The following is a 69,823-nucleotide window of genomic DNA, read 5'->3' as shown; positions in this document are numbered from 1 at the left end:
ATAAGCCAATAGCAGATCATTATCAGAGAACAGTGTAAAATATTGTATCAGTATCTATGGTACATTTAAGAACTTTATGATCAGGTTTTTGTCCTTTGCAGGAGTTTGACTCCTTTGGTGTTTATGTTCAAGAGGAAAGTTTGCACTCCCTTATATAGACAGTTTGTTCATTTCGATATGATATTCTGGCCCAGAAGACTTTTTAATCAGAACATCTGTAATGCAGAGAAGGCAGGATCAGTTAAAGCAGCTGAAGTGTGTGATTGTTCTTGTAGTTTGTGTCTGCTGGTGAATGTGACTCCACAGGAGCTCAGCTTGATTGCAAAAATCTGCAAGCTCACCATCTTTCTCTCTCTCGCTGCGTCTCTTTCTCTGTTTTATTCTCTGGTTTCCTCTGGTAATCAAATCCCCAATATACACAAACATCCTGTGCTGAAACAATAAGAGGATGTCCCCTACTTCCTGTTATCCCAGCAGGACTGTCTCTCAGCCCTGATCTGACATCAGCTCCGGGCCCTGAAGACTGGAGATCAACGAGCGCAAGCCTCAGATCAGTGGAAACCTGAGTCACATTACACACACACACAGAACAGCACTAGTTCCAGAATCAGTCTGGGCTCAGCACTAACCACTGCTTCACATAGACCGTCAGGTGTGTGTGTGTTCTGGTGTATATGGTTTACGGTTCATGAGTATGCAATTATACAAATGTGTGTATAATGACATGGTTATTACAACACAAATGGTTTATGAGGTTTACACTTCCTGTGTCCACGTAAACCAAAGCAGTGAAAAACAAACAAACACTGTTGTTTGAAATTCAACACATTCCTGTAGTTTATGTGGGAGAAGACTAGTGTAGGGGTTACAGTAAGACGACAGAAAATGCAGTTTGTGTGTGTGTGTGTGTGTGTGTGTGCACGTTTGTCCAAACCATTTAAAGCAGCTGTTTCATATTAACACTATAAATCGCAGCATATTGTCACAGTAATGAGTTGAGCTGAAACTTGGAATAGTGTGAGGAGGCCCATATCCTCATTCAGAATGCAAAGGAAATTTCTGTGTTGGGGTTGATGTTAGTGATTATGTGCTGTGTGCTGACAGCCGCGTGTGTGTGCGTAGTGTGTGTGTGTGTCACAGATTTCGCGGAGCTGCAGACTGGGATATGACGGATCTGACCAAGGAGCTGAGCTGGACACAGGAATCCCCTTCCTGGAGTACAAGCAGTCTGTCACTGCACTCTTCCTAAGGTCTGCTCAGCGCCACACACACACACACACCTGGGCTGGATACACACACAGCAGCTCGAGACGTGAATTAAAGCAAATGATGGAAATAAGGATTTCGGAACACTGAACTTGCTCTCTCACGTGAGACGCAAGCTCAGATATATGCTCAGTGATGTCTGATCTCAAGAGACTGTGCAGAGCTATACTTATAACACACTCCTCGTCTTAAAAAGTATTTTGGACAATATGTCACATTCAATATTGTGCATCATATATCAAACCAAATGGTGTTTGCACAAACAAATTTTCAAGCAAAACATCATTTATAAAGCATGTATGCACAGATTTGATTTTAGAGTGTGTTTATATGTATAAATCCATGCTCAGATTTTATAAAAACAGTCTCTGAAGTGGAAAAGTGCCTAGTGTCAGGTGTGAGCAGATGTACACCCTTTTCATTGTCGGAGTGTAGGCTTGTCAAAATGTAATCTGTTCTAAATTATTGACTGGGGATGTTTTATATGTTAATCATATTTATTAGAGTCATTTAGAAAGCATCCGGCTGAAACAATCATTTGCGATTTAAAGGTTCATGCGCTTCATTTTTTAAATCATGATGAGAAATGATCAATGTAGGATGGGTTCTGCACAACATTTTATAAACTGATGTTTCTCAGACTTGCTTTTAACTGTCCAGAAGTAGACATTCTTGTCCACTCAGCACCTAGTTGCACAAATGACTTCAGCCAGCAGATACAGTAACTCTCCTCGTCCGGCTGTTCTGTTCTCTCGGTGAAACCACAAATGTTGCACCTTTCAGTCTCAGTGTCTGCACAATACTGGGCACAGTAGAGACAAGAAACTCCTGAATACTCTCCAGCGCACTGACACAATAGGACTGTGTTTAGGGGGTCTGTGTGAACATGCTAATAGACTCTTTACTGTGACCAAACACACCACAAGAACGCAGCTCTTAAAGCATTTAGGAACATGAAGATGGGGAACGAATGTGTGTGTTTAGCAGATGTGCTCTGACTACGAGAGGCGTCTGGTTCAGCCCATGTATGAGAACGATCCCCCGTCCGGGAGTCTGTCTGAGACCCATCCTCTGCTCCAGGACTGGCAGGTGAGACACTCTAGCATCTCTGAGCGCGTGTGTTTGCAGTAGAAGTACACGTTCAGCAGAGTCATCTCAACTATAGCTCTGTTATTGCACAATACACCAGTTGTTTCCTGTCAGCAGCTTTTTATTTTTTCGATTTAGGCAGAGACTTGCTGAGATTATTTCAGTGGGTCGCCATGAGTAATGTTTGAAGAACTGTAGCACACTTGGAAAGTTATTACAGATTCCTGTGCACTTGTGAAACTGCTGTATTGTGCAACAGGGTGTTGCAAGATAAAATTGGACTGTCTAAAAATCAACTGTGCTGAATTGCATGAACTCAGGCCAACATTATTCTTGAAAGAACGTGTTAGTGCGTTAACATGACCCACTGCATACGTGTTTGAAATCAGTGTCTCTTCTCTGTATAAGTCGCTTCTAACAGTGTGCGCCCAACCTGACGTGAGGAACCACTGTTCTCCACTTTCTCAACAACAAACACTTCCTGGTCACCTTTAATTCATGCGCTTGGAGCAGCAGAAAGATTCTCACCAAGAGACAGGCAGTGCAGACGGAAAGTAATGTAAACGAAACAATGAGAGAACTTATACTGCAAATATCAAGAGAGTCGTGGCAGGATTCAGGATCTGTTCCATCACAACTGAAGCAGGACTTGACTTGACCTGGATTTGTAGAGTAGTGACAAACAGACCTGATCCACAAAAACCAGTCATAAGAATCATTTTGAGAGCAATTATTGAGATAATTGAATGCAGAAAAGCAAGTTTTCATTGATGTATGGTTTGAGAAAGAACACATCCGGAATCTAAATATTAAGAGATTCATCTTTAAGGTTGTCTCATTGAAGTTCTTTAGCAATGCATATTAATAATCAGAAATGAGGTTTTGATATTTTACAGTAGGAAATGGCAAAATCTTGGTATTACACCGGTTTGCACATCAGATCCAGATAGGTCACAAATAATGCTCTGAACAGGCCAGAAAGTGAGATCATTTGCTGTTGGTGAACGCAGGCACCGATGATTTGGTCCCATCTAAAATGTTGCACCAGGAACTTTTCAGTGTTGGTGTCCAGTGAGGAGTTATTCATCCACACCAATCGCCTCTGTGAACGCTCTCATTTACTGATGTGCCTAAGTGATGCAAACGCATGCTTTCATTGGCATTTCTTAGGGTGCAATCTCGCTCTGCTAACTTTATTGCCCTCCACGGTAAACTGGAGTACTGCCACAAGCATCATGAAGGAGTTGCTCGCGGGATTCGATCGACGCTTCAGCCTCCAAAACCTCAAACTGATGCTGCACCAACAGAGTCAGTGGTGAAGATGCTGACCAACTGATGTCCATCTGCATGTACAGCTACCTCAAGTGTTAGTGAAGAGTTGATTCGCTGACTTCTGCCGTCTGGCTTCAGTTCATCGCCGTGTTAACCAGATGGGCCTTCGCTCTCACGCAGGAGACTGCATGAAGTTGCCTTCCCGCCGTTGTGTGCCATCAAGCAGCAGATCGGGCGGGCTCGACGACTACCATCACGGCAAGGGCGCGCTTTTACACGCCAACGAGGAGTGGTTCTTCGAGAAAACATCGGCTTCAAACCCCAGGTGAGTCAGCGCCACCACTGCTTTTGCTTTCCAGCCGTGACAACACTGACCTGACCTCCTCATCTCCCTCCGGCTGCCTTCCAACATCAACGCCTCTTTCCAGGGCTTTGGGATGGACTCGTGAGCGTATGGGTGATGAACACGACACCATCTGCCAAGTGAAGGAGAAATCCAGAAGCCTTACAAGAACTGCCCTTTTCACAGTGGCCTCGTGAAGAGGATGTTGATCTGGTGGAAGAATCTTGAGCATGGAGAAAATCTAGCCGTTAGAGCAGACCGATTTATTACATTACAGAAGAATCAGAACAGATATTAAGTGAAATGAAGGAACAAGCTACGAGGATGAATTTGCTTGTACAGCTCATGCTTTTCTGTGTTGAGGAAAATTTGATGGAATTTGACACAGAAGATCAACTCACTCAACCGAATATAGTCCTTCCATCCATCAGTAAATGTGTAAAATAAAACTTCACAATTGGTCTTTGAGGTACATATACACCATTTATATAACTAGCTTAACTGAAAAATTAACAGGGCCATTGTTTTTTTCATTTAGTTACAGCATTATACCTTTTTCAGGTTAAAAATTATCCAAAATAATTTTAAAACTATCTCTAGTAAGCTCTGTAATTTAAGTGGAAACTGGTGGTAAAACATAAAAGCTGTCTCGGCTAGTAGGCTATAATATTGTACATGAGGACAGCGTTTCACAGCAGTTGAAAATATTAAACTTGCCATTTTGATGGCAGATAGATAACAATAATTGATGTCGATGTGATATAAGCCAAGCAATCATTGATTATTCACTATAAGCACAATTTATTTAAAAGCCTTTGTTTCCTGGAGGTGGTCAGGAACAAAAGTGGGAGACATATGAAGATAACTATAGATAACAATATCCAGTAAAAAGTCCATTTGGCTCACTGTGATTGATCTGTCCCGGCAGAGTGGTTCCTAGAGGTCGCAGCAGCAGAATCCTTGGATCTGGACGACACGTCTGTCATGGAGGACGGCAGGGAAAAAACTCAACACAAATCTTCCACTATCAGGTGAGTGTGTGTGTGTGGTTGCAAACTCTCCGGAAAAGGGATTTAATACTCCTACTTCTCAGTTGTACTTCTTTTCTGTTTGTTTAATTAATATTTTATTTGAATCTGATAATGCCTTTAAGACAACTCAAGACAACTGTAACGCGTTATGATCATATTTAAGTCTATTACACTGAATTCAGTGGAATTAGTTCAAGAAAACTTATGGTAGTCGTATATGGACTCAGCCCATGAATTACTGGTTGTGCTCATCACCCTAATGACCTCTGACCTGTCTCTTGCAGATCCTGATGGAGCGTCTCATGCCATGAGCATGAAGGACAAAAGAGAGACAACACACTGGGACGAGAGGTGAGGATCACACTGCCGACCTCATACACACTGTCTTCAGTCTTTTCAGTCAACCTGTTTTCTGTTGATTCACAGTGAAAGATCTGGACACGCGTGGAGAAATATGTTCATCTGGTGAGTGCGCTTGACCTCTCTCTCACACTTGTGCTGGTCATCATCTGTGATGGCATATTGATAATCATGATCATATTTGATCCAGGGATCTTAACATGGTCACCACTATACCACTTATACGGTTAGAGAGTTGAGTCCTCTCATAAACCAGCATCTGTCATAAACTCTCTCTAGGCAAAGATTGATAGTCATACCCTTCCAAAGCCAAACTAACAGACGATCTGACCAATGCCATCTCGATGTACTTGCATTGGGGGGTTGGCCTCTAACTTCACAGCTGAGGGAAAAATAAGTTACGTAATCGCCACGATAAAACATTTTTGGCAATGCAACAGAGAATGATCTGAAAGGTGATATCAGTTTGGGTCTCTCAAACAGCGTTCATGAAATGATTAATAACTGGCCTAAAGCACAGATTGGATTAGAAAATAGTGTTATGAGGAATTACAGCAAAGCACTTCCCAGAAGCATGAGCAGGAGAGCGGTTTCACTGCTGATTCATAAGTAGCAAATAGCAATGGTGTGCCTGCAGGTGCTGCCTCAGCGACAGAAGCTGACAGAGAGCAGGAAGTCCACAGACACAGTCACAGGAAGAAGGTGTTACCTGAGATCTACCTGACCACGCCTGCTGCTCCTCCACGGTAAGCTTAACATCTACTCAGATTTACAAGATATGTTTCTATCCAAACATTCAAATTATACTGGAATGCTCCAGGACAGAATCGTCACTTCCTGGTAAACTGAAGCCAGTAGTCTGAAGCAGGAACACAGGTTAATTCAGTACCAGAAGCTGACCCATGTCACAGATAGACTCCTTATTGCAAGTCTCTGTCTCTGTCCAGATGAAGCTGGATATAATGTAATCTGTGCTTCATCAGCCAAGCGGACCCAGCTTTGCTCAAATCCAGTCACATGATCATGACTTACCTAACATGAGCTCCTCCAACACACCATACAGCTGTGTGAAGGTCATGCGGAATGTGTTTGTCTTGCTCAGGAACCCTGCAGAAGTTCCTGGGCCCGATCTGTTTTCAGGCCATCCTCAGCATTCCTCCAGAGAAACCACCGCTACGCTGTCAAATATGACTTCGACTTTCTGAAAGAGCAGGCGGACAAAAGCGCTGCATAACTAAACCCGACACATTACACATCCGGAAGACCAGCAGGTATGAACTCACTGAACCACAATCTGTTATTTCAAACTTCTGCTGACATTCTCACAGTCGTTCGCCTCATGTTTCATGGAAATGTAAATTACTTGCTCCGCCACTGTCAATTAAGTGCTGATCGCTGAGGTCACTTACTGTACCCAAGTCCTCGCAACCCAAACACTTGTCTGGCAGAAGCACTTTTTTACCAGCAGATCCTGTGGAGCAGACAAGTCCCTGCACAGCACATGGCAGAGGTTTTGCTGCGGACTCCAGTGATCTACAGTGAGAATGAAACAAGCTCTAGATACTACGACCTCGAAGCTTCTCTGTGTCTTCTGCAGTTTTGCTCTCTGCGCTTCTGGGTCAACATCTGAAGAACCCTCAGTTTGTGTTTGATATCGATAAAACCACGATCTCATGGATGGCGTGTCTGTCTGTCATTGCCTCAGGCTTTCATAGGCGCCTGCTGGCCTCTCTCTGACCTGCAGCTGGGCAAAGTAAGAACACACACACACACAAGCACTTCTCATCCTTCTGTATGGCTAAGCGAATATAAAGCAGCGTGAGAGACTGAGGGAATCACCTTTGTGGGTCTCTGTCATTCATGTCTGAAAGATGTAGTCACCTTTGTGAGCTCCTTTGTGTACTGTCAAGTGCACAGAAGTCATTTCTAGACCAAATTCATGTGACCAAACTGAAAAATGAGTGAAACCCACATGGGGGAAGTTTTTCAGCCTCATGCTGACCTCTCATTTCTACTGAGCATCTCAAGGATGTAACCAAGCAGGAAGTAGAGTATTTTTCAGGAATTAATAAAGTGAACCAAAAAAAGAAAGATTACAGCAGGTTTGATTGAGAATTATATATTTATTGACAGATTATGATAAATCCTGTCTGATCTTTAAAGAGTCTTGATCATCATTGACGATTGTAAATAATCATCACAAACGTGGACACGCTGGAGATCAGTGGAGCAAATCATACATGAAGTTGATTGTGTTGTTCTTTATCCCAGGATTCTCCCACCAATAAGCTGCTGTATGCCAAAGAGATCCCGAGGAGTAAGAAGAGAGTGCAGTGTTACAACAAAGCAGATTCAAGAGATGGCACCGCTGAGCGAGCAGGAAATGGTGAACACAGCTCACCTGGCACTGGGGAGTCGAGAGGAGTGAGCCAAACTCTTCTGATTACCAGGATCATGGAACAATGACACACACCTCTGGGAGCAGTGGGCAGTCTCACCTCAGCTGCAAGACTCTCTAACCATAAGGCCATAACTGACCCTAGATCGGGAAATACTTATAGTGGCTGTACATGTTCATTCATTCTCATCTTTGCATTGCATATTTTAAATATGCGAGAATGCAAAAAATATCAGAAATTTATTTGAACAGTGTTATGCAAGTTATTTTAATATTATATTAATACTACTGCTTTTACTTTCTTTTTATTTACTTTTCTTTTATTTGATCTTATTTTTATTCCCAATACTGTATATGAGATACAGTATGTATTTGTATACTTACAAAAAAACTGCTTTACGCTGCAGAGATACAGGAATGAGTTCAACACTAACCTGGCTGTGATGGAAGTCTACAAGTATGCCAAGAGATATCGTAATCAGGTGAGTCCTTCCTGCTGTCGCCTGTCTCGATGCTGCAACCGCCCTGAGCATGTGTGTGAGCGTGTGTGAGTGTATATGAGTGTGTGTGTGAGTGTGTGTGAGAGTGTGTGAGTGTGTGAGTGAGCGCAGTGTGTGAGTTTGTGTGTGAGTGTGCTCATGCCAGCAGCAGGGGTGTAGATGCTCTGGACAGATATGAAGGTATGTTCTTGAGCCGTGATGGAGCTGGTTTCTGCTGACAGCTGTGGTCTGAATATGGCTCATTTGACATGAAAGTGTAATCACATGGGGGTTTGAAAACAATGCTGATTACTGCGAACGTGCAAAGCACTGCATGAGCGTGAAGGAGCGGGATTGTGTTTTTCCAGCATTTCCAAATTAAATGCATTTAGTTTTGTGATCTGAACAGATAACAGACTCATTTTGGATAGAAAGGTGAAGTATGCAGTTCCTGCCTCAGTCATCTAGCAGAACTACAAATATACAGCAGCCTTTGCAAATGCCCCTTTCACTCATCATACCATTATGTTTCCACTTATTCTGACAGTATCTTATTATTTTTATCTGGGGTTTGACAGTAAAGAGCAGATATGAGTTTAGATTGCCTGTCTAGAATAAGCTTGATTGAATCCCCCAAACATTGCATCAAATTCCTCCATTTTGAAAGCAGTGTTTGACCACATTTTCTGTCTCGTATATTTGTCAAATCTTTGAATTTTATTTCTGTGCACTGCAAACGGCCACGCCTGCTCTTACAGAGAGAATGAGGTAGATATATACAGTGCACTGGATTACAGCAAGTTTTAGTACTTGGCTCAAGTCCATAACCATGTTTTGGGAGCATTTCATTTGGCCTGAGCTTGAATGAGCCTGTCTCTACCTGTCACAGAAAATATGCAGTTCTCAATGCTTTAGCTGCTGTATTTTTAAAGCAAATAAATGGCTACACATTACTTTGTGACTTTGTTTAGTGCATCTTTGATGACATTTAAAGCTGCAGTCCGTAAATTGTTGCCAGTCTCTTTGTTGCCATCTATGTTTGAAAATCTGGCATTGCAGTTTCTTGCGGAATTATGTGCCATGAGTGCTCGGCGCGGATGAGTAATGAGGTGAATGTGTGTCAGTGTGAATCCTGTACTGAGTGATCATAGATTCTAAACTGAATAAAAGAAGGTGATAGATTTGAACACTGGCTGGAATACTTGCTTTAATATAGATTTTGAATCTTTTTACGGACTGCAGCTTTAATGGGTTTACTTCAGCAAAAGGGCCATCTTGTGAGGTTTTCGGTGTCAGCGCTGGGATGCATCAATGTGTTGAGTGAAGCAGCGTTTGAATCATACTCTAAAGGACGTGAGAAGAGCTTCAGATAACGTTTGTGTTGATGTGTGTCTCAGGTGGTGAGCGCCTGGACTCGAACCCGACGGCTCGACGCACTCAGCTGCAGCACAAGTTCGAGCAGGTCATTGCTCTGGTGGAGGACAACATCTATGAGTGCAGCAGTGAGGCCTGAGGACAGCCTGACCTCTCACAGCCCGTCTCGGTTACTGAATCAGTGTGGATTATCAAGAGAAGATGCGAGAGGGAAACGTCTGACCGTTCGTTCTTGCTATGATGAGTTCAATCGCTACAGTATTCAGCTCTTGACTTTGAACTAGGAGTTTGTTTAATGAATTGTGGACTCCAGGGTCCTGAGGCCTGTGGTCATGTGACGCACTGACCCCACACTCGGGGAGAGCCAATTATGCACTGGATTATACAAGACCTTCTCCATAGCAATATTTATAGCTGTATGATGATTATTTTATAGTGTTATGTGAATAACGTTTCTGATGGGATATTTGTGCCTGTGCTGTTCAACGGCTATACATTTTAATTCCACGATGCCTTGAACTAAGTTACTTAAACATATAATAGGCTTGAAATGAGACTGTTGCATTTGTATTAATTATTATTATTTTGAAGGGTTTGGGTCTTTCTTGAATGTGTCCAAACCAAAGCGTGTGCATCATTTTTGTAGATATTCTGCAGCAAATGTTTAATTTTTTTGGAGAAAGGGAAATTTTATCAATAAAGACAAACTTTACTAAATCGTGTAACGTTCCCAGTTCTCTTTGTTACACCCATGCACACATTACTAAACATTTTAGTTTTACATTTGAGCCTTTATTTTTGCTTTGCCTCTACATTTTAGTAATCTGCAGGCAAATTCCCATCTTTCCACAAATATATTCAGTCATAATTCACATTTACATCTAAACATTCAGAGAATTGTTCGGCTGGGTGTGTTGTGATCTCCTGAGGTCTCTTCTGGCTTCAGCCTTGTCCACATCAAACTTTATAAAGAAACAAATCATAAACCTACAAAGGTTAAATCAGAACTTTACATTTTAACTGACCATAGCTAAAAAAACTTCATCTAACAGCTGGAGTATCAGGTAGGAACCAATGGAGCAGCTGTTGAGATAAATCCACAAATTACTAAAACACATCAAGCATTTCCCTGTAAATACACAATCACATTGAAGTACTAGAGATCTGGTTGACACATGTAAGAAGTGAGTGTAGTAGTCGGCTGGACGAGGCGGAAGCCGAGTAGATATATTTGGCCTGTAGGAGGCTGCTGGGTCGGTCAGGCAGGAGCCACCTGACTGGTCGAGACCACCGAGGACTGGAGTCTTGCTGGAGGCCGTCACGCTGGTCTCCTCCTCACCAAACGGGTTCTTTCCACAGCAGACTGTAGTGAGCATGCAGTTCCTGAACTGGACCAATGTAAAGACATTCAGGATTATATAGAGACCTGCCTGTTGTAGCTGAAATGGGAGAGTAATACGGCTATGAAGCTCATTAGATGTCTTCTGATGTTTGATCATTTGGTAAGAACATGCAATAAAAATGTTGAGATCCACCTAGAACTTATGACAGACACGGCCTTGAGTTTTAATAACAACTCGATCAGTTCAGCCAGTTAGTCTAAGTATACCGAAACTGAAGAGAATGAGAGCAGACAGCCATCCACTAAATGACAATCTACAGTGTTGTTCATAATGTATGAGTGAATTATTCACTTAACCCTGTTATTCAAAAACACTGATTCATTCAGTAATGAAAGTGTGCTTCTGTGTGTTACACAGTACATGGTTTGCGGTCTCACCTGTCTGTTGAGTATGATGTAGATGACAGGGTTGTAAAGCGCAGCACTCTTTGCAAAGAAAGCAGGTATCGCCATGACTACAGGACCAAACTCCGCCCCTGATTAACAAAGATGTACCAGGCCACACTGGCATATGGCACCCAGCACACTAAGAATGCGCGACCACCATGACAACCACCCGCGCGCGCTACTTCCCGTTCGCCCTCAAGCGCTGCTCTCTGATTCCTGCTGCTGAGCAGCGGCCTGACGACAGGAAACACAGGACAGAAAAACGTGGTTCTGGGTGCTGATTGGTTCAGTAGTCCAGCTGTGATGAGGATAACCAGCTGCTCATCCCTGCGCAGCACTGATAGAGGTCACCAACATTCTTCCCAATATCTGTGTCTACAGAAAACAGAAAGCGTGTGTGTGTGTCTTACTGCACGGACAGTGCAGAGGAGCCGACTGTAGCAGAAGAAGATGATGAGCAGTGGGATGGAGAAGTGCAGGATGAACATGTAGATGACAAACGAGGCGTTGTTGATCTCAGGTTTGGGAGTGTAGTAATCTATTCCACAGGAGCACTGCATTCCCTCTGGAATATATCTGCACAGTCACATGACCAACAGGACACCAGTATGAGTTCACTGACGCTTCAGCGTGTCGCGGGAAGGGAAGACAGTGATGGAGTACCTGGACCAACCCAGCAGGGGCGACACGCAGCAGGTGAGGGCCATGACCCAGGTGAAGCCCACTCCCACGATGGCGTGCTTCTCCCGAAACGAAACGCTGTCATTGGCTTACACACACCACAATATAACGCCCGATAGCCAAAACCACCAGAGACCACAGCGCCGACCTCTCCTGGACAAACAGAGAAGTTTCCATCACTTCAGCTCAAACTTGGTCTTTACAGGGGGAGATTAGTTATAGTGTACTATAAATTTTGTGTCAGTGTGTTTGTGCTGGTTAGTTGTGAGGTCAGTAATTCAAGGTTATGCAGTGATATTGGCATTTTGAAATCAATGATTTGTTTTCATTTTTAATGTTTTATCTTTAATATATTAAAAGATTATTTATGCATTTGTAATTGCAGGTAAATGCATTCATGTCTTGCATTTACATCTAACGGGCAAGAACATTCCAAGTCGTGTATAATTTGAGGATGTCACCAGCTGAGATAGTGTCAAAGAGGTTGAGCTTCTCCCACAGATGTTGGGATCTATTAGGCGAAAGTGGTGTACGTCTAGACAGTGACACTGAGTGTGAGTAGCTCCGTTAGGCTCTCTTGATTAGCTGCCTTTACAGCTGAGGATTGATCGCTCTCTGCTCTAGACCAGACCTGGCAACCACGCCCGCATGGGCCACATCCGGCCCTTTGTACGTTGGTATCCGTTCCCGCGAGGTCAAATGTAATTACCATAAATTAAACAATTTTTTAAACTTTTATTTTGAAAAGCGCTACGTCACTAATTAAACGAACGTGATGCACGTAAGTGGGTGACGCTTAACAACTACAAAAACGATACAAGACGGTTAACCTCAAGATATCGGCTCACGCTAAGAAAAGAAAAGTTGATAAAGAATGCCGTATTTTTAACAAAAATGGACTGTCAAATATTTCTGTACAGAAGGTAAAGGTAAAGCAGTGTGCTTAATCTGTGGTACACAGATTGCTGCGTTTAAAGAGTATAATTTGAATCGCCATTACACGACCAAACATGAAGATAAATACAAAAATCTGTCCGATGAAGAGCGTGCAAGGAGTTTGCAGCCGTCAGGACAAGTTATGTCATTTCTTACAAAATCGCCAAAAAAAGTCGTTTTCCGATGGAGAGTTTTATAAGGAATGTTTATTGACTCTGCTGCGCTGATATGCCCGGAGAAAAGGGGCGCATTTGAGAGCGTTTCAATCTCGCGACGCACTGTAACGAGGCGGATAGAGGACATCGCTGGAAACTTAGAGCTTCAGCTGAGTAACAGAGCGTCTGACTTTGACTATTTTTCTCTGGCTTTGGACGAGAGCTGCGATGTACGTGACACCGCCCAGCTCCTCATCTTCTTACGTGTAATAACTTCAGACTTTCAAATCACAGGGGAGGTGGCAGCCATGCAGTCATTAAAAGTCACAACTACTGGTAATGATTTATTTAGAGAGGTAAATGCATGTTTAAACATTTTAGGTTTGAAATGGGACAAGCTTGCAGGTGTGACAACAGATGGTTGTCCAAATCTGACAGGGAAAAATGTTGGACTTTTAAAGAGAATTCAGGATAAAGTCACAGAAATTAACCCTGTTCAGAAATTGACATTTTTGCATTGTATCATACATCAAGAAGTGTTGTGTAAGACAGTGTTAAAAATAAAACATGTAGTTGATGCTGTCAGTAAAACAGTTAACTTCATCAGAGCAAGGGCTTTAAATCACAATTTGTTGTATTGTTGGAGGAAAATTAACAAGTTAAAAATAAATTGCATGATAAAATGATTTTGTTTTCTTTTAACCTATACACCATAATTTCACACAACCTAATTTAAATATTTACAAAGTGTGTTAATCTTCTGATTATCAGTACCAGTTATTCAAAATATTTAATTTAGAGCATTTTACAATGAAAAAGTTGGTGGCCCTCGACGCAATTCTAGTTTCTCATGTGGCCCCTGATAGAAATTAATTGCCCACCCCTGCTCTGGAGACGGACAACATGCTGAGGCCAGCACTCTCTAGACCTCTGCCTAGATGGCACTTTTAAGTTTTGCATGGCTCTCTGTAAGCGCTCCTTGGAAAGCTGTCCAGGCCATCAAATGTAGCACTTTAGAGTCATTTGTTTAGTCTTGTTTTACTACAGCAAGTCATCCTGTTGAGCTCCACCTACTGTAGGTCCTTAACAGTTGTAGGATGTAGCTAGGCTGCTTCTCGCTGGAGACAGTAGTTATGCTAGGCCTCCAACTCAATAGTTTTCCAGTAGAACTGGGCTACTTTAGCACTCTTCCTGTGAAATGTTCTTCATTGAAGGGGCCAATAAAGTGATATTTAGCCCCTGGAGATTTTTATCAGGGGAACCTGATAAACCTCACCAAAAAAATTGTATTATACCCCCGGCACATTATTTTTACCAGGAATCCCACTGAAAAGTAATTGGGCTAGTTTTGAGAAGCAATTAGATGGGTTATTCTGTTAAAATGATTATGCAGAGGCCTTCATCCTTAAACCTCACTCAGGCAGTAGTGCCAGTTTGTCAGCTACTGGCTGAGTGTTGTCCTACTCCATCTGGGTTAGGCTCTCTGAACCTCCTTGGAAGCTTCCCTACATGTGGAAGGTAGTTGTGTTATCTCGCTTCTGCTCCGATGGGATAACAGTTCTTTATTTCTTCAGTTGTTAGGCATTCTGTGAAAGTCTTGGGAAGTTGCCTCGAGCTTGGGTTTGAAACCAGATATCCCCAAGTCTAGTGTTCTCCACAGACATCTTCTCAGATGCAGTTCAGTTTGAAAGGGAAGAGCCTGTCAATTTATGACTCCTTCAAATAAAGACATGCACTGCATCCTCCTCTGACTGCACAGTATAAATAACACTACCCTGATTAAACTGTGAGACTAGATTAATCCAGGATTTGACTGGAAGATGTTAGGAAAATTAGTATCATAACAGTCGTAAAATCTCTCATCCATTTGGATGTTTTTTTTTTACTGTAAAAACACTGTAAAACACTGATTCTAGCCCTAACTCAAAAGACAAGCAATTTGCACCTACAGTTTTTGCATTGTAGTAAGTCTTGATGTGGATTATGATCTTGATAATATCTAAAATAATATTTGTATTACTATATATTTAATACCTAAACACCTATTGTAGCTATGAGAACAGTGATAATTAAAAAAATTATGAGTACAGCGGTGTGTTTCTGCTCAGACTCACCGCCCATGGTGGCGCTAAGAAGCCTCTCTGATGTTGCAGCCGGTGACCCCAGGACGAAGTATCCGTGCAGTGCGGTGTAGAGGGTGACGGTGAAGCCACCTACCACCATGAACAGGTCGGCCACGGCCAGGTTCAGCAGGATGTAGTTGAGCGCGGCGCAGCTTCTGTGCTGCACGGTGACGTAGAGCGTGAGGGAGTTGACGGGGAAGGACGTGATGATGAGGAACAGCATGTACGCCGCCAGCAGAGAGTACTTCCAGGGTTCTGCCAGGTAATACTGCGGCTCCTCAAACGGGCTCCGCACCAAACCCGTCTTGTTGGACATGGGCACGTAGAAGTTCGGACCTTCCGTTCCATTCATGTTTGCTTCACTGCTGGAGGGTCCGAACGGATGTGAGTGAAGCTTCTCCTCAGCAGACAGCGAGCGAGAGCGGGATCTGCTCCGCGGGGCACTGCGCCTCTCTTATATGCCCCCCACAGGCTCAGATTAAGAGCAGATGACAGATTACAGAAAGGTGCTGCAATTTGGAGGAATGGAGTTAGAGACAGATTGGGGTCAGAGAGGCCTGATAATCCACAAGGTTTAACAGCCGTAGGACAACAGCAACGGCAATCAACCCATAACTTAATGGATATGACTCTCTCTGTAACGGCCAATTCACAAACCACAAGCGCAGACATTGAGCTGTGGGGATCAGGGTTTGGTTTCTCCTAAGGCACGTTTGTTGAGCCGTACTGAAGACCAGCCTCACACATTTCAACTTTATAAACACTTCAACTTCATCTTTACTAAACAACGAGTATTGCTGAAATAACACCGGATGGAAATAGAGCTGCAATTCATTTATTCCCCATCAAACAGTGGCATTTCGGAGCCAGAACAGACAAAACATCACCGTTACCTGCTCAGGTTAATGCTACTGGTTCCTACTGATGAGGTCACTTCCTACAGCAGGAAGAAACTGGCTTTTGTTACTTAAATTGACATCATTAAAAACTAACATGATGGAAAATGACATTAAGGACAGAAAAACACCAAAACCAATAAAGTGGTTCTGTAATCAGACAATAATCCAAAGAAAACACTAGAAACTACATTTCTTATTAAATATTTAATAGGGACATGCCAAAAATACTCAGAGGTAGTGAAATTACACAAAATATACTCATATAATATGATTTCCATCTTTTCAAATAATATATAAAGACAATCATCATCATGGGTACAGTGTCAGAGCAGTTTCCCACAATACAGAGAAATGGTTATTATTTGTGTGTATCTGTGTCGGTAATTTAATGTTAACAATGGGTTTGGAATGCTTTTTTCCTCATGCAAATAAATCTAGACTAGCTATTCGTCCAGACCTCCCTTACAGAAGACTGGATGGATGACAGGAATATGAAAATGTTCTGTTTCTTTCTCACTTTTATGACGAAACTGAGGTGATGGTCACATATTATATGTTTCATAATTGTGGACAATTAAGGTTTTGTCAGGTTTAGTTCATTTTTGGTGTAAACATGTGCCCAGAATTAGTTATCCAGACTGGATTTCTGTGGTCTTTCTAGTGCTTACAGTTAGCATCAGTTTTTCAAGTTCTCGATGACCTCGAACACCCGAGCTTTACCACTCACACCTACATGAAGTAATCAACACAAACCCTTCAGCTCTACTGAAAACATTACAACAAAACATGCTAGGGACGTAAACATTACTCTTTATTTCTATCTGGATCCAAGCAAACGCGTTGAAGTGGATCAAACCGTGTTTACGCGCGTGTGTTTTTTTGTTTGTGTGTGTGAGAGTGATAAGGAGTATGTATGTCCTCACATGTACAAACGCAGTAATCAGCTTTAGCAGCTGATCCGGCTGATCCTATCAGAGCGCTGCGCTGAGCTGGCATTTACTGGCGCATTCTAGCTGATCAAAGACACACGGGTGAAGTGGTGGTCCAGAGGCTAATCCAGGCGCTAGCTGTGCTAGCTGGGCTCGTCGATGGGTCTCCGGCAGTAAGGACAGCAGTTGTGCTGAAGGACCAGCAGCTCGTAGTCCTCGCTGTGAAACATCTGTGAGACAGACAGCACAGTGCGGTCAGAGGAGGTCAGAAGAGAGCGGCGGGCGCTGACCCGAGCGGGTGTACTACCTGGAAGCAGGAGGGGCACATGGTGATGCTGACGTCCGGCAGCAGAGAGCGGTAGTACTGCCAGCTGAGCGGCCTGGGCCAACGCTTGATCAGAACATCTCGCCTGGACATGGAGCGGAGCACAGCACGATTCACCAGCACCGGCACGAACACTCGACCCTGCTGTGAACACCAGAACACACTCGTCTCACACACACACACACTTCAGGCGTCTCACTATAGTGAGCAGGAACACTCTCACCTCAAAGCTGAGTTTGGCCGTGAACGGGTCGTCCTCTGGGTCTTCAGTGCCATCATCCAGCCTCAGACACTGGGATTCTGACACACACACACACACACACACACATTAGTTTACTTCTCAGTTTAGACTCTAGGTCTCCAAGCAAACATACACTACAATAAATTAAAAACACTTAGTTCAAACACATTTTTGAATGTGACAACATGGTTTTCCAGAAAAGGTTTTCTGTGATGTTTTTGAACTTAGAACAGATTCACATTAAATGACTAAAATGTATTGAAATGTGAATGTGTGCTTTGTATGGTGGCCTTTGACTAGACCTGCTTTTCTTTATCATTTGTCAGTTCTGTAGATAGAAGTGTGTGAAGGGAGTGTGAAGGAGATGTTACCGCCGCTGCTCATCTCCTGCCAGCTGCTGTTTCTCTCCACGCGAGGCACCTCCAGGTCAATGAGAGACACGGCCTCCTCGTCTGAGATATCTTCCTCCAGATAAAACTCCACCAGCGGCAGAACCTCTGAACACACAAAACACAGATAAGAAAAGTTTGCCATCATAGCAAGCACATGCGTGTCCATGTTTAATGATTCTCATAGTTATGCAATAAATATCTGTGTCTATACACGCTAAGTGTATAATTGGAGCACAGGTCACTGATGATGTGAATGAGAGAGATACAGAGCAGGAGACACGTGGAACAGCTGCTTTATAACACAGATTTTGAAATTTGAAAAAGCTTTTTGACTCAATGTTAATCTGCATGGGTTGAAGATGATCTGAAAAAAATTGTACAATGAGTCTAAAAGACTGTTGTTGAAACACAGTAAGCCTTTGTCTATCATGGTTTAAAGGAACAAAAGCCACTACTCCAGACTCTCACCATACGAGGAGGCTGAGTAGATGAAGGGCTGTCTGCAGTTGATGCAGGAGTTGCCCTGGTTGTTGAGCAGCGGGTTGTTGGTGGAGCAGCGGTAACACATGGGGATCAAGTCCTCGCTGTCTCGGTAGGGTTTGGAGCGCACCGTCAGGCAGCTGAGCTCCATGCTGTCCTGATAGCGGCTCGGGATCTTCAGGCCCTGCAGCTTCTCGAAGGCGTGCCGGGCCACTTTATATGCTCCCAGGAGCTTACTCTGCTTCGCCAGAGCGTACAGCGTGTCTCTGATCCACACGTCAAGGACAAAACGACACCCAACATCTAATTCTGCGGCACAATCTTCAGGAACCCAGCCATCAGTGACACAAACGATGTCAGGAGGGATGACAAGGAAATCTTACAAGTGTCATGTTTTCTTGGAACTCATATCTGCTTTAGTACGAGTCTTCACTTACTATCATCACTTACTCGCACTTAAACGATCCAAACACATTGAACATTCTTATCTCCGTGGCAAAACAAACAGAAGAGCATTAAAAATTGTGCTGGTCAAATATAACAGTAAGATGTAATCACGATTATAAAAGTAGACATGTGTTTGAGTATACATACTACATCATACTTTTAGTGTTTAGGCATTCACACACACACACACACACACACCAACACTTCAACCCAGCTCCACTCTAATAAATGACACAGAAGAGCATCTCACAGCCCCCCTTCAAACGCTCAAACGCAGCGAGCGAAGGATACACTTTGGAGATGCCCATAGGAACGTCTTTGGTCAGGTTGTGGAAGAGAAAGCGGGAGATGTTGAAGAGAATCTCTGGCATGTTGGAACTGAAGGGCTCTGACTGAAAAAACACAAATTTTGAAGAACACAGCTGAGATTAACCAGAGGTCTCTGATATATTCACACACTGTGCTGCAGGACTGGGTCACACACACACACTTCTCAGCAGCTCAGCTCTTGATACATACTCTAACCAAAGTAACCAATGTTTTATTATTTTTGTCTAGAACATAATACGAGTGATTTACCATATGATGGCAATAAACACTGTTAAATGACTGTTTCAGTCATCATTCAAAATACTACAATCTAGGACAGGAAGAGATACAGGATAATAAGAGAGAATAGAGAATAGAAAAAGTTTTTTATTGACGAGGAGGTTATTAAACATTGTGCATATTGTTTTCATAAAATGCATTAATCCAATACACTGCCTGTATTTTATTCATTACCATTAACTGCAGCTTGCCTTATTATCAGTGATCAAGACTGCAGGTCATACTCTCATGTCATGTTTAGCAGTTGAGTGATGCTGGCAGCCTTATGAGCACCTGAAAGCATCTGATGTCGCTCATTAACACCCGCTAACGTCTCACACTTACCATGTAGCGATGGACAGAATGATAGACGTGATAGAGCTCAGCCAAGTGCTGGAAGCTGTGAAACTTCTTCAGCATCTCCTCCTTCTTCTCGGAGTTATCTAGAGAAGATAAGCATCCGCATTTATTCAGACATATCTCAGTGGCTTCATCAAGCATCTCGGACCTCTTCATTTCATCAAAGTAAAGCTAGGAATTGAGCACAAGCACGCAGAGACCTCTGGCGATGTCGAGGCACTGCATGGACAGCATCCAGTAGTAGTACGAGCGTCGTTAAACCTGCTCTCCACCACGGCATTATGGGTAAGCTGCTCCAGCACTCGCACAGCCTCCGCCTGACGCCCGGCTTTTGTGGAAGGCTGAACAATATCAACAATATCAACAGAGTGCCATGTAATGACCAAAAGCAAAGCGGTTATGAGAAGAAAACATAAAACAACTAGAAGTGTGTGAATGAGTTTGGTGTCTGACACGCAAGAGCCACGTCAACAACCGATTATATAGATAACACATATCTGCTTCCTCAAAGCCTCAAGCCAGTTAAAATACTTTGTCTTTGTCAACCCTGCCATCTCATTCAACAATCAGTAAACCACTTTTGTACAGATAAACTGAGATGAGACTTGTGACAAAAATAAAGCATTTTGTAGGCTGTCTAAAGCAAAACGTAATTATTGCATATCACATCTTGTATGTCAGCTTAATACATGACACGTGTTATAAAGCAGACAATAATGGTATACACAACAAACTTACCTTCTAGTTAAGCACACATAAACACTCTTCTCTCTCTCTCTCTCTCTCTCTCACACACACACACACAGACACACATTGTGTGTGACTGACCTCTCTGGGCCTCCTCAAAGCGGTCATGCTCGGCCAGCCACTGGGCATACGGCACATAGACCTCATCTCTGAACTGAGAGTGTTTCTCCACCAAAGAGAATGCCTGAAACAAGCAGCAGTCAATTGCATCATGTCCTTTATATAACTGTGCTGCCAATGTTTTTTTTAAACTCAAAAGATGAACTGAAAGACTTTGATCTTTATCAGCATCTTGATATGCCACAACTGTGAGGTGGATGGATTATCTAGGATAAAGAGAGGTCCTCGCTAACACAGATTTAGACAGATTTGTGAACAATATTTGAGAGAAATAGGCCTTTTGTGTACATAGAAATCTTTGAGTTCAGCTCATGAAAAATTTCCACAATCAGGGCAATAATTAAGAATTTCCAATCAACATAAAGTGTTAGGAAACTGCCTTGAAGAGGATGTTTGTCTACATCGTCCTAATACTGAGTAAACTTTCTCTACACTTCATGATGTGTATGTTAAGTCTCTTTCATCCTAGGGATATTTGGTCCTCATAACAGTAACGGTACACCCACACACACACAATCATACCTCATCCCAGTGTCTAGTGTCCACATGAAGCAGTACCAGTGCCTTCAGATCACCCATTTTATTATAAACCTCAGCAGCATAACCGTGATGATTGAACTTCTTGAAGAACACGGCACATCTGGACAACGGCTCCCGCTCTGCTTTATCCAGCTTACGGGCCAAATCTATCAGCCTACACAGACAGAGAGAGGATGATGATTTACCTCAGCCATTGTGCGCTCTGTGCATGCATATGTGCATATCAGCGTCTTGTTAAGCAGATTTTCGTTTTTTCATTCATCACTAGGGAACAGGAGATCAGGACATGATGCAGGCCTTCCATGTATGACCACGACTCCCCTGGAACAAACCAGCACTCAAGCCCTGATTGTGTCCATCACATGACTCTCTGTAGCGTGTGTGTGTGTTTGCTCACATGTCCATCCAGCCGTGTTCTCCGATGATCTCGATGGCTTTCATGTGTTCTCCTGCAGTCAGGTACATGTCCGCAGCAGCTCGAGGCTCCTTACTGTTCTTGGCCCAGTCTGCTTGCTTCTTCATCAGAAGCTTAGTGTCCTTAGGGTCTGCTGAGCCCAGGAAGTCCTTCAACACAAACACATCACAGCACACTGATCACGTTCACAGTGAGGTCTGTGTACTCCCACAGCTTTGGTTGGGTTACATCAGTATGTGTGGACTTGCATTTTTAATGTATTCTAAATATATATTATTAAACCACAGAGCATGCATACAGCGACTTAAATATACCTCTTCATATCAAAACATCATGTACTTACATTTAAATGAATCATTTGGTACAATGAACTTATTGTATACATGCATGAAAAAAAAAAGCAAAATAAACAAACATTTAAATATATTATTTTACTTTACTTATTTCTGCTTGGTAAACTTTTGTACACCAAACTATGCATGCAGACCCTCAATGTGATAAATGGTAATCTAAAAAGAGCCAAGTGTTTATAGACTACATTACTAACTACAATTTTCATCAATTTAGTAATGGACTACAGTTTTGTAAGGAAACTCTTTTCTGTTCTGTGCAGTCATATGCACTATATGTCTGACTGTACATATTTATAAAGTATAAAAAAGCTGCTCTCTCTTCCTCTGTGTGTGGGTTAATGAGCAGTGAGGACACACACACACACACCTTAGCGTACTCAAACATGCGTAGGTCTGTGTACATGCTGAGCGCTCGGCTGTCATGGCCGGTCTTCCTGTAGAGTTTGGCAGCCTCGTGAAACTTGCCCTGATACGCATAGACATCAGCCAGGAAGAGCTGGTTATTACTCTCACCCCGCTTCTTCCTCTCCTGCACAAAACACACATACATAAGTGTTTCACCACCATTAGCACACACACCAGCACACAAACTACACGCTAGTAATACTAATGAAATATGCGGCCATATTCATCCGTAAAAACTCCATATTATCTCCCCTAACCCTCATCTAGTAGGATTTATAAACCATTTTCCTAATGCTTTTCAGGTTTTACTATCAAGTTATAGTATAAACACAAAAAGAGAGTTCTTACACATAAACACATCCAAATAGTTGTGTTACTGTAAAATGGAGTCTCATAAATCAGTGTATGAGCAGTGGATGACCACGACCTGGTCAGTTTGGATGTGTGTGTGGACAGTGATTTCAGAGCTTGGACAAAGAAGATGAAAATAAGTTCATTTTGTGTCTATGCATTTTATTATTTCAGTAGAACATTGCGAGTAAATTGCATGGACTACAGAATGTTTCTGTTCCTTTAAATGAGAATATGAAGCATGTGTATGTGTGTGTGTGTGTGTGTGTGTGATAAGGGTGGCTTGTTTTCTGGGAAGGAAAGTTTGTGTTGTTCAGAAATGCTTTTGATGTCTGAAGTCCTCAATGGAAAGAATGAGCTATTGAATTTCTGATGCCTACGGGTGGATAAGACTCTGTGTGTGTGTGTGTGTGTGTGTGTGTGTGTGTGTAAGCAGTCATTTAGTGTTGCACATCTGAACTCCACAGGGAGAGGCAATGATGATTTCATCATAAGAGAGAGGTCTCTCTCACACACACACACACACAGACACACACACAGTCTCTCTCTTTCACACACACACACACACACACACACACACGCGCATATACACTCTCTCACACACACTCTTTCTCTCTCTCTCTCTTTCTCTCTCTCATATATACCTATCCCAGTGAAATAAGAGAAAACAAACAAAATTCACTAAGGAACACTTTTGACACTTGAACACAATATAAACAAATATATAAGTACTCATTTAACTAACTAAGAAAATACGTGTACAAGCTCATTTACAGACATCACTGAGGATTGTCTCAGAAATGTGCCAATTACTTTCAAAAGAATACATGACAGTCATTTATGGTAATCTGAATGCATGAAAACATTAAGCAGTTTTAGTAGTAAAAATGAAAACGGAGAAAAATCACATCTCTGAATGTCTTTACAAATCACCATGGGCCAGAAATGCCCTCTAATTTAAGAATCTGATGAGACGAAGAGTGTAACATGAGCTGGAGAATAACGACTTACTTCAATGCTGTTGATGAGCTCCAGATAGCGCAGATCTCGAACCCTGATGAACGCCTGAAGGGAGTGACACAAACACAAACATAAGCTAAAGGTTTTAGAAACAGGCGGCAGAGGACAGCAGTGGGTGCGTGCCTCACTTTCTTGGCGGTGTGAAAGTCGAGTCCCTCCAGAGCCTCGGTGGCCAGGTCCCTCCAGTCGTTATCAGTCACCCCCAGACAGGCGATCTGATAGGCCTCCTGAAACATGCGCCGCTCCAAATACTGATACATCGGAGCAGACTGCAGAGATCAGACACAAGCACGGTCAGCTACAGCAGAAGTCTAACGTGCTCCACAAGGAAAGGAAAAGTTGGCCCCCAACTGTGTAACTTTTCTTATTTACAGATTACACATCACTTCACCACTGACACCATAACTGGCATCTGTATTACACATCTTCAAGTTCTACGTGTGTGAAGAAAGACGTTTCTTCTCAGGAAAAGGGTTACACAACCTGAGACGCTCCCTTTGAAATGGAACTCGATGTTGTGTTAATGCTCTGAGAAGTTCAATACCAACAAGACAAGACAAGGCTGTGTAGCACTGGCAAAGACACTAGCTGAGGAAGAAAGGACCTGGGTTCCTGAGGTAAGGCCACATCCAGACTGTAAAACCTGATGAACAGAGGACCTGCTGCTCCAAAGCTGAGTGGCCTGAGCAGTGGAACTAACCAGACGTAACAGATGAAGCCTTTCCTGCTCCAGAGGTTCGTAAAGTGGAGGGAAAAGGCTTGTGTGACCGCTGACTGCTGGCAGAAAGGGTTTTTGAGCTCAAATCTAAGACCTTTTTAAAACTTGCATCAATAAAATTCATTCCAGGTGGGGTGAGGCAATGTAAAATGTTATATTAAACTGTCAAATGACTGTAAAGGCATAATTTACAGTTCAGTTTTAACAATAAGATTCTCCATAACATCAGGGGGTCTTTACAACCGTATTAGATTTTCAACACTGGAAATATTTAAAAGAAAAATGTGAATGTAGTTTCTCAGCGCTGTTAACAGGCCTACTGTCAATGGGCTCATTCATGAAACACCCGTGAATATAAGAGTACATTCTGATAATCTCTGAGTCAGGCGCTCTTCTGAACATGGCACAGTGCTTCTCCTGCTGAGATGCTTTGGTTGATATGATTAGGAATGAACATGTGGATTTTATTCACCCACACATTACCAAAATCATTCTCCATTATTTCCTAATCAATGAGAGGCTGAAACTCGCACCTGAGGCACCTCCACGGCGGCCATAGAGTAGACGTGAAGGCAGAAGATCTTGGATCCGTTGTAGCCCACAACAAAGCCCTGCAGTTTCTGCTGGTGCACTGGGAAGTTACTGGCCTTGATGTTCAGATATCCACTGCCAGAGAAACACAGCATGTCCTCACACTGTGTGTTCCACGCCACGCTGTTGGCATTGGGCTCCTAGATTCAGGAAAACACAGGGACTAACTGTGCTGCTGGCACATCCTGAGGTCAGAGGTCATGTACGGACTCAATCAGTCATGAGGCACAGAGATGCAAACAGGTGAGGGGGGAAAGGTGAGATCATTGTACGAATCAGGACCACGCAGAATTTCTTTTACATGCTCATTTATAATTACTTTACATAGGTTTATATGGTATATATACTTATATGTCCAAACTGTAATTTAAAACTGAAAAATGTTGGTAAAAATCCTATGTAATAAAATATGAGGTGCTATGCAGGCTATTTTAGACAATACTGGCTGACATAAATTATAATATTTTTCCCAACTCTCTCTTTACTGTTCCCATATCTCAATATTACCCTTTTTAGACATTGCTTTTGAAGTAAAGAGTAAAGTAAATACTATACAAAACTTACTAGTGTTTTCAACTTGCTTTTCAATACAAATAAGACCAGTCTACCATTTCATAACTGAATGAAAAAAAGTTATGACCAGTCTGCAGTTCCCCCTTGTAAGAGCCCCCCGATCTGAGGAGTGTGTATCTGTGGAGGCTGGACCTGGAAGAGCAGCTCTTTGGTGTGGATGTCGTAGACGAGGCAGGTGTTGTGTTCGTCCACCACAGCCAGCTTGCTGCGGGACGTGCTCATGTCCAGACAGCGCACTGAGGTGTTCTGCTTCAGCAGCGTGATGGCAAACGGGTTGTCCACGAAGATCTTCAGGATCTACACACACAAAAGAGAGCATCTGTACACCGCTGAGACGGAAGACAAGACGTAGCACCAGCCAAAAACAAACATTAGAAATAGCTATGTCTTTCAAGATCACGTACAGCTCCATTTTTCAGGCCCACTAGAAGCCCCTCTCGTCCCGGAGGGCCCCCGATCACTTTGATGTAGCGAATGAGAGACTCCATCAGCCACTCTTTTTCTTTGACAGCCGTGAACGACAAACACTGCAGCCTCTTTTCCTACACACACAGGTTACATGTAAAGCATTTCTCACTTTGTTTCTAAGCACTCAGCTAATCCACACTTACAAAATGATGAATAGCAGTGCATTTCATAATAAAACACAACACTGAAACAAAATTGCCGTTATAGTACTCTCAGGATTTACTGAAGAATTAGATGTGGACAATTACTTTTGCATCTGACCTTATGGAATATGTAAGTGTAGGAGTTTCTCTTGAAGAGAGAAATTTGCAATACTCTCAGTAGACGCCGCTGGTCATTATGGAAATGATCTGCTGTATAATTTTGCATCTGATCACATGTAATCTGCACTGTTCAGTTAATCACCACACAAACTCTGGCGTTTCTCAGCTAGACACTGTAGACAGTTCAAAAGTTTACTAAGGACGCTCGGATCACAAATGAGTTTGATTCTCCTTTGTAAAATAGGTTTGGTTTCTCATCACCAAGCAACAGATGCAGTCTTGACTCACTCCTGTCACTGAACATGATACATCAGCTGAAAGTCTGCTGGGACGCAGGAAATGGTGCATTAAACTGGGGCTCAGCTTCTCTACTGGTGGTTATCTGACCATGAACGAAGACGTTTGTTTTCCTCCTCCTTACTAAAAGGGCCATTTGGAAGTGGTAAAGTGGCTGAAGAGCTGATAGAGATCAAGGCCTGCTGGACGAGATGTTTAGACACGGAGGCTCTGCTGAGTGTCAAAAGAGAGCAGCTGTAGTCTAGCATGTGCTTTAGTTACATGTCGAAGGTTTCCCTGGGCTTTGCTCTCCCTCGATCAGGCCAGACTTAAGAAACTTTTAAGATGGTCAATGTAGTCATTTTTGATCACTTTATACTTCTGATGCACAAAAATTCTGTGTGCGTTTGTGGAAGAAGACTGACTTTATAATGACAGAAGGAAGAGGACGTGAGGAAATGAATGTTTCTTCAAAAGAGCATTTTGGATAAAAGCATCAAGGGTAATAAAAGACTAAATACATGAAACAAATCATACTAGATCACACTGACTGATGGACGGAAGGCACTCTTACCAGCCCGTCTAGACAAAACACTTTCTGTGTGTATTTTCGGAGTGTGGAGTTTGAATGAGCTGCTTCATATCACAAGAGACGGGTCAACATCTGACCTGACCACAAAACACAGCCTTTCAGTCATCCTACAGCTCCATGTTTGATCAGATAACACTGCGTGACCACACGTCTTTCATATGAGATCATGCACACACAGTATGCGTCTGAATAAAGCCCATTCTTGGGACCGCTGAGATGTTTTCCATTGAGACACTTTCATTTGGTCACATAACTGTAAAGCAAAAGAGCCTGTGGTCATCACTGTAATGTGGTAAAAACAATGATACAGTTCTGGCCAAAATGATCAGGAAATTAGTGTTATCAGCAGCTAAAAATGCTCAGTTATTTCTATCTTCTGTTGTAGTTTCTGATAGAAATATCAGTTCACATTTACAAATATTCATTTGGCCACTAACTAATAATCCAGTGAGACTTCTTACATGAAGAAACAGAACAAACTGACAGAGACTTAACCCAGAAGAACTGTGTCTCCACAAAACCAATGGAGAATTGTGTCTCGAGACACTTCAAGAAAGAGACCTGCAAAGCTCCTGAGAAACTCTGCTCAAGAGCACAAAGACGTAGATGCTGGAGCTTTGCAGGTCTCTTTCTTGAAGCGTCTCGGAGACACAATTCTCCATTGGTTTTGTGATGCCAGAGTGACAGCACAAATACCACATTACAAAACCGAACTGCATAGAAACCTCCAAACAAAGAGTCTTGAAGACGCTTTCAAAAACTGCCCACAGTTTACAATGCTGAGAGAAAAAAACAAAATACAAAATTATTCTTTGCCACTTTGACAGACTGGCTTGTGAATTTGCTCTGCTTTGATCCACGAGCCAAATATTACACTGCATCTTTTAGGAATCCAGACTAGACTGGAGCATGAACACGTTTACCTGACACAGAATGATGTGCTGTGAGCAGACCACGAGCAGGTTACACTCGAAGCGCTTGCAGATCTTCTCTTTGACGCGGTAATGCATGTCGGAGGAGTCGTCGGAGAGCAGCTCGTAGATCAGGATCTTCTCGGGAAGCTGGATGGCCAGTCGGCTGCGGTAGATGGCGATCTTCTTCACCAACTCACGGCATTTGATCCGCACTACGAGAGAGAGCTGGGTAAATATCAAGAACATTCAGACAAAGACACACTGAAGGCTTGTGCTAGGAATTCTGGGCCTGTGACTTCATACAGAATCAGAGCTTTACCTGTTCAGGTCCAGAGACGAGGCCTCACAAAATAATAATAATAAAAATAATGCACGGAAGTCAAAGTCAATCAATCAATCAATCAATCATTTTTATTTATATAGTCAAAAATATAAGTCAAAAATATTACTTCATTATGCTTTCTAAAGGTGAAGAAAATTGTTTAACAGTTTAAAAGACAAAAAAGTAAAAAACCAAAAAAGACATTTTTGTCTCTTGCTCCAAACAATGTTGAAATGCATACGATCAAAGACAATTAGTATTTTCCAAGCCACAATCACCATTAGCATACATATTACAGATGCACTATATGACAAACTTTAACCGAAAACCGATAATTAAGACCTTTTCATGGCCAGTTACAAAGGCTGAATACCTCATTTTTTTGTCATATATTTTTTCTATTTTTTTAACCACTGAATAAATTAGCCGAAATGTTTTATCTAGTTTTTCAAAGAAAAATAAACAATTACAAAACAATGTAAAAATATTTACTTAAGGCTATATATTTAAAATAAATAAAGTTAAGTTAAAATAAATAAGTTAGGAAAAAATGAACCAGGCATGCATTTTTATTTCTGTACAAATAAATGCAGGCTTGCTGAGCAGAGGAGAATTTTTTGAAAACATGTAAAAAAATATTTTTATATAAATAAAAATATAAATAAAATATTTTTAAAAATGTATTACTGATCCCAATTTGAACCCTGTGTGAGCGTTATAACACATTTATTAATAGAGCTGTTGTAATACTTTTTTACTATTTTTTGTTATCTTACTTTTCTTATTGTATTTTAAAAATGCTGTCTACTACTTCATTTACGCACGGAGACTGAACCTAAAGGAGCATAGAGTGCTGCAGTAAGAGCGAGGTGAGTCTGATAGCAGCGTGTGTGAATAGAAAGTGTTTGGCGGTCACCTTTCTGCTCAGTGATGAGGTGCTGTACGATGACGTCGGTCATGCTGTCTCTGTAGGCGTAGCGGTCTTTATACAAGCCGTGGACGGTGCTGAAGATTAGCTGGAAGAAGGCGATGGTGCCGTCCTGACAGCCTAAAACCTGCAGCACACCACAAATACACATCTACCATCCTAACCACACTCATTAAAGAAGGCCAATCAAAACGCATTTCATCGCTCTCCTTTTTATAATGACGTCTGAGACTGCTTTATAAAACACAGATTGAGCTGTGATTTATAACCCAGTATGTGAGGTGATTTTCACATAACTAATTAACTCAGTCACACATCTCCGCTCTGATTAGATATGCACTGTAAGAGATTACACCTTTAATCTCTCCTTCTATTAATAAACAATAGCTTTAAATAGAGGCGAGTGATGACAACATTCAATCCCACAAACATATTTCACCCCTCAATCAAATAAGAAACGTTGAGATAAAAGGTGAGCTTAACATATTCACAGGCTTTTCTCTATTTATACAGTTAATTGTTATCATGTTTTGAAACGACTTCAAAGGAGTACTTTTTGCTTTAACTTGATGTTTCCTTTTTGAAAGAATGTAGCTCAAAATAAGTTGTACACTTCCCGTCATGCTTTGCATGGGGCGTATAGGGGGGTAAAATTGTTCAAATGAAGCGTTGTCTAACTCCTAGTACATGAATGAAGAATCCATGAGAATGTCTGACCACATAGTTGGAGTCTGGCTTGACTCGGCAGGTCCAAACCCAGGAGCTCTGCTCTCCGATGGTGCCGAGGCGGACCCCGTCTTTAGTGTAGAGAGAGGCCTGTTTGTCAGAGCCGCCCATCACGATGTACTCGCCCTTAGAGAAGAAGCTGACGCAGCAGGGGTCAAAGTTCAGCGGCCGGTCCTTGCCGATCTGCAGAAGAACAGGAACATGCTGCAATGTTCACAACAACTCTCTAGTGCTGCGCTAACCTTCTGTGCTTACTAGAATTCAAATGAGTCAAATATTCATAACTGATCATATCCTTTGTTAATAAATAGCTCAGAGATGTTTTCAGTGTTTGGTTATATCAGAGCGAGTTTCCTATCTAGCACCTAACAATCTAGAACAATCTCCCTAACTCTGTTCGGGAAGCAGACACACTCTGTCAGTTTAAATCTAGATTAAAGAAAAATCTTGTTAACTTAGTCTACACATAACACACTATCACACTTTTATTATTCAAATCCGTTAAAGGATTTTTAGGCTGCATTACTTAGATTTGCTGGAACCGGGAACACTACTCCTAAAACACGATGCACTTGTGACATCGTAAAAAGAATGGCATCTACGCTAATATTAGTCCTGTTTCTTTCTCAATCTGTTTTCACAGTTTGTATCCAGACTAGATGGTGGATCAGCACCCAGAGATTATGTTCATCAGAGACCAGAACACACACACACACACACTAGAGGTTAAGTGCTGGGCGTCCGGTCAGAGGAGAACTGGACTCAACTGAGTCTGGTTTCTCCCAAGGTTTTTTTTCTCCATTCTGTATGGATGGGGTTTTGGTTCCTCTGGCTTGCTTTGTTGGGGACACTTAACTTCTAGTGATTATCGTTGAATTGATTCCAGAGACCGTCTCTGCATTTAATAACAAATTGTTCAATCTCTTCATTATACATCCCTATCATTGTATTCTTCTGCTTCATACTGTTCAGTGCTTTGATGCAACCTGTGTTGTTAAAAACGCTATAGAAATAAAAATGATTGATTGATCAGATATAATCATGATGAAGCTCCCCCAGTTATCCACAAGTCAGGGAGAAAATACTACACAAGCTGAAAAACAGCCAGCTTCATCTGTTTTGAATAAGTTGTTATTTCCAGTTATTGCAAAGTTAAGCAATACAGTTTTAAGAGGCTGCTGTGTATTTTCACTTCTGAAATGTTCTCTGAGCACAAAGCCATTTTCTTAAAGCCTATGGCTGTGTGTGAAGCTCAGAAACGCTGCTGCTGTTCGTCTGATAAACACAAACAGGAGACTGGTGTTCACCATCGGCCCCCTTCACCCTCACTCCTCGCTGCGTCTGCTAACAGAAGAAGCGCTCATGTACTTTTTTAACCACTTGGCTCCACTGTAGCGTGTGACATCATTCACTCAATTCCTAGCTTCCATTAATCCTCCTCCTGAAACACATCAGACTGCAGAAGTAACACAGGAACAGTATCTCACGTTGTACATGCCTTTCTGAGCTGAGAGAGGAAGAGAGAAAGTTAAGAAGACACTGAACACAAGTCTCGGGTCTGGTCTGTCCCGTCTCAGCCGAACCCTTGGATTGTTTTAGTAAAACTCCTCTCATCAGGGCCGTTCTCTGTACAGAGCTGCAGCGTTCAGGACACTTTACGAGAGCAGAGTAATGAAGGCAGCATGTGTGTTCAGACAGCACCGGAGGCCACTACATTACAGAGACATAACGAGCGCTGCATACTTTCCCTTAATTACTACACTTCCCATGCTCACCTGAGGCAGCACACGTGTGTGTGTGTGTGTGTGTGTGTGTGTGTGTGTGTGAGAGACCTCCTAATGTGTGCTGGGTTTAGTGGGGGGTAACTGAGAAGTAATATGTCCGGTTATGATCGCCTGCGATTGATTTATGCGATAAATCCTGCTTCTTGTGTTCACACACATTGGTGAATCAGTCTACATTTACAATATTATATCGTTGATGGGTAGACTGATCTATAAAAGCAAGGTAATAACTCACACACTGAGATATAACCACTTTGTCAGGTCAAAATAAGTAACAGCTGAAAAGAGTCTAGTCTAAATAGTCGGAATATACTATACACCCTAGTGATTCAGGACAAGGTTTTTTATGAAGTGCAGCTTCAGGAACATGTGACTTAGATAAATTTATAGACAAACAGAGAGCTGTGAGTGTCAAGCGTTCTCTGCAGCATAATAAAAACATATCCCACACACCAACCTGTTTCCCACTGAGCTGATAGAACGACAGCCTCTGCCCCCAGTCAGCCACGGCCAAGATATCGTTGTGTTCATCCCTGAAACACACACACACACACACATCTGTCCTCAGCTTCTCTCACTTCTCTCTATGCAACATAAGACACACTAATATAAACATGCACACATTGATGTAAACCACTGCATGTCTGTGAAAGTGCTAATTATTTCATATGGAGATAGGAAGTGGCAGCTTTACGCATCGCTGCAGCTGTAATTCAGCTCTACTTTTGATCAAATGACAGCAGGTGTGACTTCACGCTGACTGAGAATGGGAAGAAAAGCATGTATATACGTAAGTATGCCAACACATTATCAGCTCTTTCTTTAGAACTTATCTCAAATGATGATTCTAGCACATTTTAGTACTGTACGGTACTGAAGTAGTAAGGCATGTGTAATTAAATGATAACGTATGAATTGTTTTGACGTTCACAGAGGAGCACTTCACCGCTCGTCTGCTGTTTAAAGAGAAAACAATGCGTCTGCATCAGATCAATACATCACGCAATTTGTCTCATATTTTACAAACGTCAACATAAAGTTCAACCAGCAAATAAATATTTAGGCCTGTTTATGATGCTAATAGCATTTATAATTAAACTCATCTGAGCTCAGGATCGACTCTGATAGTTTTTACAGTGTCCTGTGGAAGCTGTTTAGTTACCCACATTAGTCAAAGCATAAAGTAAACTTTATTCAGGTTTAGATCAACAGGGTTAAATTACGGCAGAATTTTCATTTTTGGGTGAACCACACCATTAAAGTAATTAATAGGTACACGCCTATTGTTTTCAGAAAAATGTCATTTATTTTACCTCTATTTGGGGTCACGAAAGGTTCATATATTGGTTTTGGGAGTCCCACACAACAGGTTGAGCACATGCAAGGTCAAAAAAGGTTTTGGTTTTCTTATAATATGCATTTATTTTGACTTTAATCATTTTTTTTAAAACTCCTCCAGTGATTGGTCGGTTTCTTTTAAAGCAGTTTTAAACCACATCAACAAGTGGGCTTGAGATTCACTTTAAAAATGACTTCTTTTGAGAGACAGTGCATTTTCAGATTTCGCAGGATGTTTTCTTTCAGAGAGAGCTGTGTGACACGCTGCACGAAAAACAGTAGCCCTTTAAACAAACGAATAAAAAAAGAAATAATAGTGCTGATTAATCACATGCAAAATAAAACTTTTTCTTTACATACTATTTGTGCATATTTACTATGTATATATAAATACACATACAGTATATATTCAGAAAATATTGGCATGCATAAATTCATATCTATTTGATTTATATGACATAAATCTATAAACATATTTTTCATAAATATATACATACATATGTGTGCATTTATATAGACATAATACATATACACAGCACATTTAACATGTAAAGAAAAACTTATTTTGGACGTGATTAATGTACCTGCAATACATACATCAAAAATCACTGACATCCCTAGTTTTTTCTGATGGTTCACTGCTGAGCTACGAGTTCCTCGCGGATTATTCGTTATTTTATTGAGGGGCTTTAGGCTGAGTTTAACCCTGAGTTTAACAGTGAGACTGAACTAGAGCAACAGAGCCCTCTGCTGTCTCTCTCAGATCACAAACCGTCTTAAAACGAAATCAAGGTCAGAAACGGTCAGTCATTTAAAAGTTTAATTATCGTTTCATATGCATTTCGGGATACTTCATTTCACTGAAACACACAACAAAAATTGAAATGAAAACAGAATATATAGAGAGCATGTGATGCTAAAATAACCCTCCACAAAAGCTCCTGCTGATAAATAGTAATAGATTAACTGAGCCTCTCATTTTAGGTCAGGCACTTACTTGGACGGGTTCCAGGCAATGGACCAGATGGGCGATGAAGAGCCGCCCGGGCGCTCGATCTTCACCTTCTCCTCTCCGTTCTTGTTTCTGACGCTCACCACTCCGTTCATCATTCCCAGAGCCAAGTACTGTCCGTCATTAGTCCACCTGAGATCACCGGCAGACTGGTCACACAGCGCACACACTCCCGCCGCAGCACGCGGTGATAAACCTGTCACAACTCACCCACAGCACGTGATCTTACTGCTGACTTTGTGTTTGGAGACGGACTTCTGCTCCGGAGACCACAGACCTGCAGCCCAAAGCAGACGCGTGTCAGAGAAGAGGACATTGTGATCCACTAACACTTCTTTCAGGAATTTCACGAGTTTCAGTCTGGATCCAACCCTTATGAAGATCCGAGATGACCGAACATCTGAGAAGAGGTGATGCTGACCCTCGGGCAACGTACAAAACTACCAAACTTTGCTATAGGTTCACTAGAAACATCTACGCATCAACTGATGAACTTTAACTTTCCACGAAGCCGCTTTGCAACAGTTGTATCGTGAAAGGCTGAACTGATTAAGCACCTGTCAGTCTCTAGTTTCAGTAGTGAATGTGTTTGTGAACGCTGACACACACACACACACACACTCACCGAAGTCTCCTGAGGAGCACGAGGCCAGCTGGTGTGTGACGGGGTTGTAAGCCACGCACTGGATCGAATCATTGTGACTAAGAGACAAAACACACACAAACACAGCACGGCATGATGGGACCTGTGACTTCGTGAAGCACCGAGACGATGATTATATGATTATTGTAAGCACAGAAGCTCACGTGTATTTGAGGATGCCTTCCAGTTTGGAGGTCCAGATGATGATGCTTTTATCTGCTGAACCGGACGCAAAGCGTTTCCCTGCAGGACAGAGATGATGAAAGTCACACACACACACACACACACACACACACACCACACACACATCTGATGCACTCGCAGTCAGTCAGACACAGTATGATATCATTACCATCTTTAGCGTAAGCCACACAATACACTGTGTCTTTATGTCCTTTCAGAGGCTGGATCAGTGTGCCATCAGCTGTGTCGTACACCTGCGAGCACACACACACACACACACACACACACACACAGATTTTTAAGGTAAAAAAAGGCAATGGGTGAGCCATATATATATATATATATATATATATATATATATATATATATATATATATATATATATATATATACACACACACACACATACATACTTTTTTTATAGTAATTTTGTAGTAATTGCTATTAGTTTTTATTGTTTTTAAACATCTGTCATTTTATTAATTAGAAATGTGTTAATTAAAGTTTTAGTTGTTTTTGTACTTCACATTAAACTAAATAAAATAATTATTGTTCAAATATCTTTTTTTTTAGCTTTAGTTAACTTATTTTTCTTGGACTGAAAAAGGACTATAATCTATTCTTTTTATGCTTGGAGTAAAGCATAAAATAAGTTTTCAAAAATATGCTAAATATTGAGAAATATTTTATAATATACCTGAAAATATATTTTTGCCACATGGGTAAGCTCACAGTCAAGTGTGCCGTTTATAAATCATGTAATGTATAAGTTCAATAAATGAAAGAGGCCATTCTTCTATATATTGTACAATTGACCTACACAGTACATAGATCTGTATCATTTCTAATATACTGCTCGATCATTTGGTATATCCCTTGGGAAAATTAACCCTATTTTTACAACAAAAAACTATGGTTGCTGTAGTTAAATTAAACCATGGTAACACTTGCTACACTAACCTTGTCTTAACCATGGTATTTGTAGTAAAGCTGACTGGGGTTATAAAAATGAAACATAGCTCCTATAATCAATTCGTCCTGGTAAGGGCTGATCATTCATACATGAGGGGAAGTGTTTTACCAGAACTCGGTTTCCCGCCGCCACTATGAGCTGAGAGCCGTCGGGTCTGAAGGCCAGGTCATAGATGCTGCAGAGAGAATGAGACACGACCGTGACACACACACACACACACACTACACATGTCTGACTCAAAGTGATGCGTTGTGATGATAACAGCGAAAGAAAACTGCAGAAATCACTCGTACATCTCGAGATGGGTCACCGACGCTTATATTGTTTACATAGCAACGGTTGCTAAGCACATCTATACCGCTCTGGAGTTAATGTAAAGAAAATCGAAGCGCCTTACCACTGCTCGACCTTATCCCGGTCGTGTACTTTATCTATCCATGTGGGAACTGCCCTCATTGTGAGAAATCAGGGTGTTTTCTGAGAAGCGCATGAATTCAACAGGTAATCTCTGAGAGAGCCGCAGACCGCAGAGGAAACACAACATGGAGACCAGCGGAGGCGCTGTCAAAATAAAAGTCCTCCCGCGTTACTCCTCGGGCCGCTTTCATAGCACGAGTTGATCAAAGAAACCAGGGTTATTTTATTTAGTGCATTCGACATGGCTCCAACTTAGTAAAACTGTCGATTATAAAAACCTCCTTAGCCCCGAATGATTTGGTCATTAGTTCAAGATTTAGACTTTAAAACCTTAAAACCTTCTTAGTGTCTTTTATGAAACAGACCCCACGATTAAAGTCCCCGAGATTGGCTTGATATTGTTTGGTTTTGATATATTAACATTACTGCTGTTGTTAATGCTATTTTAAATAGTAAAATATTTCACAATATTACTGCTTCAAATAAATGACTTCCTTGAAAAACATTACAAATCCTATTGTTCAGCTATTGTTGACTATTAGTGTTACATACATAGGCGATACAAATAAAAGTGGGTTTTCACAAGGTTAAGAGAGAGCTAAATCACCCAAAAGTGTCGCTAGTTCTTTTGTGTTCGTGAGAGTCACCGAGAGCCGGCTGGACAGGAAGCACTTCTGGCGGTAGATGTTTAATGATATCTTCCACGTGAAAATGGAATCGTTGAGGAGCACAGATAGCTAACAGATTATTATTAACGTGCTTTACAAGCCACAAAACCTCACATTTGATTGAATGGGGTCTTTGTAAGAATGATGCAACTATGCAATGTTTGCTAACTATGTGCGTTAAATACTCAAACATTATTTATTTATTAAAATAGGACTTATTTTCCGATCTCAGATATGTGGAGTCACACTGAGTAAGTGAACCTGTCTGTGAACGTCTGAAAGTGAACGCGAGCTTGATGACACGGCCAGACAGCGTTTCAAAGCACATTTCAGAAGTCTAGTCACCTCACCGGGTTCGTCATCATGAAGCTGGCGGAGCTAAAGAAGAGCGCTGCGCTGTGCTCTTCGGTGTTTCAACATGTGAAATCATGCCGGATAGAGAGGTGCTCCGGTGATAAGGAGTTAACCAGTAAACGGACAGGGTCAAAGTCTCAAGACATTTACCTGCTTCTCTTTCTTCTTCTTATACCCCAGTCATTGCATGCTGCAATCATTTTATTATCATACTACACAAGGACAGGAAACCCAGGCACATTTTCTGTTCGATGTCGCTAGGACACACTCATTCAGACAGATGTCTTTCACTAAACACTGCTGAAGCAGCAGCTGTAGCCTCTGCTAAGGATGGAGAACCACGTCTGTCTGCTTCAGAAACAGCTTTCCTTCACGAGGCACCTGTAATAAAGCTCTTTACTACGAGAAAGACCGATCAGGTTCAAGTTCAAAGTGCAGTGTTTCTTCAATGTGAACAGAAAATATAAGCTCCATTTTTTTAGGTTTCTTTGAAGAGTAGAAAGTACAGCAGAACAGCATTGAATGCGAAATCTCTTTCACATTATACAGGCATTTATCATCACGTTTGATCAATGCAAAGCATCCATCATCAAAGCAGCAGATAAAAGAATTCATTTCTATAAATAAATAAGTGAAAAGTTATACTGACTCCAAGCTTTTGAATGGTAGTGTATTTAGTTACCAGATTAGATCTTCCTAATCATTTTTTTTCTACTGAAAAATGCAGTTTTAAATAATCCTGAAGGTTTATTGATCAGCAAAGCAGCATATCGGGATGATTTTTGAAGGATGATGTGACACTGAAGACAATAAGGAACAGGTAACACACAGATGACAGCTGAGCTGAACGTGGAGAAATGTAGGACTAGTCTTTTAGTTAGTTATTAAATAAATGCTAGGTTATTGTGAGTTGTTGAATCGTTCACTCGACAGATCCATTCAACAGGAACAAAAGTCCTCCAACCACGTGTCATGAATTTAGGACTGGAGTCAAAGTTTTACTTAAAAGGTCTATTTCTGGAAAAAGAGTTTGGGATCTCAGGGAGTGACCGGGACTTCTGCTTTGGAATGCTTTCTATTGTTCATCATATTAACATGATGTAGTTTGAGGTCATACTTCATTGTGTGGGAAGTTCATGAAAGCAACAATGATTAACTGACCACAGATCTTTAAAGTAAAGAAAAGCAGTTCAAACTGTGTTGTGTAACAAGGTGATTCTTACACTACGGACACGTTTATGTTCTTTGGTCATATTTTTAAAAACACAAATCATTTTCACACAAATTCCTCTTTCTTTGTCAAACTATCAAAAATGTTATCTGCTAACTTTTAATGGGCCTGAACTGAGCGCTAATAAAAGTAAAAAAAAACATCATAGTATTTAATGCGAGACAACTATCATTACTACTCTTTGTACTAAATATATCTGCGACACAGCACTGATGTCATTTCCTCCACAGCACTGCACTGTCTCTTTAAAAGTGTGTGTGAAAGATTGTTTAGGTGGTTTCTATGGAAATGTTCAGTGACATCAGAGCACATTAAACTTTCATCAACAACTAAATATGTCAACTATATTAGTTTTTTATTTCTAATTTATAATACTTTTACTTTTTAAATCTATTTTTAAGAAGCACACTTGCACACACACACACACACACACATACTCACACAGACACACACACTTGCACACACACACTCGCACACACACACACGCACTCACACACACACTCACACACACACACACACACACACACACACACACACACACACACACACACAATCAATCAATCATTTTTATTTATATAGTGCTTTTAACAACACAGGTTGCATCAAAGCACTGAACAGTATGACGCAGAAGAATACAATTGTGTGTGTGTGTGTGTGTGTGTGTGTGTGTGTGCATCAGGATCTGGTGATTGGTCCACAGAGCTCATCTAGGTGTTCTGGTCTCTGATAAACATAATCTCTGGGTGCTGATCCACCATCTAGTGTGGATACAAACTGTGAAACAGATTAAGAAAGAGACAGGACTAATATTAGCGTAGATGCCATTCTTTTTACGATGTCACAAGTACATCGTATTGTAGGAGTAGTGTTCCCGGTTCCAGCTTATCTAATTAATGCAGCCTAAAAATCTTTTAACAGATTTGAATAATAAAAAGTATGTTGGGGTGTTATGTGTAGGTTAGGTTAAAAAGATGTGTCTTTAATCTAGATTTAAACTGGCAGAGTGTGTCTGCCTCCTGAACAGAGTTAGGGAGATTGTTCCAGAGTTTAGGTGCTAGATAGGAAAATGATCTGCCGCCCGCAGTTGATTTTGATATTCTAGATATTATCAGATGGCCAGAGTTTTGAGAACGCAGCGGACGGGCAGGACTATAATGTGATAAGAGCTCGCTCAAGTATTGAGGAGCTAAACCATTCAGCGCTTTATAGGTAATTTGATAGGGAGCCAGTGCAGTGTTGACAGAACCGGGCTAATATGATCATACTTCCTAGTTCTAGTAAGGACTCTAGCTGCTGCGTTTTGGACTAGCTGAAGTTTGTTTATCAAGCGTGTAGAACAACCACCCAATAAAGCATTACAATAATCTAACCTTGAGGTCATAAACTAATATAACACAAATTAATTTTTCTGCATTAGAGGTTGAAAGCATAACACACACACACACACACACACACACACACACACACACACACACACACACACACACTCACTCTCTCTCTCTCTCACACACACACACACACAGTCACACACACACTCACAGTCACACACACACACACACACACACACACACACACACACACACACACACACACACACACACACACACACACACACACACACACTCTCATACACTCACAGTCACACACACTCAGTTATAAATGAAGTCGGAGATGTGTGATATAAACTGCAATTGAAAGAAAACAAGTCAAGAATTTCCCGTATATGGGTTAAATTACAATTGTGGGATAAATTTTTTTTTATTCTTATTCAGTGGTGTAAATGGACTGGTTTTATTTGAGCATATCCTAAAAAAGTATGCTCTGTTCTGTCTTTAAAGGCTGCTGTAGACATAAAAGAGTATTCTGTTCACTCTGAACTTTCAAAAATAATAAATATAAAACAAAATGATTGAATAAATCTGACTGCGGTCTGTCTAATTGGTGCTCAACCTGATATTAACGAACACCTTCACTGCTGAGTTATTAATCTTCCACAGCTATATAACGATAAAGCGAGTGCGCTTTGGACCGAGAGCCGGTTATAGGCGTGACTAACGACAACTAGCGAGTTGTTCGGCGGTGTGTCTGCAGGGATGGAGCCGCGGGAGAGCGCGGTGTGGCGGGGCTCCTCGGGCCGGCTCCCGCTGCAGCTGAGCGGCGGAGCACAGAGCGGCCGCTTCGCCTGGGTCCGGCCGCCGAGGACCGGCGCTCGCTGGGACGTACTGCTGGAGGTGGAGGGTGTGAGCGTGTCCGGACTGACCCTCGGTGACCTGCTCGGTCTGCTGGAGCTCTGCGAGGATCCCGTCCGGATCAAGACCGCGCGAGCAGGTGACTCCCACCGCTTTACATCCGTACACAACAATACGAGAGACTTTCTTGTCATCGTGTCACTTTTTATCGAAAGTTGACCTAACTGATTTATGATGTGCTGTATTTGATCTCCTTCTGGAAATGGAAGTGTGACTGAATCAAGTCGAGTTCAGGGAGGAAAAAGCGTTGGTTCTAGACATGTTCAAAGTTTAATTATAAACTGTGTTTGCAGATATATACCTTACTTGAAAGACATTTCAATAAGTTTGAATTATTTTGTCACGCTTTAAAATATGATTGTTCTGATGTGTTATTAACATTACTGTAAGATTACAACACATTAATTGCAGTGTTTTTAGCTCTGTCAATCATTTACTCATCTTCATGTTTATTCCAGACAGCTGCTGCCATTGTTATTATTTTTCTTCATATGGAAGTCAGTTTGGAGCAACATGAAGAAGAAATGTTTATTTTGGGGGTCTCCTGAAGGTCTCTAGGACAGTTAAAGCACTGTGTTTAGCAGACGAGAACATCAGCTTCAGTGTGATTAAAACAACAGCTTTCATGAGTTTAAACTCACCAGGACGAGCCTTCATGACATTATTAGTCAGCCTTACATCATATCACACACCCTCGTGAACACACACACACACACACACACACACACACACACAGGAGCTGTGGCAGGACTGTGTTCATCTGTGGACAATCATTGAGCAGGTTATGTAACAGAGAACACTGCCTCATTATTCCACACCTCTCTCTCTCTCTCTCTCAGATCTCTGGGAACAGAGGCGCGTCTCTATCTATCTATCTATCTATCTATCTATCTATCTATCTATCTATCTATCTATCTATCTATCTGTCGATCTGTATGCCCGTCGTTATATTGCTCTATTGTTCTATTTATTTGTATATCTATCTCTCAAGTTTCATCAAAAATAGCTTAATTTGCGTTCTGAAGATGAACAAAGATCTTACAGGTTTGGGGTGGTTTTCACACACACACACACACACACACACACACACACACACACACACACACACACGCTTCTTTAACCCTTCACCTCCCTTCAAACACAACTGCAGGCACTTTTACGTCTCAAAACATTTCTCACAGTTTCACAGTCTGTGTGGGACTGAGATGAGTTCGTCACTGCTTGACCCCTGCCTCTGCTTGGCACATGAAGGTCTGGCTGCAGGAGATCTTGTGTTTTGAGTCTGGAAGTGCGAGACTGAAGAGGTGATGCAGCACAGCTCCTCAGGGGCCCGGATGGAGGGCCTCAGGGACGGTTGCTAGGTTCCAGTCTCCACACACATGCGCTCAGAAACCTGAAGCAGGTCTGAAGTGTTATTTTGAGAGGTTATGTGTACCATCATAACATCAAATCAAACGTTTCCATTCATCTTAAGAAAGGCGTTTCAGTTGGTAACAAGCATTGTTCAATACCGAAGCCACGTTTTCAAAACTCTTCACACACTCAGAGACACAGAAGTCTATGTGACCAAACTGTGAATCATTTCTCATTGCTTTCAGACGAAATGTATGCAATGACCACATTTTTCTAAATTCACAAACACTTTTGTCATTCATACTCACAACCTGAAAACACATTCAAATCACAATGATCACAAACTATCCATTTCTGCAGGAATTATATTCAAACAGAAAATCTGAGGAAATATTTAGTTTTTTTCTATTGCTATGTCTCTTTGTCCAGTCTCTAGTCAGAGTTTCAGATATTCAGTCAATTAACACGTTTCTAAAATGCTTACATTTTCTTTTTACACAAACAAGTGTTTACCCCCCCAAAAAAAGATCATGGATCGTTCTTATCATTTTTTACAAATGTTTAAACACAGCAGGTCAGAAATGAAGGCCTACTGTTCCAGACCTAAAATATAGTATAAAGCGTCTAGTCCTGCAGCTCAAAAGAATTGAGAAATATCTCTTTATAAAATAAAATACTGTAACAGCTGAGTAACAGATCACTGAAATATTTAAAAAATAGTTTATTCCTCCCTCACTTGATGGAATAGTCTTTTTTTTACCAACATAGAATAAAAAATACAATTTTGAATTGGTTTTGTGGATGAACAACACTGAATTAGAGAGAGAGAGAGAGAAAAATATGAAAGTTATGTATTTCATGCAATATAAAGCGTAAAAGGTAACTGACTTTATCTTAGATTTATGTTTTTCTTGCAATTGTGAATTTACAGTATTTCAAAACTCTGATAAAGTAACTGTAAGACATAAACTCACAATTACAATAACAGATATCTGAACCGTGAACAATTAGGGTTTTTCTTTTTTTTTTTTTATGTGATGGAAACAAGCCCAGTTTTTCTATTGTAATGACTCCTTCAGTTTTAGATGCTGTCATGTCTTGCCAAGAGTAAACACATTCAGCACCGTAAAATGGGTTTCAGTTGAAGGTAAAATGAAGATTACAAAACATACATATAGTCTGTTATATGCAGGTAGAACTGAAACATGTTAGAATTATATCAGTCTATGTGCTATGATTGAGTATATGTTTCTGTTGGATTGAAAACTAGATTTTGACCAAATCGCTCAATTTTGAATCAGGTTTGCTGTGTTTTGAACCATTTGGTCAAAATTCATGTCGGTAATCCAGTTTTGAAAATGTGGTTTCAGTACTGAACCATTCTTGTTAGCTACTGAAAAAAATGCCTGGCACAGGGGTTTAAGATGGACCTCTAGTGCATGTCTATATTTGAATACTACTATGTCATAGGCAGGTGACATCATCGGCCAAAAAGCTTTAAAGCACATGGAGTGCTAATGGCATCAACTTCTAAGCAAGTGCTGGCATAGATGCCGGAACTCAGCGAGGAGACATGGTTACATACGTAACCTGGAGATGTTCTTCTAAAACAGGAACCAAGGTTTCCTCCACATGTCCAAGGCATGTACGTCTCGGCGTGACCCTTTGATCATGTGAAACCCCTGGTCCTGAGCCATCACTGTAGGGTTCTCATGTAGAGCTGGCCAAGGGGTTTCACGCTGGACGGAACTGCCATCAGACCCAGCCATCTCTGAAACTGCTTGACAGTGAGTGAACGGCCTTCTCACACTCTCACGACTGAATTGAGAATCGACTCGACTCGAGCAGGAGACATTCGTGCCTGGTCGAATCCCACGTCAAGATAAGTGGTTCTCTGTACTGGAGAAAGCACACTTTTCTTGGCGTTCAGTCTTAACTTCATGGGGTGAGAGTGCAAGGCCGAATGGAAAAGCCTCCAATACTGGTAAGCCTCATGAACTTCCTGTGAGAGGGAAGGATGGAGATGTGGACATACAGGTTTTTTAGATCTATCGTGACAAACCAGTCCTTGGATTGATTCAAAATGCGACCTCAGGCCTCCATCCTTCCTTGGATGTAGAATTTGGATTCTCTTAGATGAAGAGGAACCACCTCGATGGCCTCCTCCCTTAAAGGAGTATCTACTTCCTGTTCCATCACCAGAGCCTACTCAGGGCTCATCAGAGTGGGGCAATGTGCAGGACCCACTGAGACACATTTGACAGTAGCCAATACTGCTAAGGGCAGCAGTCTCTCAAGACTGGCCTCTGGTGTTCCCACAGTGTCTAAGATGGCTGGTCTACTTCGCTGGAGACAGGAACCCTGGCAGGGCCGGCAGACGGATCTCCTGAGGGCACTGAGTGTGTACTGCGGTGTACACAGGGACCTGGCCTTTGAAGACCACACTGTAATCTAGCTTTTCATTCACAGAAATCTTTTTTATTTTCCCCTACAATCTGTTTTCTATTTTATCTTTTCTGAATTCTATTTTATGATTTATTGCAAACTTATCATCAAAAATGTTTTATTGAGTCGTTCCCCTTTAATTTCGAGGCCACGCCCCTCTCCTCATCAGAGAAGCGCTCGTCGAGCTGAGGGAGCATCATAAATAATTTTATTACAATATATTACTGTCTTCATTAGTTCTCTGTTTCAGGTATGGTTCTATTTGTCCATATGTCCATCAGTTTTGTAAACGCGTTCTTTCGCGAAATGGTCTGTTTTAAACTAAAAAGACAACAAAAGAGGATTTCTCGTGAGTGATTAGCAGGTTATACAGTACGGAGAGAAGAGAGGTCCTGTTCTGTGTTTGAGATGAGGCACGGATCTAACCTCATATGATCTAGCACCGTGTCCGCTTGGATCATTTCAGTACATTGATTACATTGTACATCAGCACACAGACAGCAGTTTCATTTCATTTCGCGGTAACCAAGGAAACGCTGCATCTCTGCTGCTCCATCAGCGCCACCTGCTGGCAGATATATATATATATATATGTCGCATGAAAGGAATTTTTTTCTTTTGCATGAATAAATAATAAGCCTTATAATATTCCATAAAACAGTAACTGTCTATTTTGCACTGATTAGTGTGTGTGTGTGTGTTTTCAGGTGGCAGACTGAAGAAGGACTTGAGTTATTTCTTGAGTCAGCGCTTTCAGAAGGGCTCAGCAGATCAGCGGCTGCAGGAGAGCATCAGAAACAACCTGCACCGCTACAGTGCTCCCTGTGAGTCCAGCACAACACCGAACACACACCACAGCCAGCGTTATGACCGACTGACACGCGGTAGTTCAGTGAGGTCGTCCACCAGGGGGCCTCAGCACACCTCCCTGAGAATCCTTCACATGATTTTTAATTGATCTAATCGCTGTCTTAGAAACTGCATGCAGTTCTCAATAAGTTGTTTGTGCAAGCAGCCGGCGAGTCTTCGTCATCTCTTCAGCATTTCACGGCTGTAAACAGCAGTATAGAGCAGCACAGAGGTGACCGGTGAGAAAAGTGTGTGAAAGCTGACTGTCGTTCCAGGAGCGCTGCGATTCGGAGCAGGCCGTGCGCAGATTAAAAAGCTTGTCCTGTTTGATTGCACGTTCTGCTGTGAGTCTGCTGCCATGTGACGCTAAATCCGGTAAACTGCTTCAATCCTCCGGGTTTGAGGATTATAATGATTCTCTGAATGTGATATATTGGAAAGGGACTCGGCTGTGTTCACAAGAAGAGACACTGCACATCTAATAAACACGAGAGTCTTCTACTGCACAGCCTGTTCATAGAGGAACATTTGACCGTTGTATGCATGGATTTTAGGTCTCTTAACCTCACTCCAAACCTAAACCTAGACATAATTATGGAGAATGTAAAAATAGGAATATCTCTGAATCCCACGAATAGCTCAATTATTATCTTGTTATTAACTGTTATATTGTTAACATTTTAAGCGGTCAATAAGTGACGCTTATTTGTTTTGAAGAGGAATGTTGAAACTAGAAGTGTATCTCATTTCTCCCTTTAGGATTATTCTTTCTTCAAGTTTGCAAACTGAGGAAGATTAATATGATTTTAGATTCTGGTTCTTCAGCTTTTCTTCATCTTCATCTTCAAGGCTTTGTATCATTCAGTGCCTAACAAAATGTGGCGTGAAATAAAATCCATGTGTTTTCTTCTGTGAGGTGAATATAACTGCCAGCTGTCCTTCTGACTGCCACGAGCAGCTCTGAGAAGAAAGTACACAGACACTTTGGGGGGATTTCTAGGCATTTCTTTAAAGAAAAATGTATTAATTATGACTTTCCACAACTTGTGAGATGAGCAGTAGCTCATTATCATTTAAAAAGTCATGCACTGAAACGGATCTCTGTGAACCGAGCGGTTTTTGACAAACTAAAAAAGAGTTTACATTACCATTTAGATTTTTTTTTTTTTTTTTTTTACGTTTCATAAGGAATAAGCAAAGGACGCAATGTGCTGTAGATGAGACAGAGGCTAAGGGAAAGATGTGAAACAATGATTTACTTTATTAATGAACTATTGAAACAAAATGTCAGATGACTTTGAGTCTCTAAACCTGTCCATTAATTTGTCAGATCTCTGGTAGAGAGTGTGATTTTAGACATATTTCAGTGATACACTGGGAATTCATATTAATCTTCTCATTTCTGAGCGACCTTGAAAGTGTATTATATCATTATGTATATACATTAAGACGTACATAGATATTTTATATAATATGAAGAAATGTTCAAATACTACTAAAATAATCTAAACTGTAAATAAGGCAACAGTAAATATTATTTACATTTCCTTCACTTTCTGCCCGACTGAAGAAAATACAACAGTTCACACAAAGGCAGTTTAAACCTGTGTTCAAAGCTGATTGGTGGCCTCTTTCTGTGCGTGTGCAGTGATTGGAGGATGCCATTCCATCTGGTTTGTTCTCTCTCTCTGATTGGCTGACTGTGAGTTTGAATCTGTCTTTGTTTGTATTTAAATGAGTATTCTTTATTTTAGCCCCGGTGAGAGTACGTGTGCCAAAACATGCTGGCAACAAAAAACCAATCGATTTTTACACGGACTCTTTCATTGCTCCACTGCACGTGTGCTTCTGCTTTAGTTAGTCTTCATCAAGTATTATGCTCGTTTTCGTTCACCTTGCCTTGTTAAGCGTTAAATCCAAACTAGTGTTGATAGTTGGGAGCTGGTGTCCATTCAGTTAAAATGCATATATTATGTCAAGAATAGTCAAATCAGCTTTATATAAATAATGAATTTGACAATACAGATCGCGTCAAATCAGCTTTACAGTATTAAATAGGAAGTGATATGTCAATAATGCAAAAGAAAGATAGTAAACACTCAATTTTCAGTACAATTTTCAGAACACAGGATCATAATGTGATAAGAGCTCGCTCAAGTATTGAGGAGATAAACCATTCAGGACCTTTTATGTAATTAGCAAGAATATAAAATCTATCCGATGTTTGATAGGGAGCCAGTACAGTATTGATATAACTGGCTAATAGGGTCATACTTACTAGTTCTAATATTCCAAAGGTTATTTAGATACAGTTTTGACATGGAGTTTGAAATTTCTAAGCGATGCTGAAGAATTAACAGAGCAGCCCTCAAGCCTTAGACAGTGTTCTAGATTATTACATGTGGGCTTTTAGGTCAGATAATTAACACCTGCAATTAACACTAAAAAAACAAAAGAGCAATGTGCTCTTTGAAGTTCAGCTGGTCATCAAAGATTATACCAAGATTTCTGACCAAAGTTGAGGGGGCAATTGTTGATGGACCTAACTGAACTGTAAAATAATTCTGTAGACCTGTGTAGGGTAGCAGGGAAGATAAGATCACTCTTTCCCAGGTCGAGCTGTGGTGATGTTCTTTCATCCATCGTGAGATGTCCTCCAGGAAGCCTGAGATCTGTGCAGCTAGAGTTGGATCATCTGGTTAAAGAGATAGAGTTGTGTGTCATCAGCTTAGCAGTGGTAGGAGAAGCCATCTGCTTGTATGATGGGACCCAGTGATGTAGTGTATATGGAGAAGGAACCCTGAGGAACCCCAGTGACCAGCTGATGTGCTGTTGAAGTTTACTTACAAAGCAGTCTTTCGTGGTAGAAGTGATCATTCTACCATACTTGTAACAAGGAATATAATTTACAGTTTATGCTAAAATGAGTTCACACAAGACTAGATAATGATCTGAGATATCATCACTTTGCTGCAGAATTTCAACACCATTAAGAGTATGATTTTGACTAGGAGTGGTTCAAAAAGAGCACATCTAGGATATGATCAGTGATCATGTAATGTACAAAAAGCGTGTCTAAAGTGTCTATGATTATATGTGAACACTAGAACTAATTGTGCTGTTGGTGCTCAAATGTCACTGGACAATCTGAAAAAGCGATGTTGAGCATTGTTTTTTCCTGTCTGAATAGACAGATGTATTTGCATTCGTGGTTTGCCTCGTTTTGGTGTCATCCAGCCTTATAAAATCATGCAAATGGAAAATGCACGCAGTCATTCTCGTAACTTAACACCAGTAAAACAAATCTGACACACATCTGATTGAATGCATGCATGAAGCTGAAGCTAGTCAGACCCATACTACAAGACTACAAAAAACTACTAAAAAATCACATAAACGTAGTCTTCAGGTTATCACTTTATAATCATGTCCAGTTGTAAGGCATTTAGAAGTGATCAGTTAATGATGAACCAATGACTTACAAAACGTAAGTGTTAGTAGATAATGGTACAACGATTTATAAGTGATTAATAATATTCTAACTAGTAACTATACAGGAAACATATTTAGTTAACTAACATTTTTTTATTTAAACGTAACTAAAATATATTGTTTGCAACCTCTTACATTGAAAAAATATATATCCTTTTACTAAGGATTATTTCATGATGCTATTTAAGATAACTTACAAGTATTTCTAAATCGTTAGCATATTACTTAATAAACATTTATGAACATATAGTTGTGTTTTTTAAATGCTTAGTTAATCATCATCTAATCACTTGTAAATTATCGATAACTTCATCTACAAAAAAATTGACATTTCACTTTTATTACAATTACAATTAATTAACAAATCATCATATTGCTTGTAAATTGCTAATTTTGTAAATTATTAGTTCATCATTAGCTAATCACTTATCAATGCCTTGCAGCTGAATTCTATTAGAACGTGTCACCAGTGTTTGCTCCTGTTTATTTTGTGAATCACTGCACACTAAAGCCCTCAAACGGAGTTAACTGAAGTCCAGGTGCCAGGTGCGGGCTTGACAGAGGAGCTGACGGCTCACAATAAGTCCTAACTGGTCATTTTTGACGCTTGGGTGCTATGTTTTCTTCAGAACACTCTGCAGAACACTTCACCCTCGTGATGTGTATGTTCATGATGCTAAAGCTTGAGGAAAGTCGCCTGCTGTTGAAAAGGCAAGAGTGAGCAACTTTCATCCGTGTACAAACTGGCCCTTTAAGAGCCGGTGGTTTGTGATCTGGATGCGTTTCCCGCTCGTGCAGCAGGATGGAGGACAAGATGGAGGCACACACACACACACATGTGTAATGGAGCTGCTGTGTGGATGGACGGGGCTGTGGAGTCCAGTGGTTTTGCATATGTAAAGAATAAAGCACAATAGGCTGATCGGTGGGGGAGGATGCGCTTGGAGCACAGACAGTGTCCCAAAACACCAAACTGACTGCATCTTTAGGGCATCTTTCAGCCGAATATTACATGTTGAGGCAGGGACTGTCCGAGAACATGCTTATATTCTCAGAAACTGCTGCTGGAAAGAGCAGCATGGATGTGAGGTTTTTCTAGGCTTTTTCTAGAGCGAGTTCAGAGCTTTGTTTGGCTCCTCCAGCGCAGCGCTGCAGAACTGAGTCTCTGCTCGACGACTCTTCACACGAGCCAGGCTTTGTGCTCCTTTGTTGCGTTCCCCGCCCCCTGCACTCCTGCGGGCCGAGTCGCTCTCACGGAGCAGCTAACAGGTGCTGCTTCCTCCAGAGGTTCCCCCTCCACAGATGGCTATTGTTATGGTGTGCAGTAAATGCTGCCGCCGCGTAACCCAGAATCTCCTGCTCTCTCTCTCTCTCTCTCTCTCTCGCTCTGCTTGCTCTCTCCCAGCTGCTGTTTCCTGCTAAAGGAGTTTTATCCCTGATCCCTCTCTCTCTGCCCTCCCCCCGTTCTCTCTCTCTCTCTCTCTCTCTCCTCCCCCATCTGCTCCTGCGCTCCTCATTCTCCAGATCCCGTGCCGTACTCAGCTCTCCGGATCCGCTGTGTCTCTGTCGGCCTCACGCTCGCTTCTCCTGCGTTATCAGACCCTTCTCTTCAGCCGCAGACACAAAGGAAGGATTAGCTCTCGAACGCACGGGAGGGAGCATCGGTGGAAGGGGCCGTGTTCTCGCTTGACATCCAGGCAAGTGTGGGTTTATTTTTGGCCATGCACGGACGTGTGCGCCGTTGTGAATGGCACAGATTGGTGGCGGATGGCTTAGCTAGCTCTGATCAGAAGCTGCTCCGAGAGCGCATCCCGGGATCGGCTTAGAGTCTGTTAATGGAGCGCTAATGGCTGTGCTAGTTTGAGATCACGGTGTGGATGTTTAGAAATGGCTGTGCTGCTTGATCTAGAGCGGTGCTAGCGGTGGATCTGCTTTGAAGGGGACAGCGCCGTGCTGATTTACAGAGCAGATGTGATCTGGCTGGTAAAAGCCATTTTGATGGATCAGACTGACGCTGCTGGCTTGTTGTTGTTGTTGACGGTACCTGCACTGATTTAAGGTAACGGTGATGCTAGTGGCTCAAATTCAGCTTTTATCTGCAAAACCTATCGACTTGATGAAATGCATGTGATTGAGGGTTATTATATTTTGACATGACACGTCCAAAATGCAGCTGTCAAGCCGGTCATCAAAAAAGCCTATTGGTCGGCCGTCGGTGAAGATGTTTGGGTGCATCCAGCTATTGCTGTTGTCCTTCTGACTGTATGGACACAGAATCTGGCGTTTCAGTTTAGCAAAGGCTCTGCTAGCCACTAGGTTCAGTGTGTATCTATCTCTAAGCATCGTAGGCATGTTTGATCGAATCAGGGTTACGTGTTAAATGTCAGAGGTACAGTCTGCAGATACGATCTGATAACATCAGGGAGGTGTTTCGCTGTCCTCGTGTATCTGAACGGCCCCTTCAGTACTGTGTTGTAAAGCCACGGAGTGAAATAAAGCTGATGTACAGTGAAAACCCAACGGGTGAAGCCTACAGGTCATTGGCCCAGCCTCAAGTGACCAGCAGAGGGAGCTGGTCTCTGACGCGTCCGCTAGTGCTCGCGCCTCTCTGCTAGCTACTAGCGCATGCTACTATCATGATAGGAAAACCTTTTTGGATTGCTCAGTTGAGTGGCGAGTTGTAAGTTACTTTAGAATAATAAATGTGATAAATTTGGAGTGCCTTATTATGATTATACCACACTCCATCATGGAATTGTGTTTTGGTTTAGTGTGGAGGTAGTTCATGATGTGGCGAAAATAACCCTAACCTTAAATTAGTTCCAGAAACTGCTGTGGGGAGATTGTGTTGAGATGGTAATAAACAGATTTCAGTATGTGCGTCAAAGCATATCTGCATGAAAGTTATCAGAGATGGAAACGGCCTGTGCTGTGCTCTATTATAAATATAGTCACGGCTGAACATTCTAACAAGATAAGATAAAAAAAAAAAACAGAATGACATGATGAACAGGAGTTTCATTTCATAGTAGCAAGATTGGAATACCGTTCTGTTTTAATCAGATTTAATCAGATCTTTAACATTTTAACAGTTAAAGAGTTGACTGTTGCATTGAAAAGCTAATAAAAAATACTATCTCATAATTAGAATAAGGTGGTGTGAGTGAGCATGTGTACATATATTTCTTTATTCTTATTTTAAATGTTGCCATATTTCGCTTAGTAGGATGCAAAGTATTGTTTATGCGTATTCTTCATCTTCATATTATTTCACATTTACTGTGACTAACACCAGGCCGGTGAAGTCGTGAGAGTTCATACATTATAAATCTTATTTCTTTGTTATTGATGTTTCTGTCTGGCAGTATTATCATTATTATTATTGGTGTTTTGTTGCTAAACTGTGGACGGAATAGGTTTATTTGTGTTCAGACAGCATTTTTGTGCGTGTGTATTGAGATATTGCTTAGTGTTTTCAACATATTCAAGTATCAATCGATAGGAGCGTCTCAGTGCTCGTGACACATGAGAGATGAATCTGGTGGAAAGTGATATCTCAGATGAAGACGGGCGAACCTCAGGTTCAATATTTTGACATGGCTTTATCCAGGCAGCGATGAGGAGAAACTTGAGTCCAATATCTTCCTTTTTCAGCTCATATAGGACAGATGGCTCTTCATTCTCTGCTTTCAATCTCTCTCTCTCTCTCTCTTTTTCTCTCTCTCTCTCACACACACACACACACACACACACACACACACAAGAGCTTATCCAATTCATCTGGGCATTGTGGACGGCCCGGTGCTGCACAGAGACTCTTTTGAGAGCGGGCAGCTGCAGCACACTGAGAGATCCGCCAATCTTATGGCACGAGAGACAAACAGGGCAATAAGAGGAAGAGGGCCAGGAGTCGGTGGAGCGGGGCGGGGCTTGTAAAGAGGGCGGGGCTTCAGCCGAGGCACAAGCGCTGGAGGTCAGGGCCAGATGCTCTCTAAACAAAAGAGTGTTTCTCAGGAAGCGACGCTGGGAAGCGTGGCCTTCGCCATTGTTTGTGTGTGTGTGTGTGTGTGTGTGTGTGAGTGAGGTCTTGAGGACTCCTCTGCTTTAATGACTCATACTCCCTCTTTTTACCCGTCTCATCTCTGATGTGTTTTCTGCATGCACACGTGTATGTTGTTCTTGAGAACTCAGTTTAACTCACTTTACGTAACTTGCTCATAGGCTTCTTTTCATCTCTGCTTTCTGCGGGTTATATCATTATGTCAGTAGCTGTTGAATTATTCACTCAACCAATTAATTTAGGAAAGAAAATAAACTACAGTGACATGCAGGGGCCGGTTCTTTAGCTTTGTTTGCATTTCTTTTCATTCATGTTGTGAAGGCTGTGTCAGTCAGCGCGTGTGTGTGTGCGCGTGTGTGTGTGTGTGTGTTCAGAGTTCCTGGCGTCACAGTGCAGAAAACAAAGCAGTTGAAATGCGGTGTCGTTTGTTTTATACCCAGATAACCGTTAGTTCCAGTTAGTGCCTGCGATGATGAAGACAAAAGCTCAATATACAGTTATTGTTGTTGGTTTGAGTGTGTACGGGTCTAAGAGACCTCACATTTTGATGTAATACTGATCATAATATATTTAAAATGATTAACACTATGACCCATGAAACCAGCCCAAAGCTGAAAACATTTCAACTCAACACTTTAATACATGTTAACCTTAACATTTATAATCGTCTAATAAAATCAACGTGCATCTGTTCCTAACCACAGCGCTTACAAAACCTTACGAGGTCATGGGATAGTGGGAAAGATTTTATATGAGGGTTAATTGTTTTTAGGGTCTGGGCTTTGATTTGATGAAGTCTTCTGATGTCATTTAAGGGTGGGTTAAGGTGTAATGGATGGGTCAACACAGTGAATATTTTTAATTAATTACAGATTCAATTACATATAGGTGTTTTTAGAGATATAAGTACAATGCATAAAATATTTCTGTACACAATAAGTGCATTGTAGCAAATGTAAGAACACAGTGGTTACATAAATACTGCCCTAAAGCAGTATTAAACTTTCATTGTTCAGATGCTGGATCAGTGAAGACTGTATGTCATGTGATCTGTAGATGCATGTAGTTCAGAGGTCATCGTCAGGGCCGGAGGTCACTCTGAACTGATCTCATTAATACCTGAAAAGAGGGACGAATCACGCTTCTGTCTAAAAATAGCCGTGCCTCATTTCATTGGACTTTTTTTGAGAGGTGGGGGTTTAGTGTGCGATGATGTGACTCATTTTAAAGGATGTTTTGTCTCAGCTGTGTGTGTGTGTGTGTGTGTGTGTGTAAGATCACGACAGCTCTGTGTCTGTAATGTAAGGCCCTCGGATGATGCGTTTAACCGAAGGACTTCAGTAGAGAGCGTCATGATGTTTTCAGCGTCCGTATTCCTGCTGTCATGTCTGTTGTCTTCAAATCAACGGCAGCGTGCTAAAAAGCATCCAGTGGTCAGCATACGTCACAACAATACTGAAGGCAGATTTCAGTCAGGTATAAAATATCAGTGTTCTTCACTTCAGGCCTAATAAATGTCTATTTATTTGAGCGACATGATGATGACTGTAACAAGAGCACTTGAGTCACTGACTGGGGATCAGATGTTGAAGTGTTTGATGTTTATTTTCATGTAGTCTTTGTCCCGGCCCGCACTGGATATGCTCTTTATTGAGCGGCTGTTGATCTTACGCTGGATTCAGACACACCGTGGTATAATCAGAGAGCACTTTAGAAAGCGTTTGTGTTATCACTGAAAAGAAGGGATTGAAAGACAACTGAATTGTCTTTGTGTAAAGGGCAGCATGGCCGTGTTTATATGCGCACCAGCAGAAATACTTCAAATAAATAATAAATGAATACAGACATTACTACAAAGCTCTGTCATATGAGATGTTTGTGGCCGTACAAGGAGCAGTATTGTGGTGATGTGTGCGTTCACGTGTTTTCTTCTGCTCTCTAATTCCATCTCTTTCTGTCAGAATACTGTAAATAATGAACAGACTGCATTCTGCTGTCTTCTCAGCTGTTGGCTCTGTTATTAGTTTTCATTGTTGTGTGTGTGTGTGTGTGTGTGTGTGTGTGTGTGTGTGAGTGTGTGTGTGTGTGAGTGTGAGTAAGGGGTCGACCGATTATCCTTCTGGCCGATTATCGGTGCCGATATTAAGCATTTTTATGATTAACAGGTATCGGTCATTTTAAAAAAAATGACTTGCCTATTAAAATAACAACGTTTTGTTTAGCTCACACAGAAGCTCTGTACCTAAAGGTGCTTCAGTGATCACGCGGCAGACGTCGCTAAAATCACAATCCATGAAAAAGTTGTAAAACACCTCGATATTATCTATTTGTGGCATCCGCGATGAGGAAAACACAGGCTGAAACGTGGAATCCAGTCATATTAAATGAATTAAATGAATGTTTTATGCCTTCATTTGCACTGCACTGTAAATTAAAACTAACGGAAATTATTGAGATTAAGATACTGTCATATAGGCCAAAAATTAGGATGATAAAAATTTTATATGAGATTGAACCAAGTGTGCCTACAACCGGCTATCAGTGTGATAGTTTCATTAAAATAGATGCAGTCTTCATAAAGGTCCCATGTCATACACTGTTTTATTTTAGGTGTTGATGTCCTTAGGAATATATATCTCAATATGTTTTTAAAACTCCTTTTTCAGTAGCATTATATACACTGTGCTTTTTAAGTTAATCAATCGATGTGCATGAAATGATGAACTGAATCAGTTTAAAATATAGATTATCGGTCTAGTTGGTCTTTAATAATTGGTATCGGTGTGTGTGAGTGTGAGTGTGAGAGAGTGTGTGTGTGTGTGTGTGGAGTGTGAGTGCGAGTGCGTGTGTGAGGTGTGAGTGTGTGTGTGTGTGTGTGTGTGTGAGAGTGTGTATGGGTGTAAGAGTCTTTAGTTCTCTTGTTTTGGGGACAGGGCTGTTTGTCTCACTGTAGAAGCTCCAGTCAGTGATCTGTGTTAAGGGTTTTGTAATCAGTAAACACATTTTGTAAACTTTTTCCGTCATTTGAACACTTTTGGCACAGATGATCCTATAATTTGACCTGGTGACAGAGATCTGTCCTCTTGTCAGCGTATTTAATATTTGAACCTAATATTTAAGTTCATTAAAGCCAACAGTTTTCGTTGCACAGAAATACGTTTATTGTTCAGTGAGATAATGCTAGAGTTATATCAGGCTGTCTAAGAAGCTGTGGAAGCAGACCGCGAGCAGCTCCGCCGTTAACCAAACCGCTCGTGTTCAGCTTAAACCTCATTTAATCAGCATGCTACCATCTGAAGGAGACCTGAGCTAGTCTACTATAGCCTACTCAAAAAATCATCATATTATGTTTTGTAGTTTTAATATTTGATGATGATGATAATAGCATATTTTATTTAACAACAATGCGATACAGTATTCACGTTGTAATGAATCTGCGACTCATGTACTGATAAAGCTTTAAAAATGAGAGTGCATTCAATTTATCTTTTGAATAAATCAGTATTTAGGACAGAATATGAGCTTCATTGTCACCGAGCCAAGCGTCTATTGTATTAAAGATGTAAAATGCGAACGTGAACTGACACTGGGAGTGTGTGTGGTGAACAGACACACACGCACACACACACACACACACACACACACACACACACACACGCGGGTTAAGAGCGGCAGATGATGTCGGGCTGTGTTTGGACACACAATGCTCTGCAGTGACAGCAGGCAGACGCAGGGTTCAGATATCAGCTCTGTTTATTCACTCTTTCTTCCACTATATCTTCTCAACTCTCCTCTTTAGTTCCTTTAGTTTATGCCCTGGTTTTATAGCCTAGAAAAATATGCTGTTCTTCACAATGTAGTTCTTTCACGTGGAGATTAATCAGATGTGTGTGTGTTTTAGTGATAATTAAACTGATCACTGACCCTAGATCTCAGGTTAAGTGTCCTAGCATGAGCGCAGGGATCTTGAGCTCTTCAAGGAGGCTGCTTGCATCTGGATAAAAAACTACAGCTGAGAATATCACTGCTCACTCCATGTGAGTACTTGTTTTGACTTTACAGTATAGGGTCAGGTGTCTTCACATATGATAATAATAATAATAATTCATTACAGTTATATAGCACTACATGTACAGTCAAAGCACATTTACATTCATATATTGTAAAAGCGCTAGTGAGAGTTTAGACTAGACTGAGGTCCACAGGTGTGTACACATGCGCTGTGTGAGTAAGTTAGACGCTCATTTTCAGAAGCGACACAGCTGTTAAAGCAACCCTGCTTAACCTTAACCTCACCGCTTAAGATTTTCTGTTCAAACTGAAAACATACATCTAGGCTAGCTGCTCCACTAAAGTGAACTAAAGCCAAAATGACCTCATTTGTAAAAAAAACCCCAAAACTAAAGAAGTGATAACATATAGCTGCAAGCAGCGATGACAGGCCCAGGCCTCGCACATTATTCTTTCTCCATAGGAAATGTCAGAAGAATAGAAATGTATTTTAGGAGCACATGGGATTATAGGATTTTGTGTCCCGTCCATCACTGAGAGGTTTAGAAACATCATACAAAAATCGATATGCCACCTCCTAAAATACATACTCTGGTCAGTCGTGAGACTTGAAATGTAAAAATTCACATGGAATTAATAGAACAGAATTGATCATACCCACCATTTCTTTCCAGAAATCCAAAAACTGTTAGCAATTTAGCATCTTTGATATGTTTGAATCGACAAAGTTGGGTGAATGTAAATGATTGTCCTAGGATGTTGTACTGAAAAAATAAAATAAAATAAAATCATGCGCACAAAGAACAGTGTATCAAAACTTTGTTACGCTTCACCATATGATGTCATTTTAACGTATGAACTGTGAGCGGCTGAGATACATGCCTGTGCCAATGTAAAGAAAAGCGTTATCACGCTCAGGGTTGAGTGTTAAGAACCTTCCAAATGAGGAAGAATTCCAGTGTTCGATTCCTGCATGATTGGAATGATGAGGTGATTTTAAGTGACATAAGCTCATGACGACGCTGTTTTTGGAGAGGCCAGCAAAGCAGAAGCTTTGAAAGTGTTAAAAGCAACATTTCGTTTCTATACCTGACATTTGTTCAGTTGTATTTATTTCATGCAGTTGCTGGGATTGATTTTTTCTCTATTTTATTACTATTTGCTTGTCTTTAAGATTGTAATATTTGAGTCTATTTGTTTATGCTGGTGGTATTTTTGTGTTAAACCCATAGGTCTATCGGCGCCCATAGCCTTGTGGTTAGTGACCACCCTTCAGCCAGCCTGGGTTAGTTGTGTTCTAGTGTTGATGTCAGCTAGAGATATTCCACAGACTGTGTTGTGTGTTCACAGAGGGTGTTATGAGTGGAATCTGTGTGTACTGGTGAAGTTTCTGCATCACCTGACCTTCAATTTTTTTTTTAGGTGTAGTTCAGGGTTCTCAATCATTTTGACCAGTGAATGACTTAAAACCTCAGTTTAAAACAAACCCACACTATTGATGGACAGTAACAAACACTCAACTGAACATTCAGGTTCAGCTAAAAATGAGAAGAACATTAACCACATAAACGCATTAATGATTTTAAGAGATCAACAGAATGGGAGTCAAACCTTGTGAGAACAATGGTGGAGAACATCAGGTCTTTACATTCCAGGTTTATAAACTCCAGACGAGGACTGAAGAACTGGAGACAGATCAGAGGAGATGTCTTGAGAGAAAAGATCACACATCTGTCTTTTAGGATTTAAGGATTTAAAGGTGAAGTCTCGAGTATATATTTCACTGGCTCTAATTTATCTTCACGTTTATTTGTATAGCGTTTTTCACAGCATATTAAAAGGATTAGGATCTAGCAATTAATTAGTTAGTTAATTGACATCCCAGGTCACGATTAGCTATTAAAGGGTTGTCTTAGGGAGGCAGAGTCTCTCAGAAGTAAAGCTCTCAATCTGTAGAAAGGAATACTTCCAGAAACCTCTGTCGGTAAACACAATCCTCAAAGCCATCTGAAGTGACAACTAAAGCTCTAGCATGATAAAAGGAAGCCATATGTGAACATGGTCCAGAAGCGTGTCGTGTTCATGGTAGGCCAAGACTCATTTAAAATAGACTGTTTCAAAGTGGACAAGTGTTCTATTGTCAGATCTAGTCCAAATTTGACATTGTTGAAAATCTCAACATTTATGGAAATCACAGATGCTTATGTCCTCCGGGCTAAAGAGGACAGACCTTCCGGCGTTAGGTTTTATTAGCATTCAGTTCAAAAGCCAGCATCTCTGATGGAGATCACTGGCTTGCTCGAGTTGAGGACACTTCATTTCCAGCTATTATAAATCAATTTGATTGCACAGATACTATTTTAAACTGAACTGAGAACGGACAATGAATCCTACATTCAATAATGAAATGACTTTAACTGTAAACTGAGTGTTTAATCTTGTCGTTTATACATGCTACTGGCACGCTATTCTTCTATTTGATACTGTTCAGTGCTATGAGTGCTGGAAAGATGTATAAAGGTTTTAAACATATGCTTCCTCCAGATGACATGAAAGGAAAGGTGTATTTGAGGAAAGGTCTTGTGATTTCAGCAGGACAGCACTAAACTATACATACTGCAGCTATTACACAGCATGGCTTCGTAGTTGCTCAAGCTCATTTGTGCATAAAATTGTGTCAAATTTCTCAGTTTAAACATTTCTGGAATTCGAGCTGTTAACACATTTTGGTAAAAAGTGTGTAGTTTTGTATGTTTGAGAGTTGGCTTCATCTCCTCTCAGCCACAGATATTATGTTCACACTTTGAAACTCAATAACAACCAACCAAAGCAGGGTGCAACAACGTTATTCAATTTTATTTCAATCTGGTGTGTATATGACATTGTACCTATAACATGATTACATAATGTAGTACATAGTACTAAAGCACCTTTGAGCTTTTCTGTTTGTCTCATCTCTGCCTTCACAGGATAGAAGAGTGATAGAAGTGAGTTTAATGTAGTTTTCGTTGGATTAATACTTGATTGTTTTCTGTAAATCTTCAGTCTTGATGGGATCCTTCAGATTTGTGACTCAGTAAGGCTTGATTGTCCTGCAGTACAGGAGTGCTATGGGTTCAGGTCCACTTGATTTATATTTCATATCTTCAGAACAGTAATTTAATGAGTAACGTGTTTGTCAGATTTTATAAGTCTGTGAATTTTTCATGACCATGGAATCACTGCTAATTGAGTAGTAGACTTCATTTCCAAAGGAAAAATCCTTTTACTGTTCCATTTATGAGAGAAAATGTCATTGCTATATTCAAAACTGCTACGTAATAGAAAAGCTTTACTCCCTTGAACTTTTTTTCACAGCACGAGTGTTTATATGAGCTCTCAGTCATATCATGTGTTCTGGATTCATGTGTCTGTGTAGTTCTGACTCTGGTCTCACCATGAGCCAATCAGCATAGGTCCTACGTGCTGTGATTAATCAGAACACGTCTGAGTTTATGACTGTCATACTTCATCAAGCCAGCCTCTGCTGATAGTTGAGAGTCAGTCTGTAAGGCTGTAAATGCTGTGAAATGGCAGTGAATGCTCCTTGTCTTGTTCACACAAACACTGCCAGGGTCACTGTAATGTAAATCTCAGCTCATTACAGTCAGACTAACACAAAGTGTGTTGAACTAAAGCTGATAGTAGAGTATGTGTCCGGACATACTGCTTTTAGATTTTAGTACAGTTGACTCCTGAGATCTGTTGTTTGACATTCACCCAGTAGTAACTGTTTTGACCTGTATGTTTCACCACATGCTATTTTTATTAATAATTGAGTGTTTCCTACAACTCAGCAACAGTACTGTTTACTGAGGTGTTTATTCAGAGTAAATTCAAGAGTGATTTTTAGCTGATCACAGGCTGGGATTTCCCTGGCCGAGCTCATCTCAGAAACCATCGTTTCATTAGATCCTGAAGGTCAAAGGGATCTAGAGCTGTATGTATCTGACAGTTTACAGACTGACCATAGTTCTGTTTTACTGCAAGATTATTACTGATGAGATTATAGACGGTGGCAACTTCAATAGGCCGTGTTCACACTATTACACTTTACACATATCAGATCAATTTCCTATCATAGAAGTATTTAGAGATGTGAGTGTGTTTAACCTCATCTGAGCTTCAGGACAGTCTAAGAACTGATCGTAGAATCACTGAAGGGAGAATCGGGATGCCTTGATTATTTCCAACACCGCTAAATAACCTTCCGGTCTTTAAGAAACATAAAAAATGAAATCCAGTTCCTGTGAAAAGCTGTCAGAGCTGACTGACCCCGTGTTTCTCACACAGGTCACAGCCAGCGTCCTCCTCGCCACGGCGAAGAGCGCTCCATGATGTGGACTACTTCCTGTCTGTTGAGACTTCCTGGAGCTGGAAGCGGAAGGCGGAGGACTGCTAGAATAGGAAAGGCGTATGACGGTCAGTCACCGAGCCACGATCCATCATCATCATCATCTTCATCATCATCATTAAAACCCTTGCACATGCCCAAAGATAGCATTAGCATGCTAAATGCGGCATCTCAAACACTTGATGCAATATTTACAGAAACATTGGACAAACTTCCACTTATCCAGTCTAGCACAGAGAAATCACTTGGCTGTACTGCTGGGGTTCATGATATCCAGAAGTCACTCGCCGTCTGTGCATGGCTAGAACTGAACTCTTCTAACAAGCGTGAGCGACAGTGTAATGCGACGCGTCTTTGCTCTCATTCACTGCATGTGTCACATTTGCAATCAAAAAGCAACAAAGAGGAAAAGCCACTGTAATGTAAAACATTATTAGGAATGCGGTGAGGTGTAGGGGTTATGTAACTACCATACAAGTTTCGACAGTCCATCCACAGTGAACTGCACTCAGCCTGCATAAAGTAGGATGTGAATTTTTACGAGCCGTCGTGCCAGCCTTAAAAATGTCATCACCCGAAAACAGCCCACCCGTCAGACATCACTGAAGCATGCTGAATAGGTTAACTAACAGATGAAACTTCATCGACCAACCTGTAGCTCACTCCAGGGATAGACAGGATTATTATTATGAGGTGAATCACATGTCTATCTAGTCACTGATAAACATGTATGCGAACAACTACAACTTCGTTGTTATTCCAGCTACAACTAGTCCAGCTAACCACAACTTAATTGCATATACTATAACACATGATTATGTATTCATTTTGTTGCTTTAAACACATGCACACAGACATTATTTCTACAAATAACACGCTTATAACAGCAAAACACAATACTTTTATTAGACCCTTTTCTGATAAGAAGTGTACAAACTGGAAGCATTTGTGACGATTGTTTCCTATCCAATCCGCTTGCTTTATAGGTTTATACACCTGTCATCTGTTTTTGTCAGAGCGGTAACATAGGGTATATGATCATATTTCCTAATTTGAGGGCTGGCGTACGTAATGTACCCAAATCTGTGTTGTTTTGAAAGAAGCCGTCTCCAGTCTTCCCTTTTGTTTTGCTTCCAGCTAGCGCTGTGACATAATTGTGATATCGTTATATTTGATTAGCCCTGGTCATGCATCGTACAGAAAAATAAGCCAATCAGAAGAGAGGCTCATGAATAGTAATTAGACAGGCCAAAACCAGCCAGAGAAACTTGTGAGATAGTTTATTACTTACACCACAAATATGTATTCTTTAGGAAGACATCACGTATAATAAAAATCCAAAAGGTGTACAATGCGGGACCTTTAAGCTAATTTAAGGCGATGTAATTTAGATGAAGCCCATTCCTGGAGAGGCATGTGGTCTGTAGTTTTATAGACGTTAAGCACAGAGTGCTAGTCCTCTGACCAAACATTTAGAGATGTCTGTGAGCTACTAGAAAACGCTGACCCTCTGTGAAGTCAGGTTTAGAGGGGAGGATCTGGATGCTCTACTGTGTTCTGCAGGACTGGGTCCAGTGTGCGTGTGTGTGTGTGTGTGTGTGTGTGTGCGCGCGCTTCACAAATCTCTCTTTCCTCTGCCATGCTTTCTGTCCCTCTTTCTTTTCAAAGCATGTTAATGGGTTTCCTGGTTGCCTAGAGTAACTATTGCTTAGGACACCCAAGCCACCCATCCAGCCTCTCAGTAGGACAGTGATTACCCGCAGTGCTTTGCAGACACAGTTTGCACTAGTTCCCAGAGTGCTGCGATCGCGTGAGGCTTGTACAGGAGTAAGAGCAGACCAGCTCCCTGCAGGAGGATGCAGACATGAACAACACGTTTACAGGTGTGAGTGTGTGTGTGTGTGTGTGTGAGTAGAGAGAGAAGAGAGAGAAAGGGTGTGAGAGGAGAGAGAGAGACTGACTGAGTGCTGAGAGTGTGTGTGTGTGTGTGTGTGTGTGTGTGAATGATCAGATCACGTACAAGATCAAGAGGCGGGCTTATTTCTGAGTGTGTGTGTGTGTGTGTGTGTGTGTGTGTGTGTGTGTGTGAGCATTACTGCTAGAGTTAGAGTTTTTTTGTAGCTGCCAGATAAACAGAAGGCCTGAATCTTGTCTGGCAGGGAAGAGATCAGTAAGACTGCTGGGGAAAGCTCTACAGACTGAAGAGGCTTTGGCCCGGTCTCGTCTGTAGCGACTGCTAGCTGTGATTAGCATTCTGCTCCCGCGCTCGTCTCAGCTGCAGTCCTGGACAACAGAGCAGTATGAGCCGGGATAAACACAACCAACAAAACACGCAGAAGATCAGATGATTAAGAGCTTACTGCTAGTCCATTCCAGCACTGAACAGGCAGTTAGTTCAGTCTGATGAAGAATCAGTTTGAAATTAATTTGTACCGAGGATCAGTAGAAGCTGTTCATATGACCTAAAACGGAATCAATTTGCATTTCCAGTGACTACAAACTGAATAAAATAAAAAATTAATAACAGTTTTCCTAAAAGTATCGTCCCAGTGTGTTTTGTCTTGATGAGAGTAGCTCATGGCGTTAGCTTAGCAACACGCTAACATAGCAGAACACAGATTAAAATGATCAATTCTCAGTCAAATTTATTTATTCTTTTTATGAAGCTGCTCTTTTGGAGCATAAATATTTGAATAAATATAAGACTTAAATTTTGAAATTTGAAAATGGAATAAAAATCTTTTCATAAATAAAAGTAGTCAGAACCTCATTAAAGTTAGGATATATGTTCCCAGTCAAAATGAATGAATGATTTTTCTTGTTTTGATTAGCGTCAATGACCGCATACTTACATTTATTAGACTGCTCTCTGTTGACAAAGACAGCTGTGTTTATGATGAAATGCTGATGTGTTTGAAGTAGGAAAAATGTGAAAGAGTGAGAGCAGACCGGGCTAGGAACCCACGCTTCTCCCTCCTGCTTTACATCAAATCTAAATCCATTAACATGTAGGTAGAGATCAGACACTGAATCGTGATGCGTTCTCAGCCGCTTCTGTGTTTGAGAGACATGCATGCCTTTGGCTCTTCTCTTGTGTCTCACTCCCGCTCCTTCTGTATTTTACCCAGAGTTCTTAGCTCGTAGTCTCTTCCCCTCTCCTGCCTGTGTACAGAGACTCCCAGCGGCTTGGAGAGTGCGAGACAATGCCCCAGCTACAGTGCTGAACAACGCAGCTCGCCAGGCCTTCCTCCAGACCATGACCCCGCCAGGCTGCCCATTAACTGGGAGATAGCTACGAGGCGGAGAGATCTCGCCATCAGTGGAGAGACGCGCTACACACACACACACACTGTTACATTCATTAACAAAGCATTTATAAATACTGTAATATACTTAAATTATAATACATAAGTTCCACGAAAGCATATATTTGCTTTTAAATTACTGTTGTAACCATGCGTGTAATTAGTTTGGCGTGTTTCCTCTTAAAGCTCTCCTCAGGAACTCTGATCGGACGTGTAGTTTAGCATATTTTCATAACTGATGATGTTGATATGTGCTGATATAGACAGTCGTTTTCACACACAGTAGATTTTGATCCGAAACGCAACTTAGCGTAGAAGAATCCTGCAGCTCGGCTCACGTTGCCCGGTCCGCCACTGCACAGTCGCTGCTGTTCTCAGCCACAGCACAAGAACCACCTCGTGGATGGACCCTCGCTGTCAGGACAAGCAGCCCGAAACCTCTGGAGGACTGTGAGGACGATGGTAGAACTACCACAGCGCTCTGCTCCAGTGTCCATGTTCACCCACACCACCTGGCCATTAATACAGCAAAGAGTCTACGTTTCCCTGTTTGTGCCCCTGGAAGTCTTGTAAAACCTCTCGAAGTTTGAAATTTTAACAGTGAGGTTTCTGAGTAGAAAAATGAATGATTTCACTGGTTGGATTTGAAACAGTCACGATTAGAGCTGAGTTGGGCGATGAGCGTCGGGTCACACCACAAGCACAGCAGAGGGCGTATTGCATCAACTGATGCACTCTGCAATATAGATCTTATGTAAGAAGTGTGCAAATAGACTGAATGTATTTGAGGAGTTTAGTGAGATCATCTGATGGCAAGGAGTGTAGAGTCTGCACTGTGTTTTTGAGCATCCAATTACAGGCATACATTTTAAAGATATTATGATTCTATGGAAAGGTAATGGGTGTGTAGTCAAATATGTATTTCATTTATCTCATTATCCAAGCGGTGTGTGATGAATCCTATGATCGATCATCACATATTCACTCTTGTCTATTTGTTCTTGTCGTATTTCTTGTCCTGGAAAGTGTACATACAAGAGCTGGATAATGATCTGAAGTGTCTCTCCTCTCGCCTGGGCCAGGTTTGATTATTAAAACATTGTGTGTGTGTGTGTGTGTGTGCTATTGTGGCCATTGTGTGCGCGCTTTTAGGTATTTATCACGTTAGGGACCAACAAAGATCCTATCCACAAAGGATAGGAATGCCAAATAAATACATGACATTGTAGGACATTTTGGAGTCCCCATCAGAAACAAACTTATAAATCATATACAGGGTTGAATTTGCAGGGAATCTAAAACTGTGTGTAATTTATATGAGAGTAGGTTGGAGTGTAGAACAATAGCACACAGTCTGGCAGTATAGAAACACTACACCTATGAAGAAGTCCCATAAAACACAAATTGTGTGTGTGTGTAGAAGTGGCCAGTGAGAGTGTGTATGTGTGTGTGTGTGAGAGTCTGTGTGAGTGGGGTGTGTGTCATATCTTTGTGTGTGTGTGTCTGTGTGTGTGTGTGTGTGTGTGTGTGTGTGTGTGTCTGTCTGTCTGTGTGTGTGTGTGTGTGTGTGTGCTTGCGTGGGGCGTACATCCTGATCATGTCTAACTAGGACAGGATGCTGCTAGATAAGGGTGCTGAATGATGTTTCCTGGGCTCTTTGACCTCCTGTTTGCCTCAAAAGCGGCTCTTGATTTATCTGTGTTTGTGTCAGAACTTCCTCCTGGCTAGGAGAAGATCGCTGACCCGTTGTCACGAGTCTATTATATTGTTAAGTGTAAGATCCTGTGTCTGTGGTTGTGTAGGATGGCGTGGGGTCTTTTGGCCGCTCTGTCTCTGTCTCAGTCACATCAACTTGCATGTGCAGTCTGAGCTCCAGTTCTGGAGGCCCGGGCAGAAGCAGCTGGGCTCAGCGTCCCGGGAGGAGCGGGCCTTCCATCAGAGGTGTGCATCATACTGAGTCCTAGAACACACCTGAACTGGCTGTGAAACACCATGTTAATGTCATAGCACTGTAGCGTTGTCTTCTTTGCATGTTGTAGCAATAGACAATATTACACGTGCCAGGGCAAAATGATCAGCTTTTATACCAAAATCATTAGGATAAATAAAGATAATGTTCCTGAGATATTTTGTAAATGTCCTAAAGTGTCCTATCATTTCTGATTTGGACAAATTTAATTTGGACAACTTCAAGAATATTTTCTCCAGATCCTCAGACCCTCAGATTCAGGTTTTCCAAAGTTGCATCTAGATGTTTGCATATTTTACACATGTCAAGTAAGTCTCATAAGACTGTGAGGATAAGTATAGTGTGAGCGAATCTTTGAAGCAGACAGACACTAACACTGTAATGGCCAGTTAAAGAGCAATATCTGTTTTATTCTTTTGAATTATCGTTTCTTATGCTGCGCTTCAAATTCACATTTAATTTGTTATTTACATTATTTTGAAATATTACAATTTGTACAATGTCCTCACTGAATAGAAATATCAATTTAGCCCCAAAAATGGCCATCACATTATTTGAAAATGCAATATATCATCGTGTTGTTTGTGTCAGATGGATCAGAGGAGCACTTTCGTCCGCCCGGTATGTGATAGAAGCTCTCATTGCCCAGTCATCTGAGACATGCAGAGAGACCCTCAGAGCATTCCCTGCAAGCCCCTCAGACCCGGGCCCCAGCGTGAGACACTCCTCTCACTCAATGAGCATCTATGGGAGCACAACTGAATAGTGAATAACGTGTGTGTGTGTGTGTGTGTGTGTGTAGGCAGGGGAAAGCGTTTCTTTACAATGTCCAGCGAACTCAAGGCTCCTTCATAAGCCGCGAAGCTGCTGAAGAGTGGCAGGGCTTTAGCTTCCACTGTAGTCGGAGAGATGGGCCGGGGCCAGGTTCTGCAGATCAAGAGTCTGGTGCTGGACGGACTGGCCCGGCCGCGGTGGGCGAGGAGAAGATGGAAACAGGTCGGGCTTCTCTTCAGATTCCATGTTTCAATGGACCTGACACCGCTCCTTTAGCCTGCCCCTCTGGCATAGTATACATCAGAAACGCAGATATCAAACTGCAAATTCACACAAAGTTTGGTTGTCTATATATATATTTTGTGAAATAAAATAAATCTTGTGATAGCGATGTATTTTAGCGTGTGTGTGTGTGTCTCCGGGTGGCGTGTCATCGTCAGCGTGGCGACGCCTGTCGTGTTGGGATACACTCCACGCTCCAGGTGGTGAAGATGTTGATCCAGCCCCATACGGCTCCAGTGGTCCAGCTGGAGCTGTGTCGCGGCTACCCTCTGCCCTTTGGCCCAGCGACCCACAACACCAGCCTGGTGACCTCCGGTGGCCATCCTGGACAGAGCCATCATAGTGAACAGTCAGGAGGCTTGAGGCCATGTGCCGTCCTGGGCCAGCGGCGGCTGTGCGACGGCCAGAGGGCCCCTGAGGCGTGTCGTTCGGCGCCGTGGGCGAGCGCTCTGATGAGACAGCTTACAGCATTAGCGTGGTCACGCTGGCGCAAATCCATCGCCACTTGGCCCGAGGCTGATCACGGTCCGCATCGAGAGAGGCGACAGGGCGCAAACTGCACCATCGCGGACGATCTGGCCGGCCGGACGAAGGGTGAAGCAGGGTGGTGGATACCACGCTGCCGAGGAGCTGAAGGAGGCGACATCCTGCTGGGAGTCAACAAGAGGAGCGTGCAGGGCATGAGCCCACAGCAGATCGTGGACCTCCTCCAGCAGAAGTGTGTCCGCGAGGAGCGAAGTGACCCTGCTAGTGCAGAGGTGAGAACCTGTACCTCTTCATCCTGAGCTAGAAATCTACACGCAATTACCATGCGGTGTATCAGGTTTAGCCCAAATTAGCGTAACTATATGTTCAGATTCAGATAATATGTTCTTCTGGAAACAAAGTGGCTGCAGTTGCTGCTTGGAGGCAGAAAGTGTGCGGAAGGCCAGTCTTCACTTTGCTTTCTGCCTCCAGCTGGCATAACTCTGGCATACTGTTTGACTGTAAATAAAGGCACAAATGCTCAGCCCTTAGAGCAGTTGCTGAGTATTCATTTAATACGCTGCTTTCGCCATTTTGCGTCTAAAGGAAATGCACACAAATGCATATTAATAATTCAGGCACAAATAACTCTTCAGCACTAAATGATTGAGTTTCACTGATAGCACACATGATTATGTTTATCAAGTTTATAAACAGTGTAGTACCTTTATTTATCTTTGTCATATTCAGATTAAACTTTCTGAATTCAAACGAAGTGATTTGAGATGTAAAAGATAAGAGCAAGACCACGATCAAACCAAAATTACCCAAAAGTACCAATTTTTTTAAATAATAATTTTATGTCTTAATAAATACAATTTTATTTAATAAAGCACCATACAGGCTGTTAGCAAATATTAACCCATTCTTAACTAAGCAATCATCTGAATTGGTAGAAATTACGACTGCATCAGTATGATGAATGTTTTAAAATAACATTTGAATATACAGATATGATGGAAAAATAAATTACATAATATAACAGAAGTATTAAAATAAAAACTATCCAGTCTTATTAGTCTGAGACCAAACACTCTTACATTTATTCGTCAGGCAGCAGAAAAGCCATTACACACACACACACACACATGAGATATATCAGTATCTTGTCTTCGTTTGTTTCCATGGCTGATACTCAAGATTATTTCCAGTGAGATGGAGAACAAACGAAAGCTGCTATAGAGTATCAGAAATCAGCAGGTTTCACTATGCTTTGAATTTATGATTGGGGCGA

At 41.5% G+C, this 69,823-nt stretch overlaps 2 protein-coding genes and 1 pseudogene across 2 annotated transcripts; 1 reads left to right on the top strand and 2 right to left on the bottom strand.

Annotated features, from left to right (window-relative positions):
* Positions 1-10,870: 10,870 nt before the first annotated feature.
* On the bottom strand, positions 10,871-16,270 carry LOC122335458 (annotated as a pseudogene).
* Positions 16,271-16,662: 392 nt separating this feature from the next.
* LOC122335459 (intraflagellar transport protein 122 homolog) lies at positions 16,663-36,759 on the bottom strand. Its single transcript, XM_043233344.1, is given in 30 exon segments — positions 16,663-17,354; positions 17,432-17,593; positions 17,673-17,749; positions 18,062-18,187; positions 18,551-18,828; positions 19,301-19,401; positions 19,943-20,040; positions 20,158-20,205; positions 20,208-20,289; positions 20,291-20,298; positions 20,786-20,888; positions 21,347-21,518; positions 21,762-21,928; positions 22,500-22,661; positions 23,900-23,953; positions 24,037-24,177; positions 25,160-25,357; positions 25,923-26,087; positions 26,195-26,332; positions 28,313-28,515; positions 29,542-29,680; positions 30,271-30,462; positions 32,521-32,596; positions 34,399-34,545; positions 34,624-34,690; positions 35,039-35,115; positions 35,221-35,299; positions 35,409-35,493; positions 36,321-36,387; positions 36,610-36,759. Coding segments are annotated over 30 exon segments (3,558 nt in total). The 5' UTR covers positions 36,669-36,759; the 3' UTR covers positions 16,663-17,267.
* A 4,179-nt stretch (positions 36,760-40,938) lies between these two features.
* Positions 40,939-50,962, top strand: LOC122335456 (membrane-associated guanylate kinase, WW and PDZ domain-containing protein 1-like). Its single transcript, XM_043233342.1, has 3 exons — positions 40,939-41,210; positions 45,637-45,753; positions 50,795-50,962. Exons 1-3 carry the CDS (start codon positions 40,976-40,978, stop codon positions 50,905-50,907), a joined length of 465 nt encoding a protein of 154 aa, XP_043089277.1. The 5' UTR covers positions 40,939-40,975; the 3' UTR covers positions 50,908-50,962.
* Positions 50,963-69,823: the final 18,861 nt, after the last annotated feature.

This window comes from Puntigrus tetrazona, unplaced genomic scaffold, assembly GCF_018831695.1.
Source record: "Puntigrus tetrazona isolate hp1 unplaced genomic scaffold, ASM1883169v1 S000000776, whole genome shotgun sequence".
In the NCBI taxonomy this organism is placed as follows: Eukaryota; Metazoa; Chordata; class Actinopteri; order Cypriniformes; family Cyprinidae; genus Puntigrus; species Puntigrus tetrazona.
The sequence above is the reverse complement of the archived record's forward strand: the minus strand, read 5'-3'. Positions and strand labels throughout refer to the sequence as shown.

Excerpts from the sequence above, each read along its gene's own strand:
- LOC122335456 (XM_043233342.1), top strand. The coding sequence starts at position 40,976 with ATGGAGCCGCGGGAGAGCGCGGTGTGGCGGGGCTCCTCGGGCCGGCTC. Across the intron at positions 41,211-45,636 it reads GATCAAGACCGCGCGAGCAG|GTGGCAGACTGAAGAAGGAC; the intron begins GTGACTCCCACC and ends GTGTGTTTTCAG. Across the intron at positions 45,754-50,794 it reads GCACCGCTACAGTGCTCCCT|ATCCCGTGCCGTACTCAGCT; the intron begins GTGAGTCCAGCA and ends CTCATTCTCCAG.